Consider the following 72,089-nt stretch of genomic DNA (forward strand, 5'->3'; position numbering starts at 1 on the left):
TTTTGTGCCTTTACACTATTGATCATCATACTAGGCTGATGGCCCTCTCCGAAATTAAAGTGATCTCCATTATCGAGTTGGAATCGAGCCTTTTTCTTTCTACAGTCAATCTCGACTCCATATCTTTCTAAGAAATCCATGCCTAAGATAACATCAAAATCGGGCATATCAAAGACAATCAAGTCCACCTTTAACTCTCTCCCATGTATCACTACCTTCTGGTCTTTTAGTATTTTATCTGTAATCACACTCCCACCATCTGGCATCTCAATTCTAATGGAATGGGTAGATCTAACAGGTACTAGACCTACCCTTTTAATAACCCCTGGTGCAATAAAGGAGTGTGTAGTTCCTGAATCAATCAATGCATATAAAGAAATCGAGTGGAAAAAGAGCTGACCAGTAACTGCAGATGGACTAGCCTCCGCCTGACTATAGGTAGCTGTATAAACCCGTGCATTAGTACCTCTCCCTGGTTGCACTGGTGGAATTAGGCTTTGTTGTGGCTGTATCTGAACTGGCACTTCGGTACTTTGGCAATCTTTTGCTATATGCCCTGGTTGTCGGCATCTATAACAAATCACCGGTTTCTGCTGGTACCAACATTCTCCACTATGACGTCTCCCACAAATCTGACATTAGGGAATATTTTCTTTTCTAGGCTTCTTGTCACTCTTCCAGCCTTTTCTACTTACTTTTGACTGGAATTTTCTTTTTCCCCTATTGTTTCTGAAACTGGAGCCAATTGAACTACCCCCTGATGTTGTAACTGGTGCAGAAATAGTCAATGAAGCAGGTAAAGCTGACTGACTTGGCATCACTGTTTGGGGTACTGTCAATGATGGAGGTGTTGACATAGAAGGTGCATTCCTGGGTAGCTTATTAACATATACCTCCAACCTCAATGCTCTCTCCAATGCCTCTTCATAAGTTTGAGGAGGTTGTGGTCCAGCTAACACATGCAAGGCTATCTCCGGTCTAAGGCCTTGAAGAAATCTGTCTAGCTGGAGACTAGGGGTACTCACCATACCTGGAGCAAAACTGGCTAAGACATCAAAACGGGTAGAGTAATCCTTTACTGAACCCTCTCCCTGCTGTAAAGAAATGAACTCTTGAACTTTGACTGCTACCACATCAGCTGTTCTGTATTGGGCCTCAAATACCCTTCTAAAGTCTTTCCAGGTCATCAGATCCACATTTCTGGTTTCTTTAACTAGGTCCCACCATACGCGGGCCTCTCCCCTCATTAAGAAACTGGCATACCGAACTTTTTCTCTATCAGTCATAGAAAATAAATCCATAGTACTTTCCACTTGCTTGATCCATTCATCAGCCACTAAAGGATCTTTAGTACCTTTAAATTCATGAGGGGTATGTTGATTAGGTAAGGAATAAATAGGCTCAAGTCGCCTTTGAGCTCTAATTTCTCCTCTTCCTTCATTCCTCATCTCATTTCTGATTTCTTCTATGACTTCCTCACGAATCTCACTTCTAATCTCATCTCGGATGGCATCTCTGGCTATATTTTCAGGTGTGGGTCTATCTTGACTTTCAGTCAACACCTGACGAACTATATCTCTTATTTCTGCTAGCCCAAATCCTGAACCAACTGACGGGGCAGGGTTAGACGGTTCTCCCGTCTCTTTCTGAATACTCCTTCCACGACCCCGTCCTCGTCCTCGTCTTGTGGTACTCATCATCTAATAACTGCATAAGTGTAATTACATAATATTCTATTATTTGAATACAGGTAAAGAAAATAACTTACTGCAGTCGATTCTCGGGAGCTGATCTATGAGACATGAGGGGCACCTATGCAATATTAGAATGCAAAACCATAGATATATTGTATTATATTACCACACATTATATTATATTTTTCTTTAAGCGCCCAAAATCGCGCTCTGATACCAAAAATGTAACCTCTCCTAACCATTGGGTGTGTTACAGAAAAATGGCAAGAGTTCCCCTATTTTAGAGGGCCCGGGGAATATTTTTCTCTTTTTCATTATGCCCTGTAACACTCCCAATTTGTAATTCACACAAACCAGTCCTACCAATCGACTGGATTTTCATCACATAATCATAATAAATAAAATAAGTACATAATAATAACTATCATAAAAAAAATTATCACCCACAGAAACTTTATAACTAATTTTCCAAACTAGTCATATATATATATATATATTACATATACATCATAACATTTAAGTCAACAAAATTATGGTGCCTTCCTGCCTTAGCCTCATGTCTCATTAGTGCTCCCCGGGAACCTTTGCTGCATTTCTTTACCTGTAAAATATTAAATTAAACGGAGTGAGCGACTATGGCTCAGTAAGAAAATCATACTAAACACTTAAAGTATTTCATACCAGTATTAATCTTTTATAATTTTTTCCATACTCAGCGTGTCTGAACTATTTACAACAAAATAATTGACACAGAACACGCATTTAACACATATCATAATTCTTTTCTTTCACACATTTATTCATTTCCTTATTATACAGATATGAATCACTCATTATGATTTATGCATGTATGAGTGTCATGACATTTCTATTTTCTGTTCGTACATCTTTCTTAACTCTTTATCAGCCACACAGGCTTGTATGTATAATTCTAATGCAAATGACTTTCATAAAATATTTACTAATTTATTTCTCTCTCATTCTCATTGATCGATTTAGACTACATATGATAGTACTTGCAGTCACCATACAAAATATAATTCTCTCTTACACGCATTTTTTTTTTCTTTGCTGTCCACACAGTACAGCTAATATTTTTCTTTGCTGTTCACACAGTACAGCTAATATTTTTCTTTGCTGTCCACACAGTACAGCTGATATTTTTCTTTTGCTGTCCACACAGTACAGCTGGTTGTCCACACAGTACAACCGATTATTTTATTTGCTGTCCACACAGTACAGCTGGCGTGTAAGGATTTTAAGTATGTTTTTCTGCTTTCCTGTATCATATGAGTCATTATGGAAGCATGCATGACTTAGAAAATATTTTTTCTCTTTCTTTATTTTTTTCTAAATCATGCATATGTTATGATTCCACATGTATGCATATATATCCATATTATGAAATATGCGCATTTGTTATTTTCCCTTATTCTTTTCATTCTTTCTCAAACATCATGTTATTTTCTCATGCATTTATATATAAATATATATCATGTCTCAAATTAATTTCAATTATACAATGTAGGCTTAATATAAGGGTTATTTCACATAACATGCACATAATTAAACAACATTAACCTATATCGCATAAAATGACATTTTTGCCCTTATGGCCAAAATTACCTTTTTACCCTTATGGCCAAAAATTACATCCTGAATCATAATGAATTTCTTTATCCTTTTAAGCATAAATCACCTTAATTTTAATACCTTACATACTGATATAAGTAAAGGTTATTTAAATAACCTAACTCAAATTTACTTCAAGTATGTAAAGTATGAAATTCTTACCTTTTCTTTGCTGATTTGGTGATTTAAGCTTATTCACTTTCTTTTCTTCTTTCTGGCAACCTTAATCAACCAAAAATATGATCATCCATCAAACTCCCAAATTTCACATATCTTAAAAATTAAATTTCTTACCTTAGAACTGACCAGAATTGACAGATCTACACTTTTTATAACTGGGGCCTCTGAAAATTAGGTGGTTTAGCTAGGTTTTTGGACGAATTTTGGTTAAGGAAAGTTTTTAGCTCAACAATGGAGGTTCTCGGCAAAAATGGAAGAGAAAATGAATAGAAATAAATTTATAAGCCTATTGGACCATTTTGCCCTTAATCTTTTCCATAAATTACTATTTTATCCTTAACCAATTACCAAAAACCCTTAGCACCACCATATAATTTCAAGTGTGCCCTTCAATTTTAATTCTCACTTTGTCCCTTGAATCTTTGTAAAATGACCATTTTACCCCCTTTGAAAAATATTGCTCATTTAGTAGTTTTCTCTAATTCTTTTACAATTTCTTTACACAACAAGTTATAAAATCAACTCTAGGGGTAATTTTGGAAGTGGAGTTTACTGACACACCTGAATTCGGATGTTACAACATATGCATGATTTAGAAAAAAATAATAAAGAAAGAGGAAAAATATTTTCTAAGTCATGCATGCTTTCATAATGACTCATATGATACAGGAAAGCAGAAAACATATTTAAAATCCTTACACGCCAGCTGTACTGTGTAGACAGCAAATAAAATAATCGGTTGTACTGTGTGGACAACCAGCTGTACTGTGTGGACAGCAAAAGAAAAATATCAGCTGTACTGTGTGAACAGCAAAGAAAAATATTAGTTGTACTGTGTGGACAGCAAAGAAAAAAAAAATGCGTGTAAGAGAGAATTATATTTTGTATGGTGACTGCAAGTACTATCATATGTAGTCTAAATCGATCAATGAGAATGAGAGAGAAATAAATTAGTAAATATTTTATGAAAGTCATTTGCATTAGAATTATGCATACAAGCCTGTGTGGCTGATAAAGAGTTGAGAAAGATGTACGATCAGAAAATAAAAATGTCATGGCACTCATACATGCATAAATCATAATGAGTGAATCATATCTGTATAGTAAGGAAATGAAAAAATGTGTGAAAGAAAAGAATTATGATACGTGTGAAATGCGTGTTCTATGTCAATTATGTTGTTGTAAATAGCCCAAACACGTTGAGTATGGAAAAGATTAGTACTGGTATAAAATGCTTTAAGTGTTGAGTATGATTTTCTTACTGAGTCATAGTCGCTCACTCCGTTTAATTTAATATTTTACAGGTAAAGAAATGCAGCAAAGGTTCCCGGGGAGCACTAATGAGACATGAGGCTAAGGGAGGAGGGCACCTTATTTTTATTAATATATATATGTTTTGATGTATATGTGAGTATATGCCTATATATATATATATATATATATATATATATATATATATATATATATATATATATATATATATATATATATATATATATATAGGCATATACTTGATGTAGATATTGGTGGATATGTATATATATATACAGCTAGTTATTAAAATTGATTATAAAGTTTCTGTGGGTGAAATTTTTATGATGGTTATTATTATTTACTTATTTTACTAATTGTGATTAAGTTGATAAAAATCCAGTCGATTGGTAGGACTGGTTTGTGTGAATTATAAATTGGGAGTGTTACAGGGCATAATGAAAAAGAGAAAAATATTCCCCGGGCCCTCTAAAATAGGGGAACTCATGCCGTTTTTTCTGTAACACACCCAATGGTTAGGAGAGTTTACAAGCTTTTTTAGGCTTGAAATGAGCTTGGTTTAAACGAGACCAAAACGAGCCTATTATAAACGAGAATGAACACAAACACGAGCTTAAGCAAAAATCAGAAAACTAACACGAGCTTGAACCCAAACAAGGAAATGCTAGGTCAGTTGAGTTGGGCTCACTAGTTGAGCTGACTTTTATTGTGCTGAGTTGGCCTTTTATTGTACACAGTGATTGTTGTTTATAAGCTTGCTTTGTTGGCCTTTCTATTGCATGAAAAAATCTCCCCGTTTGGGAGCAATTAAACAAAACTAAACCTTAAAAAAAAACTAACATTTTCTACTATTCTTCTTACTATTTCTCTAGATCGTTGCTATCACTCGGACTCCTTCATTCATTGATAGTTCAAACTATTTAGCCATCACAACTGTAATAGTGTTTAGCCATCGATGAGATTTATCTCTGTATTCTATTTTTTCCACTGCATAGCAGCTTTTTACCTTTCTTCTCTGTCATTTCTCCAGTGGTTGTCTACTCCAGTAGCAAGATTATTCAGTCTCATTCATCAAATGAAGTAACTTTCCTAAACTATAATTTTAGTGAATCATTATGTTCAGATCTAGAACTTATTGTTCTTAGATTAATGTTGAATAAAAAATACACTACTAGAAGTACTTTGAAATATTAGCACCTGAAAGATAGTGGCTTAGATTGTGTCGTGTCACCTATAAAAGCCTGGGTTGAACAAAAGTGTCACTTTCATTGAAAATGTCTATGGTTTTTTCTATAACTTACCTATTTATATTCTCCTTACATATGCCTTACTACAACATTAAGATTTTGAATAGAGATCAGTGAATAGTTTATTCTAGTTTGCAATTTGAACTCCTGCCCAAAATCAGATAACATAAATTTGTAAAGATTATCATGTTTCAATTCAATACCCCCCTCCAAAAAAAAAATATATAGAAAGTTGTTTTATTCATCCTAGTAAACACAACAAAATAATAATTATTCCATTTTAAATAAAAGGAACACAAGTTTTTAATAATAGAGGTAACAAATCATATATAAAAATGTTGGCAAGCTGGAATAAAAATTGAAAGAAACAAATATCTTGTGAAATTTGAAAAACAAGTCAAAGAGTCAACATTTTCAAGCTCATCACCTGTAGGCCTGTTTACATACAGATTGCTACTAGAAAATCTCAGAATAAAATTAAGTCACAAGCTAAATGTTTGGCTCATGAGGCATGAAATTGTCTTAAAGATGGCTTATATATTTTAAATGGACCTTACAATGATGCATAAATAGTAACAAACACCATTTGCGATGCCTTAAAAGATTAACTTCAGGTGGCTCTCAAATCTAATCAAAATTTGCCTTCCCTTGGATACTCTTATTGAAATATCTGAGTGATGTTTGCTTTTATTTTTTTCGTTTTACTATGTGTCCAACAAATTTGATTCTCTAATATATACCAAATTTGCTTGACAATTGTCCATGCTTAGCTAAAATGCATCTATCATTTGTCATTTTGGTAGTGGTTCCTTCTATATCTTTTTTGCTTTATTTACATTTTATATCTAAAATGCATGTAACAGTTTGATGTGATTGGTTCATAAGATCCTTCATTACTAAACTTAGAATGAAATTTCCTTTTCTAATTATATGTATGCAAGTGATATTTAGAGCATAAAATGGTAAGAATAGTTAATAGTGCAAAGAAAGCGACAAAAAAAGTATTGATAATGATAACAATTTCAAAAATGAAAGATCATGCCTTAATCAAGTTAATATAGAAATATATATAAAGTACAATTGAACAAATGAACAAGCTAAACCAAGAAAACATGAAATCATAAGTTAGGCTAGAAAGGTTATATTTAAGTCCTTCACCTTGAAAACCAACTAATTACTATTTACTAATATATTAGAACATGATTGAGTGATATAATTGTTTTTGCTATTAAATTATGTATGTTTTGAATGTAGATGCACCAAAAAAATATTAGTCAAGGTTCCTCTTATTTATCCACTACAACTAGAAAGAAACATTCCTGTTCATCAAGGTCAGTAAAGGGGAAGGGAATAGCAATTCATGAACCTCATTTGCGTGATTCTACAGAGAATGCAGAAGTAAAAACTACATAAATAAAAGATGATGCAAGGTCTGAACAAGATGTTGGTGAGCAGGAAGATATAATGTCTAAAAGAAAATCTAGCTCACATACTCCTCGAGTTATCCCATCTAGCAAGAAAAAAAAAACCTCTGTTGTTTGGGAGTGTTTTCCCAAAGACATGATTATAACAATAGGGGATGTATGATTTGATATATGTAAGTTCTGTAATAAAAGGTTAAAACTACAGAAGACACATGCAATAACACACCTTTGTCGTCATATGAGACAATATGTCGAGCAAAAGAAGGCAATAGGGAAACAAAGTTCTTCGAAGAGACAAATGTTGTTAAACTTTCAACCAACAGAAGGAAATTGCCCAGACCCTCTCACTCCACAACCAACAGAAGGAAATTGCCCAGGCTCTCCCACTCCACCTATTTTGAGATCGAACGCAGAATATAATCACGATATGGTATGCCTTAAATATTTAACTTGTTTGGTTATTTTCTATCATTTTTATACTAATTTGTGTTAAAATAATTAACTATTATTGTGATTCAATATGCAGATCCACGAGGCATTGGCTCACATAATTTTAATTGATGATTTGTCGTTCTCCTTTGTTGAAAATATTGGCTTCAATTATTTTTGTAGTATTTTACAACTAATATATGAGAGAATAGGCAGAAAACAAGTAAAATCTGACTATGATTGAGTTGTACAAGTTGAAGCCAAACAATTGAAGAAATTTTTTAAAGAGTTAAGAAAGATAAGTGCGACAACTGATTTATGGAAGTCAGATGCACAAAACATTGAATATATAGTCATAAAAACAAGTTGGGTGGATCAAGAATGGACATTAAATAAACGCATAATTAGCTTTGTCCATGTGCTTCCTCCAAGAAATGGGAAAACTATTGCGCAATCTTTGTACAATTGCTTCGAAACTTAAGGTATTTAGAATAAGTAAGGTGAAATTTGTTTATTTTGCTTATCAATGATAAGTGACAACATTTATAATTTATAAACATATTAATGTTATGTTAACAGGTGTTCACCATCACTATGGAAAATGCATCAATGAATGACAAGTGCATCAAATTATTGAAGAAAGATTTTAAGATTGATAGATCACTAGTTTTTGGTGAAAATTTATTCCACATTAGGTGCACGACTTACATCATCAATCTTCTTGTTCAAGATGGTATTGATGAGATTAAGGATATTATTGATTAAAAAAGGGATAGTGAGAAATATGTGCGTGCTAGTAAGGTTAGATAGTGAGACTTTGCAAACACTACTAAAATTTATGGGATTAAAGAAATGAAAGTGGTATTGGATTGTCCCACTAGATGGAACAACACATATAATATGTTGAATGTGGCATTGATTTTTCGAGAAGTATGGTCGCGATACAAAGCGAAAGATGGAAACTATTTGCAATATTTACCAAATGAGGTTGAATGGAACAAATTAGCTAGAGTTTCTGACTTTTTTAGCGTTTTTAACAATGTAAGCAAGATTGTATCAGGAACTGACTATCCAATAACTAACTTGTACTTTATGGAGGTTTTCAAAGTAAAAAAGTTTCTTTATGGAGATTTTCAGAGTAAAAAAGTTATTAAAGGATAAAGAATTTGATCTTGTCATGGCCTCAATGGTTAGATCGATAATGGTAACATTTAACAAATATTGGGGAGAGGTTAACCTACTTATGGTAGTCACAATTGTTATGGATCTGAGATAATAATTTTGATTATTGGTATGTTGTTACTACTATTATTCCAAGCTAATTTCTCATTATTGTAGGTATAAATTAGAGTTTATAAACTCTGTTTATCCCATTTTACATGGGGAATATGATGCAAAGGTTGAGCTTTACAACCTAAGCCACACATTGGAAGAGTTATATTGTGAGGATGTGGAAAATTTATCAATAGTGAACCCATCCCTCACCTCTACATCACAGATGGGATCATTTACCTCATGTATGTAATTTAATTATATATTACTATTAATTGTCATATCAAACTCTTAAAGTTTTATATTAGTTTATAGTCACATATTTTTAATAAAAAAACATTATAGGAATACATTCTAGTTCCATATCTTCACATGGACTAACAAATGATTTTGATATTGTGTTGCAATGGCATGTGCACTACAAGAAAAGTCAAGCCAAAGTTGTGGGAAAGTCAGAGTTGACAATGTACTTCAAATCCAATGTATTTGAGTTTGAGATACCAGAAGGTGTAGAGACAAAAAAATTTAACGTACTTTATTGGTGGTCTATTAATCAAACTAAGTTTCTAGCCTTGTTACATATGGCGACTGAGATTCTTGCAGTTCCAATCTCTACTATCGCTTTAGAAAGTGCTTTAGTTGCTGGGGGTAGAGTGATTGACCTGTATAGGGCATCTCTAGCACCAAAAACTATAAGTATGCTTATGTGTGGAGGTGATTAGATTCAAGCCAAACATCAGGTTAAAAAACCGATACAGGTATAACTTTAACTTCATATACTTATTTATTTATGATATTTATAATCAATTTAATAAACCATGTCATGTGCTTTTTTGAAGATTGAGGAAATGTTGATGCTGAGATTGAAATATTACTAAACATTTAAACAGTCACGTATTGGAGGATAATGCAGTGTTCTCATACAAGTAAGAACAAATTATGTTCATATATGTCTCATGATTAAAATTATGTAATTACTTGTACATGTTATTCATTTTCTTGTTGATGATATGGAATGAAGAATTTCTCTTGATGCTACTATGAAATTTATGTTAATTTTCATTATCTTGTGAATGGTAAATGTAATTGCTTTGACATACCATTTTCTATTTTGTTAATGTTATATTGGGGATAACAAAAATGCTAAAGTTATTGCTTTTATTCTTGAATTTATTTTGCAAGTGTGATGAATTAAATAAATTGGCTATACCTTGTGCAAATGCTTGTTGAAGTTTGATTGAAACCATGACATGTCATAATTATGCAGGGTTGATTATGTTTGGCACTTTAATTCTAGGTTTGAATATCCACACTTGCTTTAATGTTTATACCTTAACTCATTAAGCCAAGTGTGATAGGAGTTTACAAAATTTTTTATTTGACGAGCACAAATTCTTACAGCTTCTAGTTAAAAGTTAAATCATAAACTAATTGAGGTTTGGTTTGGTGAAAAAATGTAAATATGCCCTATGTTTTGTAATATGTTTTTGACTGCAAAAGCTTGTACTTGGTTGCAGACAATCATGGTTAGTGGGTGGTAACATATTTGTAGCAAAAATCAAAAGTGCATCTAGGACTTGCAACCTAGAAAGAATTAATTGGAAAAGCAATCCAAGTAAAGCTTGTCCAAATTGCCTTTTTGTTGTTGACAACATTGATGTAAATTTCTTACTTTCTTTTATCTCCTATATAATCAGTTTTATTGTTAGACTAAATCAAGGCATGAAAGTTTTATTATTAGACCGAATCAAGATTGAATTAATGTGTAATGCAAACTACTTTATTTTGCATTTATGTCTTTTGAATCAAATATTAAAGAGAAATATAAACTTTATGATAAATAATGATAATAGGATCCAATATATATTTTGGCTTAATAATATTCTTTATATATATATATATTAACTTTTGAATTTGAGAAATTTATATGTATATTAACTGTTGAATTTAAGAATAATCCATAATTTGACGAGCCTAGAATATGAGCCTGAACTCAAGCCTAAAGCCAAGCCAAGTGAACCCGAGCTAGTAGATACAAACACGAGTTAGATGCGAGTCGAGCATGAACATTTAAATTATAAAGCGAGCCAAACATGAATGTATGTTTTAATGAGCTCGGCGACCTCGAACCTAGCTTAAATGAAAACGAACTGAAAATGAGTTGAACCCTATTCGGGTTTAGCTTGCTCAGCTCGATTCGTATCCACCCCTACTCTACCCTATCTTGTTCTTGAGGTATAGGTTGGTGCATTACTGGATGACACCTGCTCGAGTAGTTTTGTCTATATGTCACCTACCCGGGTAGTTTTGTCTAGACATCGTGTTATCGTTAGTGCACTTGTTGCACTTTGAACTTGTATGATTGGGTAGTTTTTTTTGCCTAAGTCTTGATTATTTTTTGTGCAAACTGTGTACGATGGTCTTCTATCATGCCTTCGACGTGCCTCCTAAGATGCCTACATGCCCTTCGAGATTGGGAATTAGATTTTGGTTCAAGTTTCATTAAATTGGAATCAAAACTAAAATTTTCTTGAGTTCTAAGGTTGAATAATTATTTTGCAAAGTTTTAGAGGTAAAAATGTAATTTGACACATGACTAATTAATGATTAAAATTTAATTTTAACTGGATGAGAATGTATTGATATATGTATGCATGGTGTCTAGTACATAACCAATGAACCAATGTAAATGATTATTTTATTTTATTTTAGTTGTAATTCTTGAATAAAGCCTACGCACCTTGCCTGATTCCCTCTTCTTTTAGACTAGTTGTTATTTTATTTTCTTAGAATTATGTAACTAGGAAACAAAGCCATGTAATTATTGAAGACTGGAGGAGAAAAAGACAACTGCAAAGACGAAAACCTGAAGACAAAATATTTATCTAAGTTGACCAGTCAGACTTCTCTTGGCTCGAGAGGTTTGACATTAGTTACAGTTGTGTACTGACATGTTTTAATTTTACGTTATTGAATGGATGTTAATGGTTATATTTTTCCAGATATCACCTAACATGTGATATAAAATTTGATGAAACAAATTAATTAAAAACCCTTAATTTAAATATTAAGTCTAAAATTAAATTTGTGTTTTCCTATATGATATCCTAATTAGGCCCTATTTTGTCGGAATATTGTTCACCAAAGCAAATGGTGCACTTTTATTAGGTGAAAAATTAGGAAATGTTCATGTTGGGTCTGACTTAACTAGTGTACTTTGTTTGTTCACTAAAACAAAGGTAAAATATATTAGAGGTGTAAGAAATGCATTTGTCGATGCAAAGTGATATGCAGTATCCACCCTACTGATACCGAGAGTCACTTTTGAGACTGCATGATTTGTTGAGCCAAAATCTAACTTGAGATCATGGGCTTTTGGTGATTAATTTAAAATTTAACTATTCGATTATTCGAACTTTCATCAAAACGAAAGGGAGAATTAATGCGATAAGGGATCAGATCACTAGAAAGTTCATCGAAACTTCCCATATACAATAGTGAGGGCTATTAGTTTAAGGAAAATAATTGGAGCATTTTAATTAATTAAATTCATAATTAAAAATGATATTAATTATGAATAAAATTACTAATTATTTTTATCTGTAAATTGTAGATCAAATAATCACTATGTTAAACCTAATGTATTGACTAATTCTCGAAAAAGAAAATATGCTCGATGAAAACAACTTCATTGATTGGTATAGAAATCTTTGGATCATCTTGTGTCAGGAAAAAAGGTCATATATCCTTAAAGGTTTGTTGCCCAAAGAGCTTGTTCTTGATGCCACCCAAAGTAAAGAAAGATATTTTCAACAAATATATTGATGAGTCTATGGAAGTTCAGTACCTTATGCTAACTTCTATGACACCTAAGCTTAAAAAACAATATAAGGAAATGGATGTTTCATCCATACTTGCTCATCTTCAAGAGTTATATGACACTCATGCAAGGGTTAAACGATATAAAGTGATAAGTTTTTTGTTTGATTGAAAACTTTTTGAGGGAGCACAAGTTAACCCACATGTGGTCAAGATGATTAGCTATATTAAAAGGTTGGCGAGCTTGGGCTTCATCATAGACAATGAGCTAGCTATTAACCTGGTGTTGAAATCCTTTCTTAAATCGTGGGCTAATTTCATTTTGAATTTTAACCTATACATGCTTAGGTAGGTTGAGCAAGAGGTACAAATGGTAGCTTCAAATAACGTGTTTATGGTTGAAATCAAAACACCTAAACCCAAAGCTAAAGGCAAACGCAAGGCCAAGGCCAAAGCTAAACCCAAGGCAAAGAGGCAACCTAATACTACTATTTAACCAACAGAGGGTGTGGGGAAAGGGAAGTTGTTTACTTTTATTGTGGTAAAGCTAGTCATTGGAGGAGATATTGCAAGGTCTTTTTAGAGAATAAGAAGAAAAAAAGTAGTTGGGCCTCTACTTTAGGCATGTTTGTCATTAAGATAAACTATTTTCCTTATTCATCCTAGGTTGTAAACACAGGATATGGTTCTTATATTTGTTCTGATATGCAGAAATAGTGACACAGTAAATTGCTTGCGAAATGAGAGGTTGATTTATGAGTTAGAAATAGAGCACGCATTGCTGCATTAGTCGTAGGAATTTATTATCTTAGGGTGCTTACTAGACTTGTTTTAGAATTAAATAATTATAATTATGTTTCGTCTGTTTCTAAAAATTAATTTTTGTGTCTGTTTTAGATAAGGAAAGATATTCATTATTTATTGTTGGTGGTATTATAACCATTATCTTTAATAATATTCTTTATGAAACGAGTGATTTGCATAATGGTTTGTACATTCTAAAACTGGATAATGAAATTCTTAATGAGCAAAATAATAAACGTTTAAAAACGAATGAACTAAATACCACATATCTATGACATTGCAAAATAATATGATTGAAACACATATTAAGACTTTTTGAACAAAAAGTCTCGCAATTATTTGACTTCCAATTTTATGATGAATGCGAATCATGCCTATTGGGTAAAATGACCAAAACACCTTTCATTGAACATAATGAAAAGATAACTGAACTATTATGGATCATTCACAGCGATGTGTGTGGCCCATGATAGTGCATACTAGATATGAGGAAGCCTACTTCATCATATTTACTAATAACCTTAGTAGATATCGTTATATGTTTTTGTTGAAACATAAGTTTGAATGCTTTGACAAATTCAAAGAATTTAAGATCGAAGTAGAAAAGTAACTTGGGAAACAAAGCAAAATCCTTCAAAGTGATAGAGAAGGCGAATACCTAAGTGTTGAATTTAGAGGATACTTGAAAGAACATGAAATAGTCTCTCAACACACTTGTAACCTCTCCTAACCATTGGGTGTGTTACAGAAAAACGGCATGAGTTCCCCTATTTTAGAGGGCCCGGGGAATTTTTTTCTCTATTTAATTATGCCCTGTAACACTCCCAATTAACAATTCACATAAACCAGTCCTACCAATCGACTGGATTTTTATCACATGATCATAATAAATAAAATAAGTATATAATAATAACTATCATAAAAATTATCACCCACAGAAACTTTCTAACCAATTTTCAAAACTAGTCATATATATATATATATATATATATATATATATATATATATATATATATATATATATATATATATATATATATATATATATATATATCAACAAAATTATGGTGCCTTCCTCCCTTAGCCTCATGTCTCATTAGTGCTCCCCGAGAACCTTTGCTGCATTTCTTTACTTGTAAAATATTAAATTAAACGGAGTGAGCGACTATGACTCAGTAAGAAAATCATACTAAACACTTAAAGCATTTTATACTAGTACTAATCTTTTATAATCTTTTCCATACTCAGCGTGTCTGAACTATTTACAACAAAATAATTGACACAGAACACGCATTTAACACATATCATAATTCTTTTCTTTCACACATTTATTCATTTCCTTACTATACAAACATAATTCACTGGTTATGATTTATGCATGTATGAGTGTCATGACATTTCTATTTTCTGATCGTACATCTTTCTCAACTCTTTATCAGCCACACAGGCTTGTATGCATAATTCTAATGCAAATGACTTTCATAAAATATTTACTAATTTGTTTCTCTCTCATTCTCATTGATCAATTTAGACTACATATGATAGTACTTGCAGTCACCATACAAAGTATAATTCTCTCTTACACGCATATTTTTTTTTTCTTTGCTGTCCACACAGTACAGCTAATATTTTTCTTTTGCTGTCCACACAGTACAACTGATTTTTTTTCTTTGCTGTCCACACAGTACAACTGATATTTTTTCTTTACTGTCCACACATTACAGCTAATATTTTTTTCTTTGCTATCCACACAGTATAGCTTGTTGTCCACACAGTACAACCGATTATTTTATTTGCTGTCCACACAGTACAGCTGGCATGTAAGGATTTTTAGTATGTTTTCTGCTTTCCTGTATCATATGAGTCGTTATAAAACCAAAAATACTTGTTTTCCATTTTCTAAAAGCATGCATGACTTAGAAAATATTTTTCCTCTCTCTTTATTTTTTTCTAAATCATGCATATGTTATGATTCCTCATGTATACATATATAATCATAATATGAAATATGCACATTAGTTATTTTCCTTTATTCTTTTCATTCCTTCTCAAATATCATATTATTTTCTCATGCATTTATATATATATCATGCCTCAAATTAATTTCAATTATACAATATAGGCTTAATATAAGGGTTATTTCACACATTTTATGCACATAATTAAGCAAAATTAACCTATATCACATAAAATGACATTTTTACCCTTATGGCCAAAATTACCTTTTTACCCTTATGGCCAAAAATTACATCATGAATCCTAATGAATTTCTTTATCCTTTTAAGCATAAATCACTTTAATTCTAATACCTCACATACTGATATAAGTAAAGGTTATTTAAATAACCTAACTCAAATTTACTTCAAGTATGTAAAGTATGAAATTCTTACATTTTCTTTGCTAATTTGGTGATTTAAGCTTATTCACCTTCTTTTCTTCTTTCTGGCAACCTTAATCAACCAAAAATATGATCATCCATCAAAACCCTAAACTTGACATATCTTAAAAATTAAATTTCTTATCTTAGAACTGATCAGAATTGACAGATCTATACTTTTTATAACTGGGGCCTCTGAAAATTAGGTGATTTAGCTAGGTTTTTGGTGAATTTTGGTTAAGGGAAAAAGCTTAGCTAAAAAATAATGGAGCTCTCGGCAATAAGGAAGAAGATGAATAGATTATATATTTTATAAGCCTTTTGGACCATTTTGCCCTTAACCTTTTTTATAAATTACTATTTTATCCTTAGCCAATTACCAAAAACCCTTAGCACCAGCATATAATTTCAAGTGTGCCCTTCAATTTTAATTCCCACTTTGTCCCTTGAATCTTTATAAAATAACCATTTTACCCCCTTTGAAAAATATTGCTCATTTAGTAGTTTTCTATAATTCTTTTGCAATTTCTTTACACAACAAGTTATAAAATCAACTCTAGGGGTAATTTTGGAAGTGGAGTTTACTGACACACCTGAATTCGGATGTTACAACACTCCTCCTAGTACACCACAATATAACGGTGTATCTGAATGGAGGAATAAGACCTTGATGGAAATGGTTAAGTCTATAAAAAGTTTTACTGGTGTACCCATGTCTTTTTGGGGATATGCCTTAGAGACTACTACTTATACACTAAACCACGTCCCATTGAAATATGTGGATAAAACTCCATATGAGTTGTGGACTGCACAAAAGCCCAATCTATAATAATTGAGTATTTAAGGTTGTGAAGCTTATGCCAAGAAACTGGCTTTGCATAAGTTGAATGCTAAGTCTGAAAAGTGTATCTTTATAAGGTACTCGAAAGAAACTAAATGACACTACTTCTACCACTTGAATGAGCGAAAAGTTTTTATTAGTTGTATCGACGTGTTCCTTGAGAAAGAATTTATTTCAAGAGGATTAATAGAATGAGGGTAGAACTCGATGAAGTTTTTATACCATAAGATACCACATATGTTAGACTATCTAAGATGTGTCATCTTAGATAGTTGATCATGAGGAAGTTCCTCAATCTCGAGAGGAACAACTTTAGAGCATACAAGAGCTATATGAATCTACATGAGTATATCATAAGCTTGAAAGATTTGGTTTTCTTATAACTCAATACGATGACATATTGATCATCTCTAATGATGAACCTAAGACTTACAATGACACTGTCTCGAGTCCAAATTTTGATAAATGGTTAGATAACATGAAATCCAAAATAGACTTCATGTGCTAGAACTAAGTATGAACTCTGGTAGATACATCTAAAAGACTGTAAGGTGTAAATGAGTTTTCAAAAATAAAACTGACATGGAAGGTAACGTGCATACTTGTAAAGCATGATTGGTTACCAAAGGTTTCACACAAGAATATGATATTGATTATGATGAAACCTTTTCACCAATCATTATGCTTAAGTCTATTAGGATTATGTTTGTTGTTGTTACATATCATAAACGTGAAATCTTTCAAATGGATGTCAAAATTGCCTTCTAAAATGTTAACCTGATAGAAGATGTCTATATGGCACAACCTAATGGTTTCATTCTTACTGAATAGGCCAATAAAGTATGCAAGCTACAAAAGTCCATTTATGGGCTTAAATAGGCTTTTAGAAGTTGGAACATTCATTTTGATGAAGCTGTATAAGAGTTTGGTTTTGTCAAAAACGAAGACAAGCCATGTGTGTATAAGAAGGTCAGTGGGAGCATAGTTGCATTTCTAGTATTGTATGTCGATGACATTTTGATTATTGAAAATGACATATCAAACCTACAATCCATAAAGGCTTGATTATCCAAGTGTTTTTCCATGAAAAATTTAGGAGAATCAACTTACATTCTTAGGATTAAAATTTACTAAGATAGAGGGCGTAGATTGCTTGGCCTAAGTCAAAAAATGTACATAAATAAGGTGATAAAGAGATTTTATATGGAAGAATTTAAGAAAGGATTTTTGCCCATATCCCATGGTAGGATTCTATATGCCTCAGTTATAGGAACTATCATATACGTCATGTTATGTATGAGATTGATATCTCATACGCTTTGAGCATTTGTAGTAGATATCAAACTGATCTAGATGAAAGACACTAAATGGTTGTTAAGAACATTCTAAAATAGCTAAAAAGGACTAAAGATGCGTTCTTGGTTTATGGAGGGGATTTTGAACTCACTATTAGAGGCTATAGTGATACTAGTTTCCAAATTGATCAAGATTAAATCATAATCTAGGTTTGTGTTTTGTTTGAATTGTGGTACAGTAAGTTGGAAAAGCTTTAAGCATAGTAAATGGTTGATTCTACAATAGAATTTAAGTACATTGCCCTTTTAAAAGCGACAAAATAAGGTGTATGGATGAGGAAGTTTGTGAAAGAACTTGGAGTGGTTTTAAGTATCGTTGAGCCAATTGAGCTCTATTGAGACAACAATGAAACGATTACTCAAGTAAAGAAACCACGGTTTCATCAAAAGTCTAAACACATACTAAGATAATATCACTTAATCTGAGAGATTATTTAGCAAGGTGACATATAAATAGAGAATATTGATATAAAATGATAATTTGATTGACCTATTGACAAAGTCTATGTCACAATAAAAACATGACAGACACGTAGCAGGATTAGACATAAGATACATGACCAATTGACTGTAGTGCAAGTGAGAGATTATTATGTAGATACCTTAGAGCCAATTTATTTAACATTTATAATTGTAATTTATTTCATTGATTAATAAAATAATTTATAGTTGTTCAATTAATATGTTTGTCTATTATATGATTGTGTGAATAACATACCCTTAGAATGGTAGAACTGTAACTAGAGTATCAAATGCTTATACACACATTAAATGACCATTCTAGAAATGTCCATAATCCTGATATTGCAACGAACAATGACCCATGTAATGGTGATAGAATTATCATAGTATTGAGTGACCTTATCAAAAGGTGATGAGATTATCACGTTTCGGCTGGACCCACTTAGGAGTCCAACCAAGCAAGGCCGAATAATAAATGCGAGTCAACTGGTTGAGTTAACTTGTGGGTAAAGTGTTTTAGTTAAACAAGAATTCTTTAGAGTCCTTGTTTGATAGAAAATTTAGGTTGAGTTGGAATTCTAATTTCGTTACGATTTCTATGTATTAAAACTTTTAATAAATTAAAAGTCTTAATTTAATAAGAACTTTTGAATACTTTATTGTCTAAGTAATTAGAATCCTAACTAACTTATGATATATGCATATTTTATAAATAAAAGTGTTTAGTTTGAGTTAAAATTTGGCCAACAAGCCAACACATATATCCTAAACACACATCTTCATGCCTAAAACCTTGTTGACGCAAGCTTCGATTGTTGTGACATTTTTCTCACTTTGTCGTGATTCAATTTCCAAGATCCAATTGATAGAAGCCCTAATAGCCTTCTTTTAGGATCGCCTTTTATTCGTGCTTTGCATGGATACCAAGGAGCTGCCTCAAGAGGGTTGGATAACAATTGTTATATAGCCACATGAAGTCTTAAAGGAGTCAACAACACATGTATAATTTTTAAATATCCTATATGTGTTTAATATGTTTATGAATCTATATATTAAAACTGGTATCCTGAAGGGATTTTAAAATCTTTGATAAATTTTAAAATTTTTGATTTTGTTGTGCTACCAATTAATAATGCCCTAAAACCCTACAGGGACTTATCATATGTGCTGGAGCTTGATCTTTTTGTGACTATAACAAGTAGGAATAACCTACTTGTGTGTTTGTTTTCTTTAATATAATTAATTGCTGAAAAAAAAAAGACATTATTTAGTTGACTTGAATAAGGTTCTCAGAAGACCCCAGTTCATAGCAATTTGCTGTTTTTCATGGGTGTAAGCAATCTTTGTGAGTTCTGACGCCTTATTCTCCACCAACCTCCTAATTCTCTTGATCAAAACTAGCTTGCTAGCCCCTCCATTAGAAAAGATACAGTCATTTCTCTCCCTCCACAGTGAATACACAATAACGGCGAGGCTAAATTTAGCCATTTTGTGCTTCAAACAATGATTTTGTAATGCAACTCTAATTTCTTCAAATATAACAACTCATAACAACTCCGGACTCTTTCTATATAGCCTATCTCACAAAGCCCAACTTCACTTTTCCACATTTATTAAATAACATATATTTAAAAATAAATAATTTTAACTTATTTAAATTGTAATTAAAATAAGATGAATCATACTTTTCAGTTTAATTAATATAGTTTGAAAATTAAAATGGTTTGATTTAGTTTCAAAATGTTTTAAATCGTTTTTTAATTTGGGTTTGATTCTAAAAAAACTTTTGAACTGCATTAAATTTGAGTATACACTCTTAATAATATAATATGAAGGGTATTTTAGTCTAGTTCATGTCTGCCCTCGATTCAACTCTGCCTTGGCGGGAAAAGCCCTCGAATCACGGTCACAAAACCCCCAATTTCGAACGCAGCCAAACAATACCAAACTTTCTCCACTTACCCGTCGCCGCCATGTCTGGGGGAGGCCGTATAATAAACGTCCTTAACGTGGCAGAGAAGCCGTCAGTGGCGAAGTCGGTGGCCGGAATCCTTTCTCGAAACCACGGTCTGCGAGTGCGCGAGGGACGGTCACGCTACAACAAGATATTCGAGTTCAGTTACGCGATTCGTGGACAGTCCTGTCACATGCTTATGACGTCCGTTACTGGACACCTCATGGAACTTGAGTTCGAGGATCGTTATCGTAAATGGCACTCTTGTGACCCCGTCGATCTCTACGAAGCCCCCGTACGGAAATTCGTCCCCGAGGTAAACATTTTTGTAAATTTTTAATTTGATTAAAAAGAATTAGCCCTGACTTTTAGGTTAATTACATGCATGCCCTGGAGTTTGGCCTGATTGAGGAGGAAAGCAGAGGATTTTTTCTTTTTTGGAAATCACAATACAATTTAGGGGCTTTTCTGATGAATTTCTGAAGAATATGGAAATTTGTGGTGTCTCTGATGATTACGGTGAGATTTAAGAGGGTGTTTCTGTTTTTCTGAAATTAATTTTTGGTTTATAAATGAGAAAATTAAAATTAGAAGAAGGCATTTGGCCCTTGTTTTTTCAGAAAAATGTTTGTGGAAATTGAAAAATAAATTCTAATTTTTTTTCAAAGCAGATAGGAATATCGTATTGTTAAGAGATTCATTTCTAGAAAAAAACAGAGTTTTGAGGCGTTTGATATTTTTGTTGATTTTACCAGTATTTTTAAAAATTTTGAAGATTTGAAATATTCAATTTTTTTTTTCTGTTTTCAATTTCAAAATACTGTTTTAAAGAAATAATATTAGGAGCATTTTCACATCTTGAAAATATGACTTAATTTTCTTTTTTAAAAATAAATTCATAATGCTACCTATTCTTCAATAATATAACTATCCATGAAAAGAATTCAAACAAAGTCTTATGTAAAAAATTGTTGTAGTTTAAGTGATTGGATAAGTGAGGATTAAGATTAAATTAAAGAAATGAAATTGAATGACATATTATTTACCTAGCAAATTTATAACTACTTGTATAGATGAGTTTGCTGCAATATAACTCTGCTCAAAACAATTGTAGATCATCTGTAATGACACCAAACTTTTGGGGAGAGTTTAGTAGAAAATTTTCAAATTCAATTTTGAAATTCATAAAAAATTATATAAATTTTATTGGCATATTTTGGAACTACAAATGTTCAAGAACACCTTAGTCTGCATATATTTTTTTGAAAGTCAGGATATGTACTTTCTTAATTCTGTTATTTGCTTTGGATGCTACATTAGATATAGGTCCATAGAAATTTATATAAATTGTTTTGACAATATAGGACAAGAAGGATATCAAGAGGACATTGGAGGAGGAAGCAAGGAGGTGTAAGTGGCTAGTTTTATGGCTTGATTGTGATAGAGAAGGAGAAAACATAGCATTTGAGGTGATTGACGTTTGTAGAGCAGTGAATTCTCATCTTGTTATACGAAGGGCTCGGTTCTCTGCATTGATTGACAGGTTTTTAAGGCTGAACTTCTTTGCCACCACTTCTGATTGCTATTAAGTTCAGATCTTTGTGATTTTGGTTTTGTAAATTCCAGGGAAATCCATCAGGCAGTGCAGAATCTTGTTGATCCTAATGAGTGGTTTTCTGATGCTGTGGATGCTAGGCAAGTGAGTTGCTTCACTCATACAGGAAGAATTTCATTTATAGTTTGCAAACTGATCATAAAAAAGTTCTATGCCAAGTGAAAGTTGATGCATAAGCAAATTAAAAAAAATTTCAATACATGCATGCGTATAAAGATTTTATTCATTAACTTTTACCCTTTATGTTCCCTCTTCATGGACACATTATTGGTTATTTATTTTTTTTCCTTTTGCAACAGCTAATTTAAAAGTTGAATGTTAGACTAATATCAAGTGTGTACCTATTTGTGTATCTAAAGTGGGTCTATATAGTATTGCTCTTATGTAAACAGTTAAAAGTACGTGTACTTACTTTGGGTATACAAATGTATACACACTTTATATGTGTTATTATGTGATTGAGTGATTTTGAATTAAAGATAAAATAATACCCAATCACATAATGATATATTTAAGTGTCTATCTATTTGTGTACCAAAGTGGGTACACATAGTATTGTTCTTATGTAAATGTTTTTTATCTATCTGCATATATATATATATATTTCTTTTTTTTGGGAAAAAAATATAATAAGTTTTGAAGTTTTGACAGGAAATCGATCTCCGGATTGGTGCTTCTTTTACCAGGTTCCAGACTATGCTTTTGAAAGATAAGTTTCATATTGATTTAGCTACTGATGACAAAAATCTTGTTTTGAGTTATGGTCCTTGTCAGGTAAGATAGTTGACCACGTTGATCACATATAACTTAAGTATCTGCTCTTCATGAAATTTTCATTTTCATTATATCTCATTTACTACAGTTTCCGACACTTGGTTTTGTTGTGGAACGCTATTGGGAGATACAATCACATGAACCAGAAGAGTTTTGGACAATCAATTGTTCTCATAAATCAGATGAAGGCGTTGCTTCTTTCAATTGGATGTAAACTCTTAATTATTTTTGCATTTAATTCTTCCTTTATGGTTCTACTAGTCATAAGGATGAGAGCTAATGATGTTTTAACTTTGTAGGCGTGGACATCTATTTGATTATACTTGTGTAGTCATAATTTATGAAATGTGTGTTCGAGAGTCTACTGCCATTGTTAGTCATCTTTAAATCTCATTATTGAGTATAATGTTAATTAGAGGTATATTTATCCCTAATATCTAACACTTATAGTTCTAATTGTTTTTTAGGTCACAAATGTTAGGCAACAGGAGAAGTTGAAGTATCCTCCGTACCCTTTGAGTACTATTGAACTAGAGAAACGTGCTTCAAGATACTTTCGGATGAGTTCTGAACACACCATGAAGGTGGGATTTAGTGTATTTTTTTTTTTTTAATATTTGTGTTTTTTTTAATCACTGTGCTATTTCTTTAGAGTTGGTCCAATCTAAATGTGTTTCATGATTAATCCAATAATTTGCATTTTCAAATGCTTTGAAGCTGTACTAGAAAATAAAGAATGAAGTTGTTGATAGCATCAAACTTAAAAATAGTGTCATGTTTCATTTAGTGGATTGTGAAATTTGATATAGGGTAAAAACTGTGTAGTTTTCTATTTCTTTTCTCACTTCACTTTTATGAAACATATAATATATGCTTAAACATAGACAATCAATTATAAAACTCCCTCTCAAGCTAGATTTGTCTATCATGCTCAATTTGTTACAAATATAAGATTACCAACTAGGGGTTTAGTAAAGATATCATTTAGGCTTTCTCATGTTCTAACATGATTAGTAGCAATTAGTTTTTGTTTAGGTTTCCCTTGAATGACAATCCACGTCTATATGTTTTGTATGCTTATAAAATATTGGATTGTTAGCTGTATGTATGATTGCTTGGTTGTCATACCACAATTTCGTAGTTCCTCGGTTACCAACCCCGTTCTCTTTAAGAAGATGTCATGTCCATATAAGTTCACAAGTTGCTTGTGCCATAGTTCGGTACTTAGATTCTGACTTGATGTAGCTCTAATGGTTTGCTTCTTACTCTTTTAAGAAATATGGTTTCCTCCAACGACAACACAAAATTCAGTCTATCCACAGATGATCCTGCCCAATCAACATTTGAGAATCCTTTTACTTTGCAATGACCATGATTATTGTAAAGGATCCCACATCTAGGGGCTCTTTTAAGGTACTTCAAGATGTGAAAGGCCACATCCCAATGAGATGTCCTAGGCGATAACATTAGTTGACTTATCACACTCACTTGAAAAAAAAAAATCTGCAAGATAAATCAACTTCCCCACTCTCTGTCTATGTTGCCTTGGATCACAAAATCCCCTCTATTGTCAACATTCAGTTTCACATTAGAAACCATAGGACTAAGCCTGTTTCAGTCAACAAGTCTAACACATACTTGCGTAGAGACAAGAAGATACCTTTCCTACTTTGAGAAACCTTGACTTTCAAAAAATACTTTAAATTGCCTAAATCTTTTATGTGAAATTTGGAAGTCAGAAAGGTTTTCAAACTTTGAATGCCAACACTGTCGCTCTCTATGATTACAATTACATTAACATAGACAACTAAAAGGATGATGCCAAAACCAAATTGAGTATAGAAAATAATGATCATAACCACTTCTATGTAAAACCAATCTTAGTCACCACCTCACTAAACCTCTCAAACCAAGCACAAAAAGATTGTTTTAAACCGTGTAAAGATTTCCTCAACTTGTATACCTTTCCTAAATCTCCCTGAGCAACAAACCTAAGAGGTTGCTTTATGTAAACTTCCTCAACGAGATCACCATGTAGAGAGAAAATTATTGACATTGAGGTAGTGAAGAAGCCAACTGTTAGATGCAAAGAGAGAAATAAATAGCCGAACAAATGACATTTTAGCAACTAGAGAAAATATCTCAAAGTAATCAAGACCATAAGTTTGGGCATAACCTTTAGTAACTGACTAGGCTTTCAAACTAGCCACAAACCTATTTGGATTCACCTTAATTGTGAAAAACCTTTTGCAACCAATGACCTTTTTGTCACCAAATAAATCAACTAGATCTCATGTACCATTATGCTCAAGAGCTAACATCTCTTCTTCCATAGCCCTGTGCCACCCTTCATGAGTTAATGCTCCAAACACAAAGTTGGGAGTGGACATAAAGTCTAAATTGGCAATAAAAGATTTTGAAGATGAAGACAGAGTGATAAGAAACAAAAGAGGGATTAGGGTAAGTATAAGAATGCATACCTTTTTAAAGAGCAATTGGACAATCTAGGTCAAAGAACGGAGATGAGGAAGCAGAAGGACTTGGATCCAAGTACAAGGTGGTTGAGAGAGGCAATGGATTCGGTGCCGATTCGAGAGATGGTGTTTAAGTCATTCATAATTTGAAGAAATACTTGAAATCAAAGTTTGAAGTTAAAGATTTGGGAAACCTTTAATACTTTCTTGGTATGAAAGTGATGCAAAGCAAATAAGGAATTTATATCTCTTATAGAAAGCATACTTTTGACTTATTGATATAGATTGAAAAATGAGGGTGCAAAACGGCTGGTACACCTTTAGAATTGAATTGAAAGTGTAAGAGTACTCAAAAAGATCCTCTAGTAGACAAGGGAAAATACAAATGGTTAGTCAACAACCTCATCTACTTATCACTTGCCAGACCAAATATTACCTTTGAAGTAAGTGTCATGAGTCAGTTCATGCGTGTACCATCACAAACACACCTTAATGCTACCATTCATATCTTAAGGTATCTTAAAAGGACTTTAGGAAAAGGTTTGTTGTTTTGAAAGATTGATCAGAGAGGAATTGAAAACTAAGTGGATGTTGATTGGGCAGGATTTGTTAAAGATGGGAGGTCTACTATTGGTTACTACACTAAGGTTTCTGGAAATCTTGTCACTTGGATGAGTAAGAAGCAATCAATTGTATCTCATAGTAGTGTTGAACACAATCAAATGCATCCTGATTGAACTAAGCATGTAGAGATTGATAGACACTTTATCAAGGAGAAAGTGGAAGAAAGGATTATCAACTTATAATATGTCTCAATTAAGTTTCAAGAAGCTGATCTACTTACCAAGACTTTGCCTAAACCTAGGTTTGAATTTTTTGTAAGCAAGCTGGATGTGATAAACATCTGTTCTTTAGCTTGAAGGAGAGCGTAGGAAAATTGGAACTAAACCCTGAACTTTGGGGATTAATATTCCAATTTAGTCATTGTATCTTGTTTTTTTCCTAGTCTAGGTCGATTTAGTTTTCATTGCTTTCTTAGTTTGTTGTTGTAAAACATGTATAAATTCACCTTTCACTATTGAATTAAATCAAGTGAAAATTCTCCAAATTTTCATTCTTTTTTCACTATGTATTGTAAAGAATAATATCCAATATCAGACCTTTTCAAGCTTTCTTATTTATCAAAAATCAGATATGGGAATATGCAGTCTTTTTGCCCACTAATTTGGAGGCTTATTGTCAAATAGTTCCCTCTGTCTTAGTTCTTTCCTTTTGCTTCTTTTCCCGCTTTCTTTAGAGCCTAAAGAGACATGTGTGAAAGCAATTAAAGAGCTGTGGTGTATATAAATAAAACTATTATAGACAACTCTCCTTATGCTTGCAAAAGTTTGTATGTTTCTTATAATCCTCATGGAATTAAATTTCTCTTTTTATGCTCTATTTAACTTTGTTTTCAGTTGGTTTTGGCATTGGATATTGATTTTATGTCTTATGCTTGTAACTCAACTTTTCATTTTTTTTATAAATTTTTATTGTTTATAGGTGGCTGAAGATTTATATCAAGCTGGTTTTATTAGCTATCCTCGTACAGAGACTGATGGCTTTTCTAGTAGGACTGATTTGCATGTTGGTAACTCTATCTCCTGTTTTTAGCATAATGCATGTTTAACAGAATCAAAGTTAATATTTAACGTATCATAAATTGGTCTTCTTCTTGCTAAGTTGATTTTTCTTCCAAAGTGTAGCTAAATTACTTTGGACTCTTAAGAGCCTTGTTAAAGGCTTTTTTTTTTTTTTTTTTTCAAGCCTTTTCTTATATTTTTGATTAAATGCCAGCATATCATTAACTTATACTCTTTGTTTTCTTGTAATTTCTTAAATTATAGAATCTTTAATGTAATCTTGCATGTATATTCCTTTTTGGCTGTTATTCCTTACTGGGTTTAGGATTTTGACTTTATGCAGACAATTGTGCAAGAACAACAAGGGCATCCTCTGTGGGGATCGTATGCTCAACGCTTGTTGGACCCTGAGGCAGGTCTATGGAGAAATCCTGGTAGTGGTGGACATGATGACAAAGCCCATCCACCCATTCACCCAACAAAATTTTCTGCTGGGGAATCTGGTTGGAGTCAAGATCACCATGTAAGCAAACTATTGTTATCAATTATTGATTGTTTGATCTTGATACTAGATTTGGTCCAAATATAAAACACTCTTTTTCCATTTTATCAATATAACCAAATATCTAATAGCCGTCAATTTGTTTCAGAGATTGTATGAATTGGTTGTTCGCCATTTTCTGGCTTGTGTATCACAGCCAGCTGTTGGGGCTGAAACTATTGTTGAAATTGACATTGCTGGTGAGCAATTTTCTGCATGTGGGAGGATGATATTAGCTGTGAGTTTTTTAATTCCATTTACCCCTTTTTTTGGGTTAACCAGGGACCTGCCCGTATTTTTTGGATGGGTAAACCCGGGGCACAGTGACATTTTTTAATTGTTAACTTTTTTTTTTTTCGCTATGAAAATTGTTTAATTTTTTTGCATTTGACTATATTCTTGTCTTGAGGATATGAGCTCTAAAAGGATACTTGTTGTGCAAAAACACTTGAACCGTGGAAGAGTTCTTTTTCTTTTGGAGGATGACAGGAATTAATAATAATAATAATAAATAATAATAATGTTAATTAATTACTTTCCCAAAAAAAAAAATTAATTTAATAATATTAGATTAGGGTAACATATTAGATTAGGATATAGTATATAATTAGGATAAGATATTTAAGATTAGGATAAGATTAAGATAAGATTAGGATAATATTTGATGAGAATATTATTAGGATAATATTTAAGGAGTTATATATAAAGGGGAGAGAGAAAATTTGATATTTGGGTAATTTGGGCAGCCTATAACTGATTGGGAGGCTAAGGCCTTTGGACACCTCTTGTTGCCAGCAATATTAATAAAATTTGAGCTAAATATCTGTTGGAGGATAAACTAACTGTCCTTTCAGTAAGAACAAAGCAACCTATCCTCTGTGTAAAAGTTTGGCACTAAAAATGGAAAATCTATGAGGAATTTTCATGGGAAGCTTTTAGAAAAGAGAAGGCTATCTGTTTTTTGAAGTGAAATATTTTATTTAGCATTACAGGGGAGGCACTAGTATGGTAAATGTGCTTTATTAGGAGAGTGGATTTAGACATTCCTTGTGGAATGCTGTCATTAAAAATAAATATAGCATTCAAATACAATTATTGAGTCTTGAATGTACCTTCTGATGGCTATAGCTGAAACCCTTAGAAATCCTTGTCTCCAATGTATCTTATTGCATGCTTATATAAATCTGAAGTTGGAAATGGGAAAATATTGAGTTGGGATGGTCCTCTATGCACTTTGTTCTGGTCTCCTTATTGTTTGGCAGTTATTACATTTCTTCCAGAGTTGGATATATTTTACCTTATTTTTCTAGGAATGGTGTTGAACTTCAACTTAGGAGGAATTTGAATGAGAAATCCAAGTATTCCCAGCTCTCTTGGCCTTGGTGCAAATAGTTTCAACCAATAAATTGAGTGAGAATGTGAGACAGTGGATACTGTGTGCTCAAGCTATTGTGTCTTGCAAAAATAATTGTAGTTGGGATCATAGTGTTAAAAGTTTTGAATACCTTCAAATCTATCAATTCGATTGTGCTAAGCTATGGGTTCAGGTGTTAACTTGAAGGTTATTTTCCTCCACCTCCATCTTGCTGACAAATAAGACTTTATTCAATTTGTAAAAGACAATTGCTTAAATCACTCGATGGATGGGATCATTGAATTTTGTACTTGGTTATATAACCAGATTAGTTCATTTGGTTTGTGTGTAACACAAACTAATGGCAACAAAACATCAAACCTGGTACTCTCAAAACTTGTATTGTAACAGAAGATAAAAAATTACATTGTACCACTGTGGAATTTTATTCTTCTTACTGTACATCCACTGGAAGCTGAACCATAATGCATTATGCATGACCATGTGGATAATTGATTTATAGGAAGTCATATCAGCTGTGAATCTTGTGCTTTGATGGATGAGAAATTACAGAACGTAGTGAACCTTTAAACTGAAATTGAATAAACAATAACATGAGCTCTCCAAATTTTCATTGTCAATTTACTTGAGTGTCTTTTCAAGAATTATTATTCAAGTATTTTTGCTATGATTGTTGGGGCATTGCCATGCTGCATTTGACATTAGAAAGTTTGTCTTATCTCTGGATAAGCATTTTGATTTTTTTTTAAGTAAGAGAATTGACTTATACTCCTTTTTGTTTGATCAGAAAAATTACTTAGATGTTTATCGCTTTGAATCATGGGGAGGTTCAATGATCCCAACTTATGCCCATGGACAACAGGTTTGCTCTTCTTTTTGTAATAAGGAACAACTGGTTTGCTATTGATAATATTGCATCATAAGCTGTAATTAATTTTTCAGTTTGAATTTCTTTTAGATGAGATCTGTTTAATTGCTCAGTTCATATCCATTAGATATATCTTTGCAAGATTTCCTGTGGACTTTCCATAACAGGGTACTTTCAGGTAGCTCTTAAAATTTCACAATTTAGTTGACTTTATCCTTGAACTGCTTCATTGAGTGGTAAAGTAGGTTATCCAATTTGTCAAATACATTATAAAATTACTGAGATTAAAGTTCCACAAATTTGTTTGTAAATTGCATTGGGATAAGAAAACAGTTTTGCTATATATGGACAGTTCTCATTGTGAATAGGAGCAGAGTGATTACAGTCATTCAAGGGGAAAGGGTATGCTGCTTCTGACTGCCAATCATTTTTACCCACCAGGAAAATTTGCTTAAGTTTGCTAGTAAAAATGGTGTTCATGACATCTTTGTATATGTTTATTTTCATTCAATCTTATTTCTTCTATGAATCTTTTGCATTATCATCTTTCAATTTTATCAACAAATGGCATATAAATATATTAATAGAATGTGCTAAATTTTTTGGTTTGTATGATGATGTAATGTGACTTCAAATTCATTGTGGTACTTTGAATAGAAAGAAGGAAAAGAAAGTAAGATGAGAAATAAAAAATAAACGAAAGATCATAGAAGGCAGAGGGTGGAAATTAGAATAGAGAGATAAAGACTAAAACGATTAGAAACAAGAAATAGAATATTAAAATAAGTAGAGAAGAGAGGAGACAGAGAAAGGGAAGAAATAAAAAGAGAGGAAAGACAGGAAAGTAAAAAGAGAGATAATAAAGACAAAGTAAGATGCTGATGGAATTTATCAAATAACATAAACTAATTTTGAGCAACATAAAACTTAAACCAAAATGTAACTTAATCCTATTTAATAGATAATTCCCAGTACATTAAAGTCAAACTTCTTGGTTCTGCAGAAGGTTTAATGTTTTAATATATTTTGTGCACTTAACAAGAATGTTTTATCTATTAATTGACTTGCAGTACAATATTTTACTGTATCAAGCCTTGTGTTCTGAACGTTTGGGTAAAGGATTTGCCTTTTTATTCAATGTACTTTAAAATTAGAAGAATATATGATTATTTTACTGTATACGTTAATGTTACAGTTCATCCCAACAACATTGACTCTTGATTCAGGGGTCACTAGACCACCACCTCTTTTAAGTGAAGCTGATTTACTAAGTTGTATGGACAAGGTGAGAAGACTGGTACACTGAACTAGCTTTAGATTAAATCTTTTATTGCTCTTTTTGATCCTTGTAAATTAGTTAATTATTTTGTTATCAGGCGGGCATTGGAACAGATGCAACGATGCATGATCACATAAAGAAGCTCCTTGATAGGTTTTATGCAACAAAGGATGCAAACACACGCTTCTCACCAACTAATCTTGTAATTATTTGGCTTGTATTCTTTTTGTTATTTTTTTGCTTTCTTATTTGTGCTCTCCTTATGATCATAAGTTCTGCTTCCTATGATCAAGAGGAGAAGAATAAATTGGTAGGGTGGAGTAGAAAATGGGGGTAAAACTGGATAGTTGAAAACCACAAACACCTTAAGAGTATCTCATCCTTGTAGATGCATTCAATTCCATAGCATGTTTTATTCAAGAATGGAAATTTGTGAATTTATTTAATCACCATTTAAGGTTTCCTTTTTGACATTCACTGCATATGTCTACAATGTTAATGTTTTATCCATAAATTGGTAGGGTGGACTAAAAAATGGGGGGAAAACTCTCATCTCTGTAGATACACTCAATTCGATAACTTGTTTTATTCTAGAATAGAAATTTGTGAATTTATTTAATCACCATGTGAGGTTTTCTTTTTGATAGTCATTGCATATGTCTACAATGTTAATTTTTTATCCAGTCCAGTGGAAACTATGACATTTTCTTGCTTATATGAATTGTTTTCTCTTGCTTTATTTATAATAAGCAATAAGTGTACTTTTTGGCATATAGTTCTTGTGGATTCAGGCACATAACTTTTTCCAGATTTTGACGATATAAAGTGCTTGTTTTCAAAGAAATCTCTTCTCATTAACATAGTCAGTACTTTTCTGTTGTTAATTATAAGGCTGATGTTATTTCAGGGGGAGGCGCTAGTTATGGGGTATGATGACATGGGGTAAGTCACTTCCTCATTAATGAAAATTGTGGATACACACACACACAAACACACATATATTTGTATGCATATATATACACACACACACACACGTGTGTGTGTGTGTGTGTATATGGATTGGCATCAAACATTTTGTGAAGTTTATGTGTTTGAAACTAATGACTATCTTGATTTTGACCACTCATTTCACATAATATTTTTCACCATTTTTCTAAAAAGGTGTTAGTAAAGTATTGCTTATTGAGTAAAGTATACATTAGTGTTATAATAATTTTGTAGTACCTCTTTCTAGGTATGAGTTGTGGAAGCCAAATCTCAGATCAATGATGGAAAATGACATGAAAGAAGTTAGTGTAGGTAATAAAAGTAGAGTTGAAGTTTTGGCAACTTGCTTGCAACAAATGAAGGCCTGCTTTTTAGATGTAAGTTGTTTGTTGGTTATCTCGTATACTTGTAAAATGTTCATTTCAAGCATCTTTGAATATCATTTTTAGATGTAAGTTTTTTGTTGGTTATCTCGTATATTCATAAAATGTTCATTTCAGACATCTTTGAATATCATTTTTTACCTGCTTGCTAGAGATTGTAGAAACTTAAGTGACTTTTGATAGAAACTCAATAGAAAAATATTATATTAATTAAATAACACTGACAACAAGTAAGAGGTGTTAACTACTCTCTTAAGACCGTAGCCTCCCTATTAGCCAATGATCGCCCAAATATTCAAATAGCTAATATTTTCTCCCCTATTACAATACTCACTCCTCATTATATAACTCATTAAATATTATCCTAATAATATCTTTATAAAATATTATCTTAATATCCTAATCTTTCCATAATATTAAATATTTTATCTTTATCATATATTTTATACTAATATAATATTATCTTAATCAATTAATATTATGATTATTATCCTAATATAATATTATCTTAATTAATTAATTATTGTTATTATTATTTGTGATAATTAAGTCCTAAAATTATTCGCCCTTAGAAAACCATCTTGTCCTCAAGGTGAGGATTGTTTTGAGATATATATATATATATATATTTTACATCTCTTCTTACCCAATTTGAAAAACTTTCTCCCATTTTGCCAATTCAATTATTATTGGTGGTTGTTGGAGATATTGTAGCTGTTAGAGATATTGTTATTATTTTCTAGGGATCTTAATATTTTAATTATGGTGTATATTTATGTTTCCTATTTTTAGATGATTTGTTATTAATTTCTTTCTTTAAGAAGGAAACAAATCTCTTAGATTAAGCAGTCTGTTACTGCCTTATGTGTACATATATTAGGGCTGATTTGTACAGAATAGTAAAGAAGTGAATAAACCCTAAATTTCACATGGTATCAGAGCTTTGGTTCTGAAATCTTCAACCCTAATTCATACTGCTTTTTCCGACAATATCTTCTCCCATCCATCATGACAACTCCTTCCAAACCTACCAGTTTTGATGCAATCTCAAATGAGATATCTAGCCTTGAAACAGCAGTCCTTGGCAGCAATGGGGGAGATTCTCCAAACCTTCCTCACATATCTATTACTTCATACAAGCTCAACGGCCGAAACTATCTTCAGTGGTCCCAATCGGTGCTCTTGTATATCTGCAATAGAGAGAAGGGTTATCTCACCGGAGGAAATGGCAGATGAATATCGAATTTGGAAGAAAGAGAATAGCCAGGTAATGTCTTGGCTAATCAACTCCATGATGCCTAACATTGGAGAAAATTTTCTTCTACTTGAAACAGCTGCGGAGGTATGGGAGACAGCAAAGGAAACTTACTCCTACAAAGATAATACTCCTGAACTTGTGACAATCGAAGGTGCGTTGCATGATCTAAGGCAGGGTGATCTCTCGGTGACAAATTATTACAATAATCTTCAACAATACTGGCAGCAACTTGATGCATTTGAGAAATACAAGTGGAGTACTGCAGAGGATTCACAATAATATAAGAAGATTATTGAGACAAAAAGGGTGTAAAAGTTTTGTTTGGGATTAAATCCAAACCTTGATGCTGTGAGGAGTAGGATTTTTGGGACTAAACCACTGCCTAATCTTCGAGAGGCATTTTCTGAAATCAGACGTGAAGAGAGTCGTAGGACCTTGATGCTGGGGGCTAAACCAAAAGAACCAAAGGAAGCTGGAGGTGAAGCTTCAGCTTTGGAAGTCCGCAGTACTCCAGAGGTACGAAAAGGGGGTTGGCCATGGTGTGATCACTGTCGAAAACCTGACCATATCAAGGACAAGTGCTGGAAAATTTATGGGAAACCGACAGATTGGAAACCAGCCAAGGAACGAGACAGCAAGGCCAATCTATCATCCTTTTCTGTGGCTGAACCATTCAGCAAGGAACAATTGGAATTACTGCAGAAACTCATTGCTCAGGAACAGCCTAGCCAAATGGTAATAGGTTCAAGGACGGTTGCACAAAAAGGTATTTTTTTTTTTTGCACTAGCTACAAATCAAGACACATCTCATTCATGGATTGTGGATTCCGGAGCATCGGATCACATGACTGGTAATAGAAAACTTTTCAATCAGTTTTCAGCTTATAGCAATAGTCCTCATGTACGAATAGCGGATGGATCCTTGTCTAAAGTAATGGGGATTGGTTCCGTAATTATTTCTACTGATTTGACTTTGAATTCAGTCTTGTATGTGCCTAAGCTAACTTGCAATCTCTTATCAGTAAGTAAACTCACTAAGGATTTGAATTGTGCGGCTGATTTTCGATCAAATGCTTGTGTTTTTCAGGATTTGCACTAGGGGAAGATGATTGACAGTGCTAAAGGCTGTGCAGGACTCTATTTTCTAGAAGTTCAACCCTCTCCAATAAATAAAACATCAACAACAGTGAGTAATAGTTCTTATGTCAACAGTGTTAGCAAAAATGAGTCTCTTAGAATGTCTAGTCCTAGTCAGAATGTTATGTTATGGCATTATAGATTAGGCCACTCAAACTTTATGTATCTTGCTAAGCTGTTTCCATCATTGTTCGTTAATAAAAATCCTAGTGATTTCCAATGTGATATTTGTCAATTCTCTAAACATTCTCATACCAGTTTTCCAAATCAGTTTTATAAATCAACCAAGCCATTCTCTATGATGCATAGTGATGTTTGGGGACCATCACAAACTCCTAATATCACTAATGCCCGATGGTTTGTTTCATTCATTGATGATCATACTCGACTCACTTGGATATTTCTCATGAAACACAAATCTGAGGTCTCTCAAATTTTCAAAAACTTTAATACCATGATTCAAACACAATTTAATTCAAAAATTCAGATTTTAAGAACTGACAATAGCAAAGAATTTTTTAATTCTACTCTTAGCAATTACCTTTTGAGTGAGGGTATCATTCATCAAAGCTCATGTGTTGATACCCCACAACAAAATGGATTTGTTGAGTGAAAGAATAGACATATTCTTGAAGTTGCCTGATCTTTGTTTTTTATGCAAACATGCCAAAACATTTTTGGGGTGATGCTGTTCTTATAGCAGCGTATGTAATAAATAGGCTTCCTTCCAAAGTTTTGAATTTTTCCACTCCAAATCAAAAACTTCTTGAAGTTTAGCCTCACTGTCGCCTCATATCTAATTTACCACAAAAAATATTTGGGTGTACTGTTTTTATCCATCTTCACAAACACGTAAGAGGTAAATTGGATAAGAGGTCTGTCCGAGGTGTATTTATTGGTTGTTCTTCACATCACAAAGGTTATAAGTGCTTTTGCCCTGAAAATAACAAGTTTTATCATAGCTTAGATGTCACTTTCTTTGAAACAACTCCATATTTTCATAAAACTGCTCTTCAGGGAGAGAATTTAGGTGAATATCAGTTTTTGGGATCTGAGAGACCTATCTTGACTTCATCTTTTGAGAGACCTATCTTGACTTCATCTTCAACACTTGAGAGTTTGGATGATATGTTTTTGACTCCTTATGATATTGAATTTCTTGACAGTTCTAGTGTTAGTCTAAAACAGCCTCCTAGTCAACCTAGTCAGCCAAAATCAGACTTGTTAGACCATCCTAGTGTTGTTCAATCTAATCAGACTGATCAAGATAATAACCCTTCTGTTAGTGAGCGTAAGAAACCTACATTTACTGCTGATGATCAAAACATAATTGTTTATCAAAGGAGACGGGGAAGACAGAAGGAAATAGAGGTTTAGACACAACTTATACCACTTCAAACATCTGAACCTGAGTCCAAGTCTCATGAAATTCATACACAAGTTGAAGATAAAGATTCTTCTAACAGTATAGGTTTTGAAAATGCACAAACTGATGGTGATTTGCCTATTGCAATTCGAAAAGGGCTGAGAGACTGCAGAAGTAGGTCGTTATATCCTGTTAGCAAATATGTCAGTCATGATGGGTTGTCTCAAGGGTATAGGTCCTTCATTGCAAAAATCTCAGACATACACATTCCCAATAGTGTGCAAGAAGCATTGTTAGTGATCGAATGGAAGAAGGTTGTAGAAGAAGAATTGAAAGCCCTAGAGAAGAACCAAACCTGGGAACTATGTGATTTGCCGAGTGGAAAGAAGCCAGTTGGTTGCAATTGGGTCTTCATTGTGAAAACCAAAGCTGATGGCAGCATTGAGAGGTTTAAAGCAAGATTGGTTGCTAAAGGATTCACTCAGTCATATGACATCAACTATCTGGAAACTTTTGCACTTGTGGTAAAGTTGAATTCTATTCGGTTCTATTATCTCTAGCAGCAAATCTTGACTGGCCTTTATACCTACTAGATGTCAAAAATGCATTTTTGAACGTCAATCTAGAAGAAAAGGTGTATATGGAGGTTCCTCCTTGGACTGAAAGTGCTGCTAATAGAGGAAAGGTGTGCAGGTTGAAGAGATCGTTGTATGGACTCAAACAATCTCCAAGAGCATGGTTTGAGAGATTTTCTAAGGTGCTAAAATAGCATGGGTACACTCAAGGACAGACAGATCACACAATGTTCATAAAACATTCTTCGGTTGGTAAGATGGTAGTATTAATAGTCTATGTGGACGATATTGTGCTTATAGGGGACGATAAAGAGGAAATACCTAGAATTAAAAATGTTCTTACAAAAGAGTTCGAGATCAAAGATCTAGGAAACCTTAAGTACTTCCTTGGGATGGAGATAGCTAGGTCAAAGAAAGGAATTTTTGTCTCACAAAGGAAGTATGTGTTAGACCTACTGAAAAACACTGCCATGCTTGACTGCAAACCAACCGACACACCAATGGACTCTACTACTAAACTTGGGTCAATTCAAGACAGTGCTCCTATTGAAAAGGGGAGGTATCAAAGACTTGTAGGGAAGTTGATCTATCTTTCTCATACAAGACCTGATATTGCCTTCTCGATGAGTGCTGTAAGTCAATACATGAATAATCCTACTGAGGAACATATGACAGCAATTCAAAGGATACTGAGATACCTAAAAATGACACTTGGTAAGGGACTATTTTTCAAGAAAAATGCAGCGAGAGGAGTTGAAGTATACTTAGATGCAGATTGGGCTAGATCTATAGCTGATAGAAGATCTACTTCAGGGTTGTGTACTTATGTCTGGGGTAATTTAACAACTTGGAGGAGTAAAAAGCAGTTAGTTGTGGCGAGAAGCAGTGCTGAGGCCGAGTTTAGAGCCATGGCTCAAGGGATTTGTGAAGGAATATGGCTGAAACGATTGCTAGTTGAGTTAAAGGTTCCTATAGATGGTTCAATCAAGCTACTAAGTGATAGCCAATCAGCAATAAGCATTGCCAAGAACCCGGTTCAGCATGACCGAACCAAACATGTTGAAATTGACAAGCATTTCATCAAGGAAAAACTAGAAGGAGGGATAGTTGAACCTATCTATATCTCCTCATCATTACAGAATGCAGACATACTCACCAAGCCAATTCCTAGAGTTGTATTTGACGGTTTATGTAGCAAGCTGGGTCTAATAAACATATACAACCCAGCTTGAGGGGGAGTGTTGGAGATATTGTAGCTGTTAGAGATATTGTTACTATTTTTTAAGGATCTTAATATTTTAATTATGGTGTATATTTAGGTTTCCTATTTTTAGATGATTTGTTATTAATTTCCTTCTTTAAGAAGGAAACAAATTCCTTAAATTAAACAGTCTGTTACTGCCTTATGTGTATATATATTAGGGCTGATTTGTACATAATAGTAAAGAAGTGAATGAACCCTAAATTTCACAGTGGTCACCAAAGTTAACTTCATGTTTGCCATTGCCAAAAGCACTACTCTGACATCGTTCTTTGCATATATTTCAAATCCCAACCTTGGAACCTTTTTCTTGCCAAATTCATTGTTATCTACCGCAAGAACTCCTAGTCCAACCTTGATCTTGTTGTCTTCGTTGTCAATCACAGTTTTTTTATGACTTCTTCTTCAGACAACGACGATAGTAGTTGACAAATTGTTTTATATATTCCTCCTTAGACAACAGCAATGGTAGTTGAGTAAATTTTTTTATGACTTCTTCATCTTCCTCCTCAAATGGCGGCAATGATGATCGGGCTTTAATCTCATTGTCTTCCTCAATCTCCTCCCTTTCCATGTCTTCTTTCATAGATGTCGACGATGGTAGCAGCTCCTTCAATTCCCTCATATGCCCTAACCTGCTCAACTTATCCAGACGAGCAATCATGGTATCCAACTCAGTCATAACCATCCTTATAATCTTCTTTAAGTCCATACTTTTATTTTCCATACTTTTGCCCAAATCTAACGTACTCTAATACCATTTTGATAGAAACCCAATAGAAAAATACTATATTAAATAAACAATACTAACAATAAATGAGAGGTATTGGCTCCTCCCTTAAGGCCATCGCTTCCCTATCAGCCGATGGCTGTTCAATACCTAAATAACAAATATTTTCTCCCCTATTACAATACTTACTCCCCTTTATATAACTCATTAAATATTATCCTAATCTTATTATAATATTAAATATCTTATTTTAATCATTTATTTTATCCTAAGATAGCATTATCTTAATCAATTAATAATATTATTATTATCCTAATATAATATTATCTTAATTAATTAATTAATTATCATTATCATTATTACAATAATAATAATAATAATTATTATTATTATAATTAAGTCCTAACAAATTTTTGGCCTGTATGGTTTGGTTTCTAAATTTGGTTATGGAGGTTGATATTTGGTGATTGAGGTGGTATTAATTAACTTTTCTTGTGAGAGGCATTATAAATTATTTTTTAGTGATGTTATGTGCACTAAAATAAGTATCACTTTATTATAATTTTGGTATCAATTTGGATAATAAAGTGATCATCATGTGATTGAGGATCACTTTATTATTAATTCAAAATCATCCTATTATATTGTGACACATAATTATTATCATCCAAATTGGTATTTATTGTAAGAGCACATAGTTTTATTTACCATATTTACTATCACTAAGTCATTATTTTGTAGAGGAATTGTATCTAATTTGATAACCTTGCAAATTTTTTCGACAATATTAAAAAAAAGGTATTTTTGTTTCCCGAGGAAAAAAAAAAAGCTTTTTACAAGATATTGTAAGAAAATTATCATAAGATTTTTATTCTTTCTTTTGATATCATACTATATTTGATTATTGTTTTTCCTTGAGTTTTCCTTTCACAAGAACCGTGAAAGTAATATTAGTTCTAATCATCTTTATTCATTTTTCTGAAGTACTCTATATTTACGCACATTTCCCCCTGATTTTCCTTTCATAAGAAAATATGAAAAGTAGAATCGGTAGGATGTACCTTATAGACACATTCTTTCTGTAAGTTTTATTGTGAGAGAGGAAAAGTTGAGAGGAAATTGTTAATTGATGAAACAATTGCTTAAATGCATGAACATGCATTTTGGGGTAAACTATATTGACTATCATGATTACTATAATGACATTAATTCACCCAAAAACTAATGATGTGATGATTCTGTTCTCATTAAACATTATTAATACACATTAAAGTATGAATGAAATACTAGATTAAAGGTTGCTACATGGTAAAATGGGAAAAAGAGTCCAGATGTTTTTTAGCCCTCATATAGTGGAATCTTGGAAATGAAGAGAAATTTCACAAAAGGATAAATGGATTGATGAGTCTCCTTGTGCTTTATGTTTCCCCAAACATATATATTATTAAAATGCAAAGCATTGGCATTTAAGATATGATAGTCTCTTTTTCTTCTTGCTTGGGTTGGTTTTGGAACTGTGACTCTTTTAAGTATTTCAAAGATTAAACCAAGAGCTCTTTGGCCTTTTGGTAAAGGTAAACAATGATCACAGAAATAATTGAATAATCATTCTTGATTTATGACAACTACTATTTTTGTAAGAAATATGATCTATGACTAGGAACTGACAAGAATGGTTCTACTGTTGACAACTAATGTATCAACTTCTAGTAGGGAAGTTGATTTATATTTCTTATACTAGATTGAATATTTCTTTCGTTATTACTATAGTAAGTCAATACATGCGTGATCCTTAACACATGGATGCAATGTATAGGATTCTCAAACAACTTAAGGGATCTTTGAGCAAGGAACTAATTTCAAGACAACAAAAAAAAAAAAACAAAACAAAAAGTATTGAAGGGTACATAGATGTAGATTTGGTAGGTTTTATATTTGATAGATGCTTTATGTCAGGTTATCACATTCTATTTTTGGGTAATTTATTTGGTAAAAATCGGAATGTTATTGCATGAAGCAGTGTTAAACCAAAGTTTAGAGCAATTACCCATGGAAAATGTGAGATGATATGGCTGGAACTTGTACTTGAAGAATTAAAAGTTACAAAGGAGCTCCCTATGAAACTTTACCATGATAATAAGGCAACTTTAAGTATAACTCATAATCCATTACACCGTGATAGGACAAGGCATATGAAGATTGATAAACACTTTATTAAATGAAAGATGGAAGGAACAATCTGTTAGGTACCTAGAGTTGATTTTTGGTAGATGGCTCGGAAGCTCCTGATTTGAAGTATATGACTGATACAACGATCAGATGAAAGCAGATACAAGAGCAATATAAAAGTAAATGTTGTAAGGAGAGTTGTATTAAAACAAACGATAAATTAAGATTTCAGAATGTATCTAAGACACTAATGAAAATAACATTCAGAAATCCAAATATAACTCTGTTTTCTCTTACAAACCAGTTTAATAATAAAGATAAAACCAGGAAACTAAACACTAAAAGAAACTCTAAGCTCAGGGCTCCATCACCAGCATTCAAGAGGCTGGACTCTCCTTCTCTGCTTCTTCTTTTGATTTTTCTTCTCCCCAAATGGCCTAGCGTTCGAGAGGCTAGGTACTCTCCTTCTCAGCCGAAGCTGCCGATTCTTTCCTGAAAAATGTCTCTCCCCTCTCACTTTCATTTCTTCTATTTTTATACCCCTTTCTCCTCTAACTACCCTCGATTTTATTTGCCACGTGTCTGCATTTTCACAGTGGTTCAGTTGCTGCCTTGCTTTTGTGTCTTCCTCTCTGTCTTGCTTTTGTGGTGTGCCTTAGTTTTGTGCCCTGCCATTATATGAAGTCTTGACAATACCCCGCCCAACGAGAATCACCTTGTCAAGGTGAAAGCTAGGATACTTCACCTTTATTCTTGAAAAACTCTCTTGAGCGATTTCAAAGGGAAGTAGGTTTTGCCTTTTGATAAAAAACTTCTCACAATTAGTAAGCACAAAAGTTGTGACAATATTTGATAATTTTCCAGAGTTGCAGTGGTTGTCGTTTGAAAGTCCAACTGACAAGTTACTATGTTGTGGTCGTCGTTGTTGGGGGAAGGAATTGCTAGTGCTCAAATGTAGCTGTTGGAATGGTGAAAAAAAAAGGAAATCCATAGGTTATGTGAAGGGAGATTATGGTTCTGGGGTGGTTGGATATTGGTAGATAAGTTAATGGGTTTGAGGTCATGTGTGAGAGGTTGTGGGTTATAATTGTGATTATAAGTGGGATGGGTTCTAACTATGGGCTTGATTAGTGGGTTGTAAGTAGGTTGGATTTGGGTTGTGGCGGTTTGAGTTGGGTTATGTAAATTTAGTTGTTGTTGGGGTGAAAAGAAGGTGCGGCTGGGGAAAATTTTGTGGCTTGGGCAACAATTTCCTAAGCTTATTTCAATTGGATTTTGGGTTTTTAAATTTGAGATTTTGTGGAGTAAGATTTTGGGCTGGGATGTGGGTTTTTTAAAATGTAAAATATGTGTTAAGCTTGTGGAAAAGCAATCGGAAATAGGGTGGGTGAATGTACAACACTTGGGCTTGGGTCATATATTTTGGTTTGGTTAATGGGGTGATTAATAAAAAATGAAAGTTGGGTTGGGTTTGATTTGTGGAAACTAAAGTTGGGTTTATATTGAAATTGGTTTGGGTTTGAATTATGTGATAGGACTTTTGGGTTGGGTTGGGTTTCTAGATTAGGTGAAATTCGGGTAGGGTTTTTAATTCCCACTTTTTCTTCTTCCTTTCCACCTGCAGCTTCCTTTTCCTTTCTTTTCTTCACGCTTCCAACACTGGTTTTCATCTCTTTTGACCGAAAAGCATGAAGGTTGAGCATGGGAGTTGATTCAAGTGGCTGGACTTTGTCAGAACCAGTAAAACCCCTATCGAAATGTACTGTTTCCACCATATCTACCTTGATTTTGCCGAAGATTGCTTCATCATCCCTGGATATTGATGCCCCTCTGTCAAAATCTCCCATTTCAATTGACCTATCTTTCTTGCTCTCTATTTCCTGTTTTTGGACTGTTGTTGGCGGCTCAAGCTCTCTCAAATGCTCCTGCAGTTTATTTGCAGAAGAGAGACCCAACTTTTGGGCAATCCACAAAGCGTCTTCAAAAATCTCTCTCCAGTTTTTGTTCATGTCTCTACTTTTATCTGCCATGTTTCTGTTTTTCAACTCCATTTTTCCCAATTCCAAATCTACCCAGGAAGGTGCTCTGATACCATTTGTTAGGTACCTAGAGTTGATTTTTGGTAGGCGGCTCGGAAGCTCCTGATTTGAAGTATATGGCTGATACAACGATCAGATGAAAGCAGATACAAGAGCAATATAACAGCAAATGCTGTAAGGAGAGTTGTATTAAAACAAATGATAAATTAAGATTTCAGAATGTATCTAAGACACTAATGAAAATAACATCCAGGAATCCGAATATAACTCTGTTTTCTCTTACAAACCAATTTAATAATAAAGATAAAACCAGGAAACTAAACACCGAAAGAAACTCCAAGCTTAGGGCTCTATCACCAACATTCGTGAGGTTGGGCTCTCTTTCTCTGCTTCTTTTTCTGATTTCTCTTCTCCCCAAATGGCCTAGCTTTTTAGAGGCTAAGTACTCTCCTTCTCAGCCGAAGCTGCTGATTCTTTCCTGAAAAATGTCTCTCCCCTCTCACCTTCTTTTCTTCTATTTCTATACCCCTTTCTTTTTTAACTACCCTCGATTTTATTTGCCACGTGTCTGCATTTTCACAGTGGTCTAGTTGCTGCCTTGCTTTTGTGTCTTCCTCTCTGTCTTGGTTTTGTGCCCTGCCATTATATGAAGTCCTAACACAATCATAGCAAAAATACTTGAATAATGTAATTATATTTACTAAAAATTATCTTTATATACCCTATCAATCAATATTTTTATAAGAAAAATGATTTATTACAATATATTAGTTGTTAGAACTAATATCTATTTCTTGAGTCATAACTACTCTTTTACTTATTTATTTATTTGTAATAATTTTGTTTTATTATTATATTTATCTTAATAATATTTAAATTGTATTGATGGAATTTATAATTAATATTAATTATTTGTATTATAATTATATGAGTAATACTTTAGTAGTTAAAATAAAGTTTCTTATGTGTATATATAACATTAATGTAAGTCAAATAATTAAGTTGAATTACCTGATGCTTAAAATCACTTTTTACTATTTTTAACTAATGAGCATGTTTTAATTATCAGTGTAATGAAAAGTTCTTAGATTTGTATCCAATGTGAATTCATTGAAACCTTTCACCTGATTATAAGTTACAAGTGAATTGTTATATTATCATGATACAAAATATATTTGTATCTAATGTGTTTTTTTAATAGTTTTCCATTAAAGAAAACCATTCTTGTCACTTTAGGTTGGCTTCGTGTCAACTTGAGCATAACCAAATTTCAGTTTGGGTTGACCCAAACTATATTTCTTGTAAAAGAAACTCAACGCTAACTTGATTTTTTCTTTTGTTGTATCGTGTCGGGTTAATGGATCGTATAAAAAATTGTCTATTTTACATAAAGCGTGTTAGTGTGCCATTGTGTATGAGTGATAGTGTGCACTATGTGCACCTGCATGTGCAAGAGAGTGTGTGTTATCACTCGTATCTCCTTTGTTTATTAAATTCTGTAAACACAGTGAGTGATTATTTACCTATGTTACACTAAATTGGCCTGCTGAATTTGATGGTGTTGGGAGATCACTAACCTCAGTTTGGGGAATTGTATTGTTGAGTCAAGTTGGGAACTTGGCTGCATCACAGGGTGTTGCCTTAAGAGTATTTTAGATGTGGAAACCTACCTCTGAGATGGTAGGTTTCTATTTCAAAAACCATAGTGGTCTACTTGGGATTTAAATAAACCACAAGGTTCAGTTAATTTTACCCTGCATTTTAAGACTGTCATTATTATTGTCTTATTAGAACTAATCTTTTTTTGTCGTGGTTCAATTAATTTTTACACACACACATAGGAAAACAATTATGTTACTTCAAAGCTTTGCTGTTGACTGTTTTGTACTCAACACATATTCTTCAAATTTAGTCCATGCTTCTTTCTCTCTGTTATTTATTTATTTTTCCAAATTTCTTCAAAAAGTTTTTCTTTTTCCATATTTTCCTAAGCTCATATTTTGTCTATAACTAAACTGAAATCATGGCAGGCGAGGATGAAAAAAGCAAAACTCATAGAAGCAATGGGAATTTTCTTTGAGAGGTTGTTCCTTACCTTCCTACTGCTTTGGTGGATAATAGACATTTCACTTATTAATGCAAACCTTTAAAACTTGTAGATCTGGTGGTGATGAGCAGCGAGCAATTGGGGAAGTTGTTCGTCGATGTGGTATTTGCCAAGAATCAAATATGGTGCTTAGGCAAAACAAGGTAATAATTCTTACAAAATATTTACTGAATTAATAAATAGCGGCATTGTTTATGTTTTTGTTGTATATATACATATGTCTATCCTTGGGGATGAGGTACAAAAATTGGTTGGGATTTATTCCTCTCTTGATTCTTGGTATTATAATGAGTTTGTAATATAGCATTCAGTTGTAAGCAATATCGTAACTCAATTTCTCATAAACTAATATCATTTTATTGTTCTTTACAGGATGGCAATTTCATGGTTGGATGTGTGGCTTATCCACAGGTTGGTGTACTTTTTATTTGAATATTTATTTATAAAAAGGTTCTAACCGAGCATATTATATGGGTAGGACACATCATGGATTATTGAAAAACTTTTCAGTATAGCATATGGCAGGACAACACCATCAAACTTAAGTTTTACTAATACTATTATTTTATAATTACCGGTATGCTATGTGTGATCTAATTTTAGTTGGGTATCTCTACACCACCAATATTATTTGTGCAGATCACATGAATATGTTCATATAATGGCAGTGCTTAATTATATGGAGGTTCATTTTGGCATGGGGCTTGTGGATTCCACCCACGCCCTCCCTCATGCTTAATATGGGTATCTGTTATTCTATGTATATAAACACACTTCAAAAATTGTACTTCAGGTGCCTTTGGTTCAGGTATATTTTATTATTAAAAATAAAAAATTATCATGAAAATAGATTACTTAGAAGGTTACTAAATATAAATTGTTATTATATTTAATAAAATTTAGTAAAAATTGGTATGTATGAGTAATTATTGTGTTTGGTTGGGGATAATAAAATAATACTAAAATATTATTTTACTTAAACATTTTTAGGTTTAATTATTCGAAAATATTTTTCATATTACTTGTTATATTAAACAATAAGGTTATTTTTGTTCTAAAAAAGTAATTAGTAAGAATATAATTGTAACAAAATCAAAATTACAAATAAAGGTGATAATTAAATTATATTTTATATTACCTGCTGCATCATTATTAGTAATAGAAATTATCAAAATATTTTATTACCTAACAAAGTGAACAAAAATAATATTAGTAATAATAGATAGATTACTAAAGTAATCTTTTGATACTAGAACCAAATGCCGTTTTCATGCAAACTTATTGGGTGCAAAGAGTATTCAATGCCACACTATGTATATGAACAATCTTTGAAATTATGCGTATATATTTGATGGCTTCTTGTTAGTGAACTCAGATGATTTAGTTAGCTGCTTAAGAACCTTAGTTGCATTTTACATGTTTAGCTTTAGAACCACCTCCGAATTTCATAGGTATTGTAATATGACACTCTAGAAACACATCTGTACATTTATATCATGCAGACACTTCCTGATCCCTTGACCACTGATTGAATGGATATCTCCACTTAAGCATCCAAACAATAGGTGCTGAGCATTTTTCAATATTGATTAAAGATTTAAGGAATTGATAATGGAAAATGATTCCCGGTTGGACACAATTTTTACCAGTCAAAACAATTACTTAGTCCCTCTCAAGTTAATTACAACATGAAATATGCAGATAGCACTATTGAAAATTTAAAATAATTCAGTCTGCATTTTTCTCAAGATCTGTGCTTTATGTGTGCAGTGCAGGAATGCTGTTTGGCTCCCTGGATCTATATCAGAAGCAGCTGTAACCTCTAACGCTTGCAACTCTTGCACTCCTGGTTCCTACTTCACTTTTCATTAGTTCATATTTTGTGTGCTGATTTGTAATTTTGACATTTTATATAAGTGTCTGAGGCAATTTATCTAACCACTTTAACTACTTGGTGGGAAGAAGATGTGCTATCAGTTCTAACTTATAATCCTTTATATCTCAAGTTGGTATGAAGGCCCAGTGCTACATAGCTTTGTAGCATGTTTGTCATGGAACTCCTGCAATTTTACGCATCTCATTATACTTGTATTTTTTGTGATTGTCAGAACTTGTTTAGTAGTTATCATGAGACATGTTGAATATTTTTTGCTGTTTTATCTGATGTCAAGACACATGCCTGAAACCATTATGACAACATATTGTGTCTGGCACAGATATGCAGCTGATCTTTTTAAGTGGTTGCAACATAGGTCACTAGCAAACTGTATCTCAATTGATTTATAAATTCATTATTAGTCTCACTGCTTCTTACTGATCTTTCTTATTTAATTAGATAGAGATTTCTTTTGTCAGTAATGATAATATATTTTCTCAATAGGTCCAGTTTACCTGATTCTATTCAAGTTTCGTCAGCATGAAATACCACCTGGCTTCAGTGCCACCCATTTGGGTATGTGCGGCTCATGAATTTTTATGAACTCTGTGCCATTGCTTTAAAATTTTTTTGAACCGTAAATGAACAAAAATTGAAAATTTTACTCTTACCTGGACCATTGTTAGGATGTAAACTGCAAAGAGCATTTGACTTATCTATGTTTGTGCTAGTTTTCGAGTTAACACTATGGCAAGAAGCTTGAGAAGCTATCGGCTGAAAGTAAGCAGGCCTATCTATGGATGTTGATAAGGCTGATGAAGATAATCTGATTGCTTAGAACCACTTTGGGTTAGAAAACTAAAAGTTGGAGATAAATATGATATAGGAATGACTTCAAGATCTAAGTAATAAAAATATGTATTTATACTTTCGGTTTTCGTTATTTTCTAGGGATTTTCCTAAAACCTTATAGGCTGAGTGTCTCCTTTTATTAATGTTTTGTAGCTCACCTATCATTTAGTGGTTGATGTGCTTTACACTGTAAAGCATGAATTCGGGGTATTTTATTCTACCTAGATGTGTCTATGTTGTGAAAGGAGTTGATCAGCTTCATCCTGGCCAAATGATGGGGTAGAACAGACTTAGACTATCTCCCAGAAGTCTTTACCCAATCGAATCCTATACAAGCAAACCAGAGCCCAAATTCTTTCACCCATTATACCCTTGTTGTCTTGACCAATGCTGCATGCCCATAGTAGTACAATATTCTCACAGGACACATCTCTTAATCTCTAATGTCTTACCGTATGAATCTCCTGGATTCTCAAGAGAGTTCACTTGGTTATTAGGGCCATATCTTCCATTCCATTAATTGGATGCCTTGATTGGCATTCTTGCTGGCTAGTAGGCATTAAAGATTAAGAGATGCCTCTTGTGAGAATGGCAATTTTCACTTGTTGAACATCTTTTAGTTTTAGCCAACCTCTACCTTAAATCATTTTATTCCTTCTGGTCTTCCAGCCATCTGGATTTTTCTCTGGGAAAAAAAGTGTCAAACTTGCATTTATACAATTCTCTTTTTCCATTATATCGCTGCTCAAAAATATTTATATATTCATTCTATCAACAAATTTTATGGCTGCAATTACAAACTCAACCATAATTTCTCGTCTCCATGCTATATTTTTCAATCAGAGATTATTGTAATTTTGTGGAAGCTGGAGATTTCATCTCTTGCTAAATTTCTTGTATGTGTGATTAGGCTGCATTGGTGGTTGTGATGAGACACTTAGACAGCTAATAGAAATTTGTGGAACTGGTTCACGAATTCCAGGTATGTACTTGTATGTAAGTAAGTTTATCTCAATTGAATATTTCAGCCATTCATGTATAAAATTTCATTGTATAAGTGCTATATCTTACTAATGCTGAAATCCTTGGTGGAAAAAATAGGAACAGTATTGCATTGAATTTGTCTTTTAATTGTTTAGAAAGGGAGGATGTGAGTCTTACAGGTATTTCTTCTTTTGTGGCTGCCCAAACTGACATACAAAAACCTCTTACTGCATATTTCATTCTTTATCCAGCAAGAGGGCGAGGACCTACTGTATCTTCTGGTAATGTTCAACAAAGTAACACTTGGCAGCGTACTTGCATTTACTGCCAGCAAACAGGGCATACTTCAAGTGATTGCCGTTCACAGTTTTCAGGCTCTCGAAACAATCACTCTAGAGCAATGAACATGCAAAGTGGTATGACTGCTAAAATCCCAAAGTTTTTTCATCCATCAGGATGTTTCTCATAACATATTATTGATTGGTGAATTTACTCTAGCATTGACTACTCCTCATGATGGGAAACAGGACATGATTATCTGCCTGTGTAGAAACTGAATTCTGTACTCGTGTCATATAAGTTTAAAATGGAAATGTTTTTTGTATTAGAGGGTAAAATTGCATTTCAAACCTTATCATTTTATGTTGAAATTTATGTTACAAAATAGAAATTGTAGGCTGTATTGTGTGTTAAATTTATGAGCTCTTCCATGCAAGTTTTAGTCAAATTTACAAGTTATTTTGTGTAATTCATCCTGTTTATGTTTTCAAGTTTTAGAGTCAGATTCAGTGCTTCCTTTCATCTATATCAAAGCCCAATAAGAGGACTGTGATATTTGTCCTGTTGATTCAAAAAAAAATTATGAAAGATGTTTTCTTTTCAACTCTTTATTCTCCACTTTCCACTTTTCCATTTATAGTTTGTCTTTCTCCTTTCTTCCTTTTTTATTTTGAATTATTCCTCTGCTTTTACATCACATTGTACCTGCAGAAAAAACTTGGTAAATATCCTTGGAGGTCAGTTTTAACTTTGAATTTGTAGAGACACACAAATGATTTTAATCTTGTTGCATTAAGTGTTCAAATTTGTAATAAAAGATCCATTCAATATACAGGACATTAACTATCAGTATTGGGTTATTGCCTGCAAAGGCATTAATACTTGCGGTTTTGAAAAGAGCTAAACTTACAACCAGTTTGGAAGCTTGTTATGGCTGCAGAACTGTCTTTTGGGCTGAGCTTGTACTTCCTCTTTTGAAATTTTTTTTGCAGGAGAGTCTTCTATGCAATGTACAACTTGTGGAACTACATGTGTTTTGCGAACTGCTAATACAGCAAATAACAAGGGAAGGAGGTTCTATTCATGTCCATTACTAGAGTGCAATTTCTTCGCGTAAGTCTACCAGTACCTTGAAAATTGATTGCTCCAGGGAATCATTTAAACAGGAACCATATGGATTCGTTTCTGCTTCCTGTTTTGGTTTTTAGTTGTTTGCCTTTTTGGAACATACTCTCTCCCTGCAGCCTTTTGGGATTGGGAAGGGTTTATTGCTTTTCTTTCTTTTTTCCTTTTCTCTATTTTTCCAGAGAGCTTTTTCAGTACATCTTTCGGTTTGGACTGGAACACTGTAATTGTTAAGTTGGTGAGGCAGTGTGGCCATTGCATGCTTCTAAGATGTCTGACTATCATGACTTCAATCAGTACTTACAGCATTCATCATGTGCTGAATATATAAACAGCTTGCATATTCTCTCTCTCACTTGGAAGATTTCCTTGCAGTAATGAAAGAATAATATTTAATTTACTAAGACACACTGTAGTTACATTAGTGTGTGATTGTCATGTCATTCATACTTGATTTGTTTTCACTTATCCACCACTTTTAGCTCATGTTAGTTTGTATGAGCAAATTTATATTGTTTAGCTACATATATAGTAGGAAGGCAGTTGAATTTCAAACCTAGAAATCTCTTTAATGGACTGGATAATTCAAAATAGCAGTCCTGACAAATTTGCTTATCCTGTTGACTGTAATGCAGATGGGAAGATGACTTCGACAGTGGCACAAGGGGAAGGAGTAATCCACATGCAAACATCAGTGGCTTAGCATCTACTACAAGCAGGAGAGGTGGTCGTGGCAGTGGCAGTCGAAGTGTAGGACATGCTTTAGATATGACTTTTGTGTCAGTTACAGGTGATCCCATATCTGGTAGAAGGTGTTATGTCTGTGGTGATCCATCACATTTTGCTAACGTCTGCCCAAACCGTGGTACTTGATGATCATGAAATAGACATCTTCAACATCCCATTTGCTTGTTTAAAGTTTGGTGTTGTTCTTTGCTAGAGAAAACTAGGTACATTACCAAACCTACAGAATCGTAAATAAAGTATTTATTGGAATGTGATCCTGGTTTATTATTTGGTAAATCTGCTTCTTACATCATGTCTTATACAAGATAACCAGCAGTTAGGCTTGTTTTTAGGGAGTAATGTTATGTATACAAATAATGTGCACTACTTTGTGCATAAATAATGACATATTACTATATAATTGGGTAGTTTTAAATTAAAAATAAAAACAACACTTAATTATATGGTAACATATCATTGTTTGTGCATAAAGTTGTACACAATTTTATTGCAATTGTTCTCACTTTCTTTGTCTTTTGGCACACCAAGAATGAGATTTTGTTTAGCACTTCTCATTCTGTAATTAATGTTCACTGGCCATAAGAAAAACCTGTTCCATAAGCGGAATGTTTTGTCTTGCTCATAAACTCTATTCCCTTTAGGCCTTGGCTGGGTATAGGCATCTCGTTTGTGATTAGCTACTGAAAAACAAATAAAAATATATTCCAATTTTATTGATATGCACACCTTTTTGTTTTAGTTTTTTTTCTTAAAGGCATGTTTAGGGCTTTTATTTTTTTGTGTTAATGTATGTACCAGAGTGGCTATATGCTTTTCAATATATGACAATGCTAAGGGGAATGCGCTCCCACCAGAGTAAATTGATCAATGATTCATTTAAATTGGAATTGGCAAAAAACTAAAATAATTGTTTTATTTTATACCTTTGATTGACAATATTACCCTTATTCATTCTCCTAAAGGCTTGTGCTTCTCCCTACACTATAACACTTGAAACTATCCCTAACTATTACTATTATGGAGTGCTTGATATCTTATGCATTACCCTCATGATTGGTCATGTTTCTCTTAAAATGACATTGACGTTCCTTGGGGACCTTAGATTGGATCCAACACGTTCCTCGACTTTCGGTATTGCCTCCTTGATTTCCTCATTTTGAGAGGCATTATTTGGCATGGCAGAATAACAGATAACTTGATTTCCAACTTTGGCTTAGTGTAGGGATCCCTTTTCTCGTTTTGTAGACACCCTTTTTGGTAACCTAATAGGTACCACATCTTCCTTACATGTGTCTCGAGTCTTCTTGGGCATGTCCCTTGGACACTTGATTGCTCATTTGTCACTACCATGAATGTAAGGTATGCTTGCTCTAGGCCATTAGATACTTCATGAGATAACACTACCATTTTCATGTTTCCCTCCTTTAGATTGATCATTACGGCGACAAAAAGAATTGGCACTACTTTAACCCTGTCTTTGTCTTGTGCAATACTAAAAATTGGCGTCTTTGAATTCACTGCCTTGAGACATCTTTACCTCTTTTCATATTTGATGCCAAGCTGGTTAGTGTTTGCTTATCTCAAGGAAATTATGAGTAGTGCTCTATTGAGTAATGTTAGAACATTTTGCTCACCCACTTTGGTTGACACATAAAGACAACTCTTTTTTTTAGTATTTGGCTCGTCCACCTTTTTCATGACGTTCAAAATCTACAAGGAACCCATCTTTACCTTTTGTTGCCACTCTTATTCATTCTTCTCCTTGATAAGCACAAATAATTTATTTTGCATGGGGTCTCTCTAGCCATGTGTAGATTGTCATGATGAAAACATTTCAGAGGTGATTTCCTATTTTCCTTATCTCGACTATCCCTCCAAGTTGGATTGTCATTGTTCTCGTTGCTCTCCTAAGTGCTCTTTTTTGGCATAAAGGTTTTATTGGTCCTATCAAGTTAAATTGTTTTTGTGCCTATGTAATACCCCTCTTAAGATGAATATCCTTTAACTAGAATATACATCCAAAGAGATATGTTAACTTAATTTACTTACAACGTATCAATTGAAATCTTAATGTAGTGAAAAATAAACTTAATAACAATAAATGTGCATGAATAAAAATCTTTATTAATTGCATGCAAAAGGTGTTGACTAACAAATAAAGACTATAGTCAAACCTCAAAAACCCATAACAAGGTAAATGTGTATAAAGTATAACTCAAAGTACATAATCCTTCCTTAAGTGTCTGCTTTAGGTGACACTCACTCCTTTTGCAGCCTATGACTTATCTCTTATTTGCAAAATAATCACAAGGAACAAATGAGTGTTAAACACTTAATAAATAAATGACTTATAAGGTATCTTCACATGCACATTATTAGGGTAGTGTCTTAAAGTCAATCGGTTTGTAGATTTGTATTATTGAATTTACTTATTAATAAAAGGAATTATATTTATTCATTCACATTAATGTTTACATAATATGATTGAATGAATAATATGACCTTAGAATAGTAAAATTGTGATAAAGGGATCAGACGATTGATTATAAGAACTCTATGAACATATTAGATGGCCAAACTAGAACCATTTATAATTCCACTATGACTTAGACCAAGGGCACAAGTAGTAGTGATAGGATTATTATAGTCTTGAATGATCCAACTGAAAGGTTGCAACAGTTTTCATGTGTCAAAACTGTTAACTGACAGCTTGGTGCAATAAATAGGTGCATATTGTAAACGTATGCATCAGACTAATCTAATAAGAGGATTTTCGTATGGATGGTTGTTCTAGTGTTTATAAAATAAATCTTCTAACTCACAAGTATATATGATCCTTAGAGTTGAGATCATTGGACTATCTCATATAAGGATCGGTATAGTTTGATGTCATTCAACATGTCATCATAATTTAGGTAATTATAAAGTTGGTGATTAGCCATATTGAGATATGTATAGAGGTTATGATAGATTAATAAATGGTTCGTCACTCTGAGTATGGGAGATGATATCTCAATTTAGAATACTAAAAGACATTAATAACCACTCAAATATGTGACCACAGTGGGATTGCCTCGAAGCCCAATCCAAGTCATTCGGTTATTATTGTGTAATAGTTCATATCAAATAGTTACTAAGATAGACATGCATCCATGTCTCTGCCTCAAGAAGTATCGATTAACGAAGAGATCGTATTGTGCATAACTGTGTAGTTGACAAAGCCTAGAGTTGTTAACTAACACTTTGTCAATCAGGTGGTTATGATGTTTTGCTAAAGGTCAACCTTGCTTTATGTCTAGATTCGCCCCGAATCTAAACACTACTAGTTTGATAGAGAGCTCATATGTCACATACATATGAAAGTTGATTCAGACTTTAGAGGAATTGCATTATTTGTTGATAATCTTAATGTATTCTAGTAGAGATTGAATTGTCACTGGACTATGCTTGTCAAATAGGATTGAATAAGTCTAGTTTGACTTTTTTCTCAACCATGTGGTGACAGATTAGGATAAAATTCTATTCGAATTTAATCTAAATCTGTGCCTAAAATCCAAATAAATCACAAATTGTATGAGATAAAGATTAAGGATGAATAACCGTTACACATTCTGATTGGGCCAATTACGAGAAGCAGAGCTAAAAAGGTGCAACAAGCCTTAGTAGGGCTCGTGGAGGGCTTAGAGACTAAAACTAGCTCACTCAAGGATGATTGGATGCTTGAAGGAGCCAATAGAGAAGTCAACCTGATTTAGGCCTAAGCCTAGGGAGAAATCGAAATCCAAAACGCGTAGGCCAACTTTGAATGACCATAATTATAGGGCCTATAACCTATTAACACGAAGCTTGTTTCGAGCTCTATATTAACAACCTGGTTGCACCTAATTTGTAGGTCCAAATAAAAGTCATTTCAGTGTGTAATTATGCAGTTTTTGTTTTTATCAAATTTAGGATTTTTGGTTTTTGTGAATTTTTGTGTTATTTGCAACTAGGCTAGACTTTATTGAGCCTAACTGCCATATTACCTTTTAATTAGTGTTTTGGGTAGTTAATTAGATAATGGGCTTGGGAAGTTTGGCAGTCCATTGGGTCATGGGTAGTTTTAGGGTTAAGTTGGTACTATACTATATAAATTGAATTATTTTATTATGAATGGATCTTTGGCCGATTTTTGCATACTATTGAATTACCAACCTTTGAACTTATCAAGATTCATCTTGTGGCATTCACTATTAACGATACCAATGTTTGTTTGATTTCATATCTATTCGGGTCAAGGTTTGCATTGATGAAACTGATTCAATCTTAGGAAAAATATCTTCTTGAATGTTGGATCTTGCATCATATCGTCAAAGTTCGCATAAAAGGGGTTACAGAGTATTTTCCACTAGTGAGGTTATTCATAGGGGGAATGTATTCTATGTTTTGATTTGCTAATTTTTTCATAAATAATTTGTTCCAAGAGCCCTTGCCTTCAGCCATCGGAATTAGAGAGGGGTTGCTAGACACTGAAAAAATGGTTGTCGAGAAGGAAACCTCTCATGACTTGGTGGAGGATCCCTTCTTTGCAATACACCTTTCTTAAGACATTTGAAGCATTGACCTCAGCATTATTAGCTACCAAGAGAAGGGAAGTAGAATGGCATTGCATGCATGCATGCAGAAGAAAAGTTTAGTAAAGACACGTTCCTGTTTGGCATTTCTTTATCCAAAAAAAAATACTCAGCAAAAAGGAGGAAAAGTCAACTTGGAAAAGTAGGAAGTAATAGGAAACAATAGACTATGCAACACCAAAGTGGAATAAAAACCACTGCAAAAGGAATGTAGGGACTACTACATACACTAAAGGGGAAAGGCACGAAACTAGGGAAAAACAAAGCAGATGAAAAATTGAATTTTGAGAGTAGCAAAGTCAAAGTCAAAAACAAATTGAAACCGCCAAGAAGAAAGAGGAAGAACAAGAAAACCTTGGAAAATGCAAACTGGTCACCAGAGTAGTGCAAGAAAAAAATTTTTTAAAGAGACTAGAAACAAGACCTAAGAGAAAAACTTTATAGAACCTGGCAACAGACATTAACGAAAATAGAGGAATGAACTAAGGTAGAGGTGATAGGAAAAGACAAAATAAAACTAAACACAAATACAAGGATGACCAAAGTTTGAAAAAAGATATTTTAAGGGAAGCTCTGATGACCAGTGGGGTCACTGGATCTGAAGGTTGATGCAACTGTTAAAGCCCTTGATCATTGGAGTCATTACCTAAGGCCTAAACAATTTGTGCTTCATTCCGATCACCAAGCCTTAAAGTTTCTTAGTAGCCAACATAAGATGAGTTCAAGGCACGCTAAATGGGTGGAATTCCTCTAGTCTTTCTCCTTTGTTTCAACATATAAACAAGGTTCTTCTAATGTAGTTGTCAATGCTATTTCAAGAAGGCATTACTTGTTATCTATTCTTGATGCAAGAGTTCTAGGTTTCCAGCTTATAAGGGAATATTATAATGAAAATGATGAACTTAGGGAGATCATGAAGAAATGTTCCAGAGGGGCATATGAAGACTATTTTGTCCATGACAGTTTTCTTTTCAAAGGAGCTAAATTATGCATCCCCAAGAGCTCTTTTAGGGAAATTCTCATTGGGGAGACACATGGGGGTGGATTAGCAAGTCATTTTGGCATAAATAAGACCTTAGACATGCTAAAAGAGCATTTCTATTGGCCTAAGATGGTGAGTGACGTCCAAGCCATTATTGCAAGGTGTGGCACATGTCAAAGGTCCGAGTCTCATTTCAAACCTAGTCCTTACATACCTTTACCTGTTTCGGAGCAGTCATGGGAGGATCTTGGCATGGATTTTATTATGGCTCTTCCAAGAACTCAAAGAGGAAAGGATGATATAATGGTGGTAGTAGATAGATTCTCTAAAATGACACATTTCATCCCTTGTTCCACGACTGAAGATGCTAGCAAGATGGCTAATTTGTTCTTCAAGGAAGTAGTAAGGCTACATGGAATTCCAAGAACCATAGTTTCGAATCGAGACACTAAGTTCTTGAGCCACTTCTAGAGGACATTATGGAGCAAAATGGGAACCAAGCTCATGTTTAACACCTCTCATCACCTTCAAACCAATGGTCAAACCAAAGTAACTAATAAGACTTTGGGAACAATCTTGAAGACTTTGGTTAACAAGCACTTAAGGGATTGGGACTTGAAGATTGCTCAAGCTGAATTTTCCTACAATAGGAGTCTAAGTGCAACAACCGACTACTCTCTATTTGAGGTAGTGTATGGCCTTAATCCCTTAACTCCTCTGGATTTAACTTCTTTACCTCTTAATGTGCAAGTTCATAAAGATGCCAAGGAGAAAACTACTACCATGAAGAAGCTCCATGAAACCATCAAATTTCAGATCATGATGGGCAATGAAGCTCACAAGAGGAAGATCAACAAGTATAGGAAGCCATCCCTGTTCAAACCTGGTGACTTAGTTTGGGTGCATTTAAGAAAGGAGTGATTTCCAAGCAAGAGGAAGAGTAAACTTGCTCCAAAAGCTGATGGACCATTTGAAATGCTTGAAAGAGTGAATGACAATGCATACAAGGGGAATCTTCCAGATAAGATGGGAGGAGTCTCAACCACCTTCAATATTGGGGACCACTTTAAGGATTTGAGGGCCAATCCTTCACAACCCAGGAAGGATGATGCATATTCGACCACCTCTTCACTTTCGGCCTCCAAACCTACCCCAAGCCTACTTACCACAAAAGAAGCTAAGGAGCATGAATTTTCAGCAATGCACCAACCTAAGGATGTCAACCTTCTTCATTTTTGGCCCAAAACCACTTTTGGGTATAATCTCATTACATGCACCCAAGGTCTAAATGAATAGTTCACTCCAATTGATCCAAAAATGTAACTTTTGAAGCCTACTATTAGCCCAAACGTCCAAGACTCCTTTTTGAAGTCCAAAGAACTCAAAGTATGCCTTTAGTTGGTTTTGAACTAGAAGTGAAGATGGTTGTCTTAGTTAGGAAACAAGTTTCCTACATTTAAGGAAAAGGTGTACTATTTTGTCTTGTATTCATTAATTTGGATATAGGTTTAGTTTATGATGGATGACTTAGCATACATTTGGGAATTTAGTTGATTTTATATTAATTTTGTTGACCAAAGTGTACCATTGCCATCCATGCCATCTATATAAAGGAGTGAGCCTTCATTTGTAATTTTTGGTTGACATTTGAATGAAACTTGAATTAAAGCATTGAAACTTTTTCCAATTTTTGGTGTCTATATCTATTCTTGATTAATCTTTGATTAAAAAAAAGGTAAAAGAAATACAGAAAAGGAAAATAAATAAAAAGGAATTGGTTATGGCCGAATAAGTGTGTTGTGTTTGGTTAAGGTTTGATTAGTTTATAATCAAAATTTCAAACAAACCTTGTTGTGTGTAGTGTGAGCCGAATTGGGAAAGTAATATCTCATTTTGAAGCCCAAAAGAGCCCATTTTGTGTGTTTAGTTGACTTGCAACAAGATGAGATATTGGTTGTTTTAGTTAGGAAACATAATTCCTAAAGTTAGGGAAAAAAAACAACTAACCTTTTTTGTCTTTAGCTAATTAATAGGTATGGGCTTAATTTAAAACGAAAAACTTAGCTTAATTCATGCAATTTTAGTTGAATTTTGTCAACTTTTATTGGATCTTTCTGCCACCCTTTTCTATATAAAGGGTGAGCCTTCATTTGTAAAAGCTTTACTTTCTTTTTTTTTTTTAAAGATAATGAAATCTTTGTGAAGTGTTTTGAAACTTTCACTTATCTTTCCTTTATCCAACCATCTTTGGTGGAGATTGTTGGTGAAAGACCCCAAGGTTGGTGGATCTCTTTCCTTAATGGCTTGGTTTTCATTAGTGTGTTCGTTAGAATCCAAATTGCATGCATTTGAAGGGTTTTCAATCCTATGACAGAAAGTTACAGCATAATTACCATTTCTACCACTGTATTCTACTTGTATTTTGATTGCCTTATTCAAGACCAATTGTATACATCCATAGCTTGAAAGAAAGTTCATTGTGTTGTGATTATGATGAAATGAATTTGGTTGGATTTAAAGTTTATCTAGTTGGTTAAATTACAAGAACAAAAAACTGTATATACCAAATAAACAGTGAAAATAGTTTTGTGATTTTAGATGATTGTTGCATGTTCATGAGAAATTCACCAAACACCGAGTCATATCCTTTTGAGTTCTTGGCAAACCTAACACAAAATCCATGGAAACATCATCCTAAGGTGCTGATGTATTTTCGGCTACCTCTTCAACCCTAGCTTCCAATTCTCTATCAAGTCTCCATTTGGCTCAAGCCACCATTGAGAATGAAGAATTAGCTCCATGCAAGCCCAAAGATTCATTGCTTTTTCCACATTGGCCCAACTTTACTTTTGGGTGCAATTTCATTACTTGCATCCAAGGCCTTAATGAAATGGAAACTTAAATGAGTCCAAGAAGCCAACTCCAAGCCCACTTGAAGCCCAAGATGCCATGAAGCCCATTTAGTTGGATTGCAACTAAATGGGAAGCAAGTAACTTTAGTTGGTGGACATAGTTCCACCTTTTAGGGAAAAGTTGTCCCTTTTTGTTGTTTTCTTGAATTAATATAGTATGACCTTAGTATTGAATGAATGGTTAAGCTTAAATGAAGGGAAAAGCTTCCATGTCAAAATTAATGCTCCATTTTGCCGCCACTTGCTCTTGTATATATGAAAGTGGATTTTCATTTGTAAGCTAGACTTCTTTGCTAATGAAAAATTCAAGTAAAGCTTTGTAGCTTTTCTTTAGTTGCTCTTTCCTTTATCCAATTCATCTTGGAGGAAGAATTGGTGGTGGAAGACCCCAAGGTTGGTGGAAATTTCCTTTATGCCTTGGTTAACTTTCTTGTTACCCCTTGAAATCCAAAGTGTGAATGTGTGTCATATGCCCGGGTACTGTTCACAGTATGTAATTTGCCATTTTCAGATTTTGCCATCCAACTTTGAAACTAGTTTTGAATGCCTTGTTGATTGAGTTGTGATTGCTATCATATATCATTAGAAAGCTCTTTGAATGCCCTTTCCAATGAACCATAATTTGTATGTTTTGGAAGTCATTTGATTGGTCAAATTGGAAGACAAAATGCTGTTGTGCCATATGAACAATAAATTCCAGATTTTCAGTTTGTGACTTGTTGCATTGCCTTGATGGATATGCACCACTTATGAAGAGAAGATTCCTTCCGGACAACCATAAACAAGATCTTTACCTCAAGCTACACACCCTTAAGCAAGGAAGTGATGGAGTAGAGCATTACATAAGGGAGTTTGAGAAGCTATTAATGAGGAGTGAGTTGCCAGAAGTGAAAGAGCAAACCATTGCAAGATTCGTTGGTAGCTTAAACCAAAACATTGCTCATATGGTAGAATTGAAACCATATTGCACTTTTGAAGATGTGTGTAAGTTGGCTATTAAAGTGGAGAAGCAAAAGAAGGCCATGAAGCCCATGGTTTCCAAGTCATTCTCCAAAGGGACATTATCTAACAAAAGCATATCTTTTACCAAGGGAACTACCTTCCATAAAGGTTCCCCATCCTACACAAATGTTGTTGATTCTTCTTCCAAGGAGAAAGGCAAGGAAAAAATGGTGGAACCAACTAAGGACAAGCCTAATATGGTGAAGACCAACCTCTCCAACAAAAAGTGCTTTAAATGCCAAGGCTATGGACACTTCCAAGCTGAATGCCTTAATAAGAGAGTTTTATCCTTGATGGAGATACAAGCAATTGAGGAGTCTCTTCAAGAAGAAGAAGAAAGTGAAGTTTGCAGCCATGAGAGTGATGAAGCCAACAAGGAAGAAGAAGAAATTCTACAAAAAGCTGATGAAGGAGAGATGTTAGTGATTAGAAGAGCATTGCATGCAAAGCCTCTTCCTCATGAAGAGCAAAGACTCTACATTTTCCAATCAAGGTGCACCATTGAAAATAAAGTGTGTTCTTTAATTGTAGATAGTGGAAGTTGTGCCAATGTAGCTTCATCTACCTTAGTGGAAAAACTTGGATTACCTACCATACCTCATCCTCAACTATACAAGCTCCAATGGTTGAGCAATGGGACTAGCCTCCAAGTAGCCAAACAAGTGCTTGTTTCATTCTTCATTGGTAAGCATTATAGTGATGAGATTTTGTGTGATGTGATTCCTATGGATGCTTGTCAGTTGTTGTTGGGAAGACCATGGCAATTTGATAGGGAAGTGAAACACGATGGTAAGAAAAACACTTACTCCTTTAAATTCAGTGGCAAGACTATCACTTTAACTCCTCTTAGTCCACAACAAGTCCATAGAGCTACTAAGGGAAAAGAAGTCAAGAAAGAGAGCTTGTTTATGAATGGTCAACAAATTGAGGGTAGCTATCTTGAAGATTCGAGGGCAAATCCTTCTCAACCCGGGGAGGATGATGTATATGTGGCTCCATTGTCATTTTTGGGTTCCAAGTCGTCCTTAAGTCTCCATGCAACCTTTGAAGCCAAGAAGAATGAAGTTCCAACAAATCCCAAGCCAAAGGAAGCATTGCACCTTCAATTTTGCCCTAAAACCACTTTTGGATATAGTCTTATTACATCCACCCAAGGTCCAAATGAATAGCTTGCTCCAATTGATTATAGCTTCTAAAGTTGAGTTGAAAAAGTTCAATAAGGAGTACTTTGGCCACATTTTTGAAAAAGTGTTAAAGCTAGGAAGCAACTTGAAAACGTCCAAGAGCTACTCTGGATAAACCTCTTGGATGAGGATCTAGCTCAAGAGGAAAAGATAAGTTTAGAATCCTATAGATCCCTTTCTTTAGCTGAGGAATCTTTGGCTAGACAAAAATCAAGAGTTCATTGGCTTAAGGAAGGTGAGCAAAACACAAAATTCTTCTTCAAGAGCATCAAAGGTAGAAGAAATAGAAACTCTATCTATGGGATCCAAAGGGAGAATGGAACCTTTGTTTATAACATGGAGGAAGTAAAGGAGGAATTTGTGGATCACTTCAAATCTGTCCTAAATGTAAGGGAGCATTCAAATGTGAACCTTGAGAAGCTCAAAAAGATAGTCAAATTCCAGCTAGGAAGTGGGGAAAAGGAAATGCTCATTAAAGAAATTTCGGCGGAGGAAATCAAAGAAACCATTTTTGCCATGGATAATAACAAGGCCCCGGGTCTGGATGAATATGGTGCATGTTTCTTCAAGGCAGCATGGAACATTGTTGGTGATGATGTTATAAAGGCCATCAAGCACTTCTTCAAAACAAGCCACCTTTTAAAAGAGGTAAATTGTACTATTCTTGCACTTGTCCCTAAAGTTTCTAATCCTTCTCTTTGCAAGGATTTCAGGCCTATTGCTTGTTGCAATACTTTGTACAAATGCATCACAAAAATCATCTGCCTCAAAGTCATTCTTCTGTAATTCATTAACAAAGCTCAAGGTGCCTTTGTGGGAGGCCGTAGCATTGGTGAAAACATCCTTTTATGCCAAGAGCTTATGCATAGCTACCAAAAGGACACTCATGAAAAGAAATGCGCCATTAAGATTGATATTATGAAAGCTTATGACACTTTAAATTGGGATTTTTTGCTTGCTGCCCTTGTTTCCATTGATATGCCGCAAACATTCATAAATTGGATAAGGACGTGCATTACTAGTCCTATGTATTTGGTGGGCCTAAATGGTGAACTTGTTGGCTTCTTCAAAAGTGCTAGAGGGTTAAGGCAAGGGGATCCTCTCTCTCCACACCTTTTTGTCATTGCCATGGAGGTGCTATCTTGCATGCTTACTGACCTTAAGGAGAATGCTCAATTTAGCCATCATTGGAAGTGTAAGAAAAATAATATCACTCACTTGTGTTTTGCGGATGACCTAATGATTTTTTGTAGGGCGAATGTGCATTCCATATCTCTTATAAAAGAGGTATTGATTGCTTCCACTCTTGGTCCGGACTTAGAACAAATCTGACCAAGGGCAATATCTACTTTTCTGGAGTCAATAATGCTGAAGCGGAACATCTTAAATCAATCCTTGGTATTGAGTTTGGCACTCTTCCTTTTAAATACCTTGGTGTACCTATGATTTCCTCCAAACTAAGGGTTGAGGATTGCAAACCCCTCATTGACAAGATTGTGGCTAGGATCTCCTCTTGGAAAAGTAAGTTCCTCTCTTATGCTGGAAGACTTATTCTCATCAAGGCTATTCTCTTTAGCATCCAAGTATATTGGTCTTCAACATTTATCCTTCCCGCAAAAGTACACAAGGTAACTGATAGCTACCTTAGAAATTTCCTTTGGAATGGTGACATATCTTGTAGCAAGAAGGCAAAAGTTGCTTGGGATGATATTTGCCTTCCAAAAGAGGAAGGAGGTTTGGGCATTATGAAAAGCAAATCTTGGAACAAGGCCACAATGATGAAGCATGTATGGAAACTCCTTCAAAAAGCTGGAACCTCTTTATGGGCCAATTGGATCAATGATAATCACCTTAGAAACAAAAGCTATTGGGAGGTTAAACCAAATGGCAATTGTTCTTGGGTTTGGAGGAAATTGCTTTTGCTTAGGGAAAGCATTAAAGGAAAAATCCATAAAATTGTAGGAAATGGGCAGAATACTGACCTTTGGCATGACAATTGGCACCCTTTAGGACCCCTCATTGATAAATATGGTCCTAGGGTGGTTTATGACTCAAGGCTTCCATTGCATTGCAAAGTCAAGGAGATGATTGAGGAAGATGCTTGGAAATGGCCATTGACAAATTCTACAACCCTTTTGGAAATAAAAAATACCATTATTCCTCCTCCATCACATGGTGATAATATCCTATGGTGGAAACCAAGCTCAAATGGTCAATTCTCTATCAAATTGGCTTGGAATAGCATAAGGGAATCCAAATCTAAAGTTCCGTGGTATAGTATTATTTGGTTCAAAAGACATTTTCCTAGGCATCATCCCTAGCAATGTATGTGGTCTTTGCAATTTGGCTCCGGAAAGCATAGATCATCTCTTTTTTCTATGCCCCTATTCTGCCACCATTTGGAATTATATTGCTAATCTTTGCCGTTTGGATAATCCCCCCCAACCATGGAGCACTCTTGTTCCTTATTATGCAAATAAATGGAAGGGAGACTCTCTACTCCACATCATTTGTAAGCTTTGTTTTGGAGCCACTATTTACCACATTTGGTGTGAACGCAACCATGTTCTCTTTGGTAGGAGCAAATCTCCAAAAGATAGAATCATTGCCGCCATCAAGGATTGTGTGAAGGCTAGAGTTTCGTCCTTATCAAACATTCCAAGCTCATGCATAAATGACTCCATTGCATTGATATAGGACCTGCCAAGATCAATATTCCATTAACTATTTGAGTTCTGAATATTGTAAAGTGTTGGGTCTTTGTGTTTCTTGTATCTAGTTTTTTCCTTGTTTGGTTTTGTAGTTTTGGGATAGTTTGCTCCCTTTAGTCCTTGTGTTTGTTTCCTTTCTAGTGAAGTTGTTTTGTATTGTAACTTGGTGCCCTTAACACCAATTGTGATTTTGCATAACATAGGGACTTGTCCTAGGTATGCTTGTGTTAGGTTTAATATAGGGGTTTGTCCTAGATAAACCAATTGTATATCCTTTATCTTTGGTATAAAATTATTACTTACCAAAAAAAAAAATTTTGATTATGGCAGAGAGTTGCAACATAATTACCATTTCTGCCACTACATTCTACTTGTAATTTGATTGCCTTACTCTACTCCAATTTGTGTACGTCCATAGCTTGAAAGAAAGTTCTTTGTGTTGTGATTATGATGAAATGAATTCGGTTCAAATGGTGCATATTCAACCAAACATGCAACAAAAAACCAAAAATCAAAAACTGTTTTCACTGTTCATATGGTGTGAGCAGTTTTTTGGTTCTTGCAGTTTAACCAACCAAATCAAACCGAAAAACTGCAAGAACCAAAAAACTGCTCACACCATATGAACAGTGAAAACAGTTTTTGATTTTTGGTTTTTTGTTGCATGTTTGGTTGAATATGCACCATTTGGTATCAGAGCCTAGGTTGTTTGTGTGATTTGTTGGCTGATTTTTATCTCCAGGAGCAACTGTTCACCTCCCGGAATTTACTGTTCACTACAAAATTACTGTTCATAGAACCTTAAGTTCCCTTAAACACAAAGCTTCCTTAACCTAAACACTTATCAATACTCACCCCAACCCTTAAACACTTATAACCATTAACCTTTACCTACTAGCCATTACCAAAAATGTCCCATAAAAGAACTTCATCCTCATCCTCCTCACCTCCTCATCCTTGGGAATTTTCCCACATGACATTAAAAGAAGAGGTCAAAGGAGAACTTAAGGCTATTAAGGACCAAATGAATCAAATGATGCAAATGATAAGAGACTTGACCCTCACTCAAAGTCGGGAACCCTTATCACAGCTCCAAACTTCAACACAAAGCCAAATACCCCCTCTTCCACCTCACCCAACCCAATTACATCAACCAAGAAGACATATTAGACCTTCCCCTCCTCCTCCTAGACATCATAGGGAGGAATTGATGCTTCATGATTATTCAAGTGAGGAAGAACAAGAAAGGCCACCTAGGAGAGAAAAGGATGATGATAGGGGTTTAAGAATTGAAATTTTGGAATTCGAAGGGAGCATGAGTCCGGATGATTTTGTTGATTGGTTACATGCTATAAAGAGAGTTTTTGAATATAAGGGCTATTCGGATGAGAAGAAATGTAAACTTGCCATCTTGAAATTCAAGGATTATGCATCCTTGTGGTGGGAAAATCTTAAGAAGCAAAGGGAAAGGGATGGTAAAGAGAGAGGGAGATCTTGGGAGAAACTAAAGAAGCTTATGAAGAGAAGATTCCTTCTGGACAACCATAAACAAGATCTTTACCTCAAGCTACACACCCTTAAGCAAGGAAGTGATGGAGTAGAGCATTACATAAGGGAGTTTGAGAAGCTATTAATGAGGAGTGAGTTGCCGGAAGTGAAAGAGCAAACCATTGCAAGATTCGTTGGTGGCTTAAACCAAGACATTGCTCATATAGTAGAATTGCAACCATATTACACTTTTGAAGATGTGTGTAAGTTGGCTATTAAAGTGGAGAAGCAAAAGAAGGCCATGAAGCCCATGGTTTCCAAGTCATTCTCCAAAGGGACATTATCTAACAAAAGCATATCTTTTACCAAGGGAACTAGCTTCCGTAAAGGTTCCCCATCCTACACAAATGTTGTTGATTCTTCTTCTAAGGAGAAAGGTAAGGAAAAAATGGTGGAACCAACTAAGGACAAGCCCAATATGGTGAAGACCAACCTCTCCAACAAAAGGTGCTTTAAATGCCAAGGCTATGGACACTTCCAAGCTGAATGCCCTAATAGGAGAGTTTTATCCTTGATGGAGATACAAGCAATTGAGCAGTCTCTTCAAGAAGAAGAAGAAAGTGAAGTTTGTAGCCATGAAAGTGATGAAGCCAACAAGGAAGAAGAAGAAATTCTACAAAGAGCTGATGAAGGAGAGATGTTAGTGATTAGAAGAGCATTGCATGCCAAGCCTCTTCCTCATGAAGAGCAAAGACTCCACATTTTCCAATCAAGGTGCACCATTGAAGATAAAGTGTGTTCTTTAATTGTAGATAGTAGAAGTTGTGCCAATGTAACTTCATCTACCTTAGTGGAAAAACTTGGATTACCTACCATACCTCATCCTCAACCATACAAGCTCCAATGGTTGAGCAATGGGACCAGCCTCCAAGTAGCCAAACAAGTACTTGTTTCGTTCTCCATTGGTAAGCATTATAGTGATGAGATTTTGTGTGATATGATTCCTATGGATGCTTGTCACTTGTTGTTGGGAAGACCATGGTAATTTGATAGGGAAGTGAAGCATGATGGCAAGAAGAACACTTACTCCTTTAAATTCAATGGCAAGACTATCACTTTAACTCCTCTTAGTCCACAACAAGTTCATAAAGCTACTAAGGGAAAAGAAGTCAAGAAAGAGAGTTTGTTTATGAATGGTCAGCAAATTAAGGGTAGCCATCTTGAATATTTGAGGGCAAATCCTTCTCAACCCGGGGAGGATGATGTATATGCTGCTCTATTGTCATTTTTGGGTTCTAAGTCATCCTTAAGTCTCCATGCAACCTTTGAAGCCAAGAAGAATGAAGTTCCAGCAAATCCTAAGCCAAAGGAAGCATTGCACCTTCAATTTTGGCCCAAAACCACTTTTGGATATAGTCTTATTACATCCACCCATGGTCCAAATGAATAGCTTGCTCCAACTGATCCAAAAGTGCAACTTTTGAAGTCCATCAATGGTCCAAATGATAGAGGCATCATAGAAGCATCGAGCCATCAAGGAGATCCGCTGCATATTTCGATTAGGCCAATTACGAGTAGAGCTAAGAAGATGCAACAAGCCTTAGTTGGACTCGTGGAGGACTTGGAGACTAAGATCAACTCACTCAAGGATGATTGGATGCTTGAAGGAGCTAACAGAGAGATCAACTTGATTCAGGCTCAAGCTTATGTGCGAGCAAACGTTGAACGGTCGTAACTTTTGATACAGGAGGAGTTACGGGACCTATAATATATCAACACAAAGCTCGTTTTGAGCTCTATACCCACAATCAGCTTTGCTTATTGCACCCAACTTGAAGGCCCAAATAACGTCATTTCAGTCCGTATTTCATAGTTTTTTGTTTACCCAAATTTAGGATTTAAGTTTTATGATTTTGAGCTTGTTTGTGATTGGGCTAGACTTTATTGAGCCTGATGTGGTTTTAATTCAAGTTCAACTAATAGGTGAGTTATATTAGGATGACCAAGCAAGTTCAATCCCAAACACAACTTCTAAACTACCAAACTCAATAGAAAAAGAACAATTTCCAGCCAAATAGAATTCAGGAGAGATTTCAGCCAAGGAAGAAAATGATAATAAATGAGATTAAGAACAAACAAACAACAATCTAACCAATAAACCAAGGCCTAAAGGGAAACCCACCAGCCTTGAATCACCACCAACCCCTTGGTCAAGAGTTGGATAAAGAGAAATTGCAAACAATTGCAAGAAAGACTTTCTTTAATATTCAAGCTAAGTAAAAAACGTACATAAGCCAAGGATAGTTTAAATAGGCTTCAAACTACAATTAAATGAAACCTAAATGAAGCTACATTACATTTCAAGCTCATTTCAAAGGCATTTGGCTCTAATCTTCATGTTAATCCCAAAGGAGAATGCAAGGCAAGGGAAGGCCAAATTGTCATGAACTGTCTTGCCAAAAGAGGTAATTCCTAGAGCCATATGATATGTCAACTCTTGTCTCTTTCTTTGAGCTTCTTTGACTTGCTTAGCTTCACCCAAGGCAACTAACAAACTGAATTAAGCATAAACTAGCACAAACAACAAGTAAAATGCATAATTAGACAATAAAATATCTAGAGCTAATTAAACACTCTATTGGGCTTGTTGGACTTCTAATGGATCCAAGTGATAAAAGAGTAACCAAAGGAGGGCTTAGGACCCCAAAATGAAAGAAGGGACGAAATGGGCTTGAACATAGGTAGGTTTTGTGCTTGACTCTCTTTAAGGCAAGGTTTTGGGCTCCACACTTCATGTAGGGCCGAATTTAACAAGTGATGAGGTTGGACTTGGTATTCTTCTATTGGTCTTGATTGGATTGCACTTGATGGAGTCTTGGATGGACTATGGATTGAGCATGGATCATCCATTTTCAGTTTTGGATCAGAGCCCAAGTGACATCTTTTCTTTTAATTTCATTAATGCTTTGGGTAGTTACTTAGGTAATGGGCTTGAGAAGTTTGGAAGTCCATTGGGTCATGGGTAGTTTAGGGTTAAGTTGGCATTATACTATAAAAACAAAACATTTCATGATGAATAAAAACTTTTTGGCTCCGGAAAGCATGGATCATCTCTTTTTTCAATGCCCATATTCTGCCGCCATATGGAGCCATTTTGCAAATCTTTGCCGGTTTGATATTCCCCCCCATCCTTGGGGCACTCTTGTTCTTTTTTATGCAGATAAATGGAAGGGAGATAATCTATTACACATTATTTGTAAGCTTTGCTTTGGTGCCACTTTATACTACATATGGGGTGAACGCAACAATGTCTTAAGTAGGAGCAAATCTCCAAAAGAGAGGATTATTGCCGCCATCAAGGATTGTGTGAAAGCTAGAGCTTCGTCCTTGTTAAACATTCAAAGTTCAAGCATAAATGACTCCATTGCATTGATATGGGACTTGCCACGATCTATATATTGTTAACTTGTTGAATTTCGGATATTGGAAGTGATGTGTCTTGTGTTTCTTGTATCTAGTTTTATACTTATGTGATTCCTTGTATGGCTTGTAGTTTCGGCTGTTTGCTCACCTTAGCCGAATTCATTTTGTTTTGTAGCTTTGGTGCTCTTTTCACTATTTGCTCCATTAAGTGCACTTACATGTGAGCTGTAGCTTTGAGTCTATTGTAATTTTATTTGTGCTTCTTGTATTGCATTATGTTTTGGCATAACCTAGGGGCTTGTCCTAGGTATGCTTGTGTTAGGTTTAATCTAGGGACTTTGTCCTAGATAAACCACTTGTACATCTTTTCTTTGGTATAAAATCATTAATTACTTACCAAAAAAAAAAAAAACTTTTTGGCTGATTTTTCACAAATAGATTGCTTACTATTGAGTTTACAATCTTTGAACTTATCAAGCTTGTCTTGTGGCGTTCACCATTCTCAATACCAAGGTTCGTTCGATTTCATATCGATTCGGGTCAAGGTTTAATTACGTGACGAAACCGATTCAATCCTGGGAAAATATCTTCTTGAGTGTTGGGTCTTGTGTCAAATCGTCAAGGTTCACATCAGTTGGTATCAGAGCCGGGTCGACTCAGGTTCCGTATCTATCTTTTCTTGTGTTTTCGAGTAGGAATTCTCTTCTTCATTTGTCGTGATTTCATTCTCTTGGTGATTTTTTTTCGTTTTTTTTTATTGTGTTTTGGTGTCCTTGTTTCCATCAAATTCTTGAGTTCTTGATTGTGTTTTAGTGTCCTTGTTTCCATCAAATTCTCAGTTGTGTGGGTGTCTAATTGTCTTCTTGATTGATCCAAAAAAGAAAAAAAAACGAAATAAATATATTGTTGAGGCCAAAAATATATATCCTTTGGGGAGTGAATTAGGGATTGGCTTTGTGTGGGATTCTTGATCTCTTGGGAAAGATTTTGTTGTTGCCAAAAGTGCAAGGGTACTTCTTGGTGGAAATTATTGTTTGATTGCCTTGGTTTAAATTACCTTAATTGTCAAAAAAAAAAAAAACAATAGCAAAAAAAAAAAAACAGTGGGAAAAAGTGGGATTCCGAAATTGGGGAGAATAATCTTGGATTAGGATTGCCTTGTTTCCTTTAATCTTTAGAAGAAGCATTGTAATTATCTAAGTTGGGAGATTGAGTTCTTGATTTGTTCCTAAAAATTTAATTTTCCTTGAAAATTTTGGTAGTCCTAAATTAGGGGATTAAACCTTGGTTATTCCCTTAATTGCTTTGAATTTTTTTTAGGAGGGGATTTTGTGTGATCTAAAGAAGTTATTTTCTTTCCTATTTTCGGCCAAGTAGCTTAAAAAAAACAAAAAAAAAAGCAAAAAAACGTTAAAAAAAAAAAAGGGGAGAGATCAAGGAGAAAGTTAGCACATTACCTCCTTGAATTTGATTTCCTTTATTCTTGTCATCTCTTTTGAATTTCTTTCCCTTGACTATTCATTCTTGAAATTGTGTTCATTTTTTTTTCGATTCTGAAAATTTTCTTTCTTCTTGAATCTTAGTGTTTTTATTTTAGTTGTCAGTAATCGTAACATAACCTAGATTGACTGGTAGTCGTTTGTCACAAGTACCATTTTGATTAGAGAGTTGGTGAGAACATTAGAGTGAAAACACGAGCGCGAGTGTAAACACATGAGGGAGCGTGTGAGGATTATTGTTCACAAACATATTTTGTTTTCAAATTTTATAACATGATAGAAGATTCGGGTAAAACCGAGGCTTTTACATTGCAAGTAATCCAACAACAGTTTGAGCGACTTTTTAATATAATAGGGAGTGTTAACGATAGATTGGACAAATTAGAGCAGCAACAGAGTGATAGAGGGGAAAGTAGTACAACTAAAGGTAGGAGAAAAGCACCAATAATGAGGGATGAGGATAGGATAGTTACCGACAGTGAGGATGATGGAATAAGTGATTGGTCGAATAATATAAGGAGTAAAGGAGGACATCGAAGTCATAGAAATAGTATGTATAGAGAGGGTAGGCAGAGTGATAGTAACCTTAGTAGCATTAAGATGAAAATTCCACCTTTTCAAGGTAGAAACGATCCGAAAGCCTACTTAGATTGGGAGCGAAAAGTAGATCAGGTTTTTGATATACATAGGTATTTCGAGGAGAAAAAGGTGAAGCTGGCTGTTGTAGAATTCACTAATTATGCTAGCATTTGGTGGGACCAGTTGTTGAAAAGTAGATGTAGGAGCTTGGGTAGACCCATAGATACTTGGGATGATATGAAGAGTGTAATGAGACAACGTTTTGTTCCTAGTCACTACCATAGGGATTTACTTCAGAAGTTACAAGGGCTTAGGCAAAGGACCAAGAGTGTGGAGGACTATCATAAGGAGATGGAGATAGCCATGATTAGGGCTAATATAGAGGAAGATAGGGAAACCACTATGGCTAGGTTTTTAAATGGGTTAAATAGGGAAATAGCAAATGTTGTAGAGCTCCAACACTATGTAGAGCTAGAGGATTTGGTACATATGACGATGAAGGTAGAAAGAC

At 34.2% G+C, this 72,089-nt stretch overlaps 2 protein-coding genes across 3 annotated transcripts; both read left to right on the plus strand.

The window, feature by feature from the left end:
- Positions 1–20,653: 20,653 nt before the first annotated feature.
- On the plus strand, positions 20,654–51,472 carry LOC123224869 (DNA topoisomerase 3-alpha). 2 transcript variants are annotated; one of them, XM_044648618.1, is made up of 24 exons: positions 20,654–21,078; positions 22,127–22,305; positions 22,389–22,461; positions 23,029–23,151; positions 23,240–23,361; positions 23,451–23,523; positions 23,619–23,735; positions 27,168–27,251; positions 27,591–27,770; positions 27,898–28,026; positions 29,951–30,025; positions 31,227–31,316; positions 31,408–31,512; positions 32,218–32,252; positions 32,545–32,674; positions 45,246–45,298; positions 45,375–45,465; positions 45,695–45,733; positions 47,093–47,171; positions 47,703–47,774; positions 48,961–49,032; positions 49,286–49,450; positions 50,306–50,426; positions 51,074–51,472. In XM_044648618.1, exons 1-24 carry the CDS (start codon positions 20,662–20,664, stop codon positions 51,309–51,311), a joined length of 2,862 nt encoding a protein of 953 aa, XP_044504553.1. In that variant the 5' UTR covers positions 20,654–20,661; the 3' UTR covers positions 51,312–51,472. The 2 variants fall into 2 exon arrangements, with proteins under 2 accessions (XP_044504553.1, XP_044504561.1); XM_044648626.1 differs by having other exon boundaries at positions 47,098–47,137.
- On the plus strand, positions 33,397–35,599 carry LOC123224886. Its single transcript, XM_044648638.1, has 2 exons — positions 33,397–34,704; positions 35,026–35,599. Exons 1-2 carry the CDS (start codon positions 34,377–34,379, stop codon positions 35,049–35,051), a joined length of 354 nt encoding a protein of 117 aa, XP_044504573.1. The 5' UTR covers positions 33,397–34,376; the 3' UTR covers positions 35,052–35,599.
- Positions 51,473–72,089: the final 20,617 nt, after the last annotated feature.

The sequence above is a fragment of the Mangifera indica genome, chromosome 1 (genome assembly GCF_011075055.1).
Source record: "Mangifera indica cultivar Alphonso chromosome 1, CATAS_Mindica_2.1, whole genome shotgun sequence".
NCBI classification, from domain to species: domain Eukaryota; kingdom Viridiplantae; phylum Streptophyta; class Magnoliopsida; order Sapindales; family Anacardiaceae; genus Mangifera; species Mangifera indica.

Excerpts from the sequence above, each read along its gene's own strand:
- LOC123224869 (XM_044648618.1), top strand. The coding sequence starts at position 20,662 with ATGTCTGCCCTCGATTCAACTCTGCCTTGGCGGGAAAAGCCCTCGAAT. Across the intron at positions 23,736-27,167 it reads GTTCTGAACACACCATGAAG|GTGGCTGAAGATTTATATCA; the intron begins GTGGGATTTAGT and ends TATTGTTTATAG. Across the intron at positions 45,734-47,092 it reads GATGTGTGGCTTATCCACAG|TGCAGGAATGCTGTTTGGCT; the intron begins GTTGGTGTACTT and ends TTATGTGTGCAG.
- LOC123224886 (XM_044648638.1), top strand. The coding sequence starts at position 34,377 with ATGCTGGGGGCTAAACCAAAAGAACCAAAGGAAGCTGGAGGTGAAGCT. Across the intron at positions 34,705-35,025 it reads AAGGACGGTTGCACAAAAAG|GATTTGCACTAGGGGAAGAT; the intron begins GTATTTTTTTTT and ends TGTGTTTTTCAG.